The sequence below is a fragment of the Parasteatoda tepidariorum genome, chromosome 9 (assembly GCF_043381705.1).
Source record: "Parasteatoda tepidariorum isolate YZ-2023 chromosome 9, CAS_Ptep_4.0, whole genome shotgun sequence".
Classification (NCBI taxonomy): Eukaryota; Metazoa; Arthropoda; class Arachnida; order Araneae; family Theridiidae; genus Parasteatoda; species Parasteatoda tepidariorum.
Window position 1 is genome coordinate 61,309,798 of NC_092212.1, and position 58,838 is coordinate 61,368,635.

The window sequence follows — 58,838 nt, forward strand, 5'->3', positions numbered from 1 at the left end:
CATATTTTTTTTAATTCAATAAAGTTGATCTACAATGATTTTAATCACCATGGCTTATAAACTATTAAAACAATCATATAAAACCTGATAACAGTGCTGTGGAGAATCAGAAAAGTCACAACCGGTTTTTTTTCCTATTTTTTTTAAATATTGACAAATTTTTTATGAAATTAGTGGAAACTTTTAGATGTTTTAATTTTACTTTATAGTTCGTAAAATTTAGCATCTGGAAATACTTTCTCTAACTTACAAATATATCTTGTTGGGTAGGAATAGTAAAATCAATTCTTTCTTTAATATTCCCTATCCAATTCTCATTTGTTTCCTCAATATTCCTTTATCGTATTCATATTTGTATCTTCTATCTTCTCCAATTCTATTCCAATTGTTTCTTTGATCTTCTTCTATCCTATTCGTTTCAAATTTCTCCTATCCAGTTCATTTTTATTTCTTCAATATTTCCTTATCCTATTCCTATTTGTTTTTTTTTCAATCTTCCCCTATCCCATTCCTATTTGTATCTTCTACCTTCTTCGATTCTATTCCTATTGTTTCTTTAATCTTCCTCTATCTTACTCGTTTCAATTTTCTCCTATTCAATTCATTTTTGTTTCTTCAATATTTCCTTATCCTATTCCTATTTGTTTCTTCAATCTTCCCCTATCCCATTCCTATTTGTATGTTCTACCTTCTTCGATTCTATTCCTATTGTTTCTTTAATCTTCTTCTATCCTACTCGTTTCAATTTTCTCCTATTCAATTCATTTTTGTTTCTTCAGTATTTCCTTATCCTATTCCTATTTGTTTTTTCAATCTTCCCCTATCCCATTCCTATTTGTACCTTCTACCTTCTTCGATTCTATTCCTATTGTTTCTTTAATCTTCTTCTATCCTACTCGTTTCAATTTTCTCATATTCAATTCATTTTTGTTTCTTCAATATTTCCTTATCCTATTCATATTTGTTCCTTCACTCTTCCCCTATCCCATTTCTATTTGTTTCCTCAATCTTTTTAAATTTTTGCTGGTTGTGACCACCCAAAGACTGGTTAAACTAATTTTACTTATTTGAATTGATATTATAATCATCATATTCAACATTGTAGCAATCTATAACTTTTCCAGTTTATAAATGTTAACTTATATTTAAAAACTGATGCACTTTCCGATTATGTAAACAAATGTTTCATTGACAAGGAACTACACTAGAAGTGTGCTTTTCATATTTATTTAGAAGAAAAAGTACTTTTTTAAACAAAATTGGAAAATAATTTACACTTCCCTGAAATAAATGACCGGGCAGCAAATTGGGATGGTTTAAGGGTAAAACATGCGAAATAAAAACATGCTTTAATAGAGGTTGTTTTACAATGCTAGATAACATTTATATTTGCTGTTTTACAATACCCTGATTATAATATAAAATGAAATTTATGGATATCACTTTTTTTTTAACATTTTTTAAAAAAATATGAAAACATCATAGAAAATTGCTTTAAAATTTTTAAATTATCGTATTATAATTAATCGTATTTGGTAACTTACGAAATTTTCTACATTTTGTAAGTTGCCAAATACGATTCCCAACATAATTATGAAAGAAATTAAAATGTTTTTCGCCTATGCGCAGTATGAAAGGACTAATTTAAATGCTCAGATTTTGCGCAATTTTAATTTTTTTTCTTCAAATTTTAAAATTGCATTTTCGTTATTAATTAAAAATTGCTCAAAAAATTTTGTTTAATTTTATCTAATATTTTTACAATTATAGTAAAGAAACATGAGCAAAAATTTTATTTATTTTCTATAAAAATGCTTATATTTCCATAGATATTAAGCTAGTTTTACGAAATTTTTATGCAGTCAATAAATATATAAGTAATTGATATAAGTTACAAGCTTATTGATTGATTTTCTAGCACAGGGCATTCAAAAACACACCTTTTCATTCATAACTTCTTGCGCATGCAAATACAATGCGCTTGCGCTTTACAATTCATTGATAAGCATGCGAAATTATAAGACCTAGATCCTTCTAAAGTTATAAAATAATATTTTATGTTCTTCTTATAAGAAATTTGAAAAATGTCAAAAACTGAAAGTGTCTGTTTCATTAATTTAGGGAAGTGTATTACAAGCTAATTATTACGTTAAAAAAATTAAAATGATTAAACGTTAGTTTTGAAATAGTAATTATTTTACTGATAAATGCATTTTATTTGAAAAATAAAAACGATATTTTCTGGATTAGGATCTGTAAACAAATTGAATAAAGCTCATTAATGTAACGTGTGTGTATGCTTTTGTACGCATATTTTTATTGTATACACTGCAACTATAATAATATTGGCTGGCACGTTTCTTCTAAATTGGGCGTAAAAATAATTCTGAAGTAGTAGCCCCTTGCACCAACTGAGCTTAGCTTTACACGGCTAACCATCTATATTGTGCACTTTTTACGTTTCCACGAATTACTACGGAATTTGGGTATTTTTAGAAAATAATTTTTCTAGAGGTAGTATAAGGTAATGTATTCATATTTTAAGGTAAATTAGAATTATGCGATTACCACTACATATGACTAATTTGAACAGATATAATTATTGTTAGATAATGGATTAATCATGCACTTAAGTCTTGATAAAGGTTTCGTGAGAATTCCGTTAATTTTAAAAATTTTCACCCCTAGTTCATTTCCTATATTAATTATATCTAAAAACAAAGTTACAAAGAAGAGTATAATTTTATATTACTTCAAATTTGAAATGCAAGCAAACAACTAATGTAAGTTTTCAACTAATTTGTATCAGAACAAAAACAAGCTGACATAACTTAGAAAAGAATAAGTACAGTTTGTCTACGGTAAGAACTCCACCTGCCACAAAGTCTGACGCCGCCTGCTCATATGGAAACAAGAATAGCACACTTCTCTTCACTTTAACACAATAGACCGTAGAAAAAGATTCCCTTTCTCTGGCCAAAACCTTTCCTAAACAATGACCCCACACCCTACTTGAAATAATTATACCTTGTAACCATAGTCACCGCCACGGATCCAGACGAATGACAAGGGGAATTATCACTTTAGACAAACAATACATTTACTTTCATTTTCTCATTTAAATTTTTTTTCCTGGTCGATATCGTAAAAAACTCACCATGAAGTTATGTGATCTAGATACACCCATCATTATAACTTCATTACCGCTTCTTTTTTAATCGGTATATTTTCCTACACTTTTTTGCAAAATTATCGTAAACCATATTGTCTTCACATTTCTCGCTGCGAAGATAAAACAACCCAACGAAGAAGTCATCGCGCTTCGAAAAATACAAAACATAATTCTCATCTTCGCCTTCACACATCATGTTTTCTAAATTCTGATGATTGCAAATGGCGCAATGTGGATTTCGGTAATACTCCGTGTAGTTGTAGGAGTCATCATTTTTGGGGATTCTGGTCAGAGCCATATAAGCCAGACACTTCTCTCGGATATTGTCATCAGTCCAATCAGACGCACAATCTGAAATTATTCTAAAATTAAAACAATAAGGCACAACTGTTTTCAATTCTTCCGGCAGAGACGTGAGCAAATTAACAGAAATGTTCTCCTTCCCGTCCTCCATAAACCATGACCACCTAGTTTTATTATAGTACAAGTTCGGTAATGAAGATCTAACAACTTTTTCAGATTCACTTTCTAAGACCAAATTCCATGGTACCGGCTCTTCTCGACTATACTTTTCGTTGCAAGCAAAGCAATAGTAGTTCTTATACGTAATACCTGTTATGAGATCAGTAACGGGTATTAACAAAAAGGGATCGTCATTGCCATAACTTTGGCAGAGTTCTTCAGTGGTTTTGTCATTTTCCAGATCGGGATTACATTGGCTAATCAATGGATAAAAATAGTTTTTCTGCTTTTCATCTTTATATTGGGAACAATAAACGTCTTCTATCGGTTTTGTATATCTGCGTCGATATTTTGAGTCGACGCAGCATGTATTGAGAAGACTGCATGAAATTCCACAGTTACAGTTATATTTCTCAAGAGTATCTTTTGTTCTGGGTATATTACAAGAATCTTTTCCTTTGCATGTTCCATTTAAAATTTCTATATCATCGTATATCACATCAGATAAAAGGATACACCAGCATTCCAAGCTGACAAAAATTCCAGATATCATCAACAGAGAAATAATTTGAAATAATTTCCTCATGGTCGGTATAACCTAGAAATAATATTAGATATCAGTAAATATGAATATCTGTTACAAATAGTCTTTAAAAACGAAATTCTTATCAACTTAACTATCTTGCAAAAAGGGCATACATGAACTGTTTTGTAATGTGTATACGTACTGCGTGGATGATTAACAGTACGAAACTAAATCTAGATGGCGCTAGCGGTTAAAATTCATTGCAGTACTCTTATTTTCTTAATTTATGAATTTTTACGTCTAAGTTTAAAAATTTCGTCAGTCAATATATTGCTTTCGTACTGTCTATAACACGACTTGTATCATTTTCATTCAATTTGTAAATTCATTTAACTATAGCTGAGGGCATTAAAAAAACTAAAGATAACACACAAAATATGGCAACCCTTTCACTCTACCTACGTCGTGATGATAATTTCTTTAGATTGATTTATGGCTCACTATTTTTTAGAATCTATACGTCTTATGAATAATATTATGAGGTACGTCTTATGAATGATATTAGGAGATAAGGTATTATGAGATACGTTTTATGAATGTCAATACGTGAAACGTCAAATACAATCTCAACAATGAAACTTCTTAGAATATCAAACCTGTTTACACACCATCTCGTGAACAGAACTAAGCGGTGGAATACACCGGAAGTTTTCAAAATTCCGTTCCGCTTTTAAAATTTTTTAATTATTTACACTCAATTCACCGACCGTATTTCTGAGATCATTACTAGCTCATTTACTTTCCACGTCGTCTGATTGGGTCGGAATAACGTTTTGTTTCTACCATGACCATCAATTTAAAGAAGAAAAACAGAGAGAGGAAACGGTGGCTGTATTATGAAATTATGAAGTTAAAGTATTTCATGAAGTTAGATGTGAAGAAGTTGGATTGAAGTTAAATTAATGGCATAATTTGTATTTTAAAATATAAGTAAGGCACTTTTCTCTCACAAAAAAAAAAACGCTCTTTTGTTTTTGGGTAATCTTATAAAATAATGTACTGTGTTTGATATTTTTTGTGAAAGAATACACAATTTGGGAGAAGTTGTATCAAATTTTCAGTTTCTAAAGGAAAAGAGTTTTCGATTTAATATTTCTTAAAGATTCTGTGTTTTCTCCTTTTCACAACTAAGACTATTTTTCTAACGAACATAGAGTAATTTCTTCTAAAAAATTTGGTCTGATTTAGATGATCAAATACTTTTTCTTTGTAATGAGAAAACAGAACATAAATGCATGTATTTTCATTTTCTTCAACCAACTCAACTGCAAAATATGCTCATTTAATTACCAAAATTGTGCTTGCATCGAAAATAAGAAAAAATAGTACTTTAATACATTAGAATTGTTTGTTTAGCTTTTTTTTTCAGACAAGTAGGTTTTTAAAATTAATTTTTGACAATTTTTTTCATTATATATTTATCCTAATATAATGAGTATATCCCAACGAATATATATATATATAGTANTATTTATATATATATATATATATATATCCTAATATTATTTAGGCACTATTGTTTGGTCTGTTTAGTCTCACAAATTATCTTTAAATCTAACTCGGAAGACAACAGACTAAATTAACTAAAATATTGGGACAAATTTACTTCACTAAAATATTTTTTGAATTACAGTAGCCCTCGTTCACATTTTATGGGAATGGAAAACAGTAAACAACGAAAACGTGTTATGATTGTCTTGATTAAATGAGAACTTTAACCTTTGACTAATTTACCACTGATATATTTTGTCAGCACTATAGTTAGTGTGAGTAAGAGATGATAAAATACTTGTTGTCACACATTCTCAAATCTAAAATTGTGCAGGACTATTCGAGATAAAGCCTCTGCCATAGAACAGCAGTCAACGCTTAACTTTTTTTTAATTACTATTACTAAGCAAATCATTGATGTTTGTACATTTGTGGGAGAGTAATGATTTGAATAAATGGAATTAAAAATTTAGGATTTTTGATCAATATAGGATTTTTAATCAGAATTTCCTACCTGTGGAACTAACATTAAAATTGATCACTATCAGTCAATTTACATGTTACCCTTTTATGACACCTTAATCAGTTACCAAAGATCGATCGCGCTTTTAAAAAAGTTCATAAAATATTAAAAATGAGAGAAAAACCAGACCAATTAATATATTTATGGCTCTTAATATATGTTGTTTTTCAAAAATATAGCGATATTTCAAAAATATAATTAAGTAAGTAATTAAACTGAAAAATATGCGAAACGGAAATTACTCCTCGATTAAATTTTTCTAACATCCGTGGGAACACTTGCTAACACATTTTGTCCTCAAACGCATTCAAAATTTTCCTAAAAATATAAAACGAAAATCGTGAAAGGATATAGATATAGCATATAATTTTAAAGACTCTCCAACTGTTCCAAAATTATCCTATTTACTAAAAAATAAATTCGAAAAACCTAAATAACTTATGTTTCAAAGATACCCTGAATATTTCGGCTGAAATTTTGACTTGATTTGAATTTTTTAATGAAGTAATACCTAGTACGGAAACTATATAAACAAGAAATAAATTAATATAGTTTTAAGTATATCCTATATATGCCGGTCAGGTGGCAGAGCGATTCACAAGCCTCACTACGGAGCCAATGGTTGCGAGTTCGATTCCCGCTCAGAGCATGGATGTTCTGTCTGTGTATTGTCCTCTGCTGTGTGATACGTGAATGTAGTTCACCCTATAAACGAATATCTGTAGTAGTGTAGCGTGGGTAATGTTGCTCGTCTGCATGACTAATGTTCACAGGTGCCCTCCGGGTAATGTTAAATGAGCAACACTTCCGGTATCTTCTGAAGCAAAAGATCGAGAGTTCAGTGCCTGCCATTAAAAAAAAGTATATCCTATGGTCACTCTAAAAGCATATCTGATGGCCAATATGCTACCATTTATGAAATAAAATTTGTCAATGAAGCAATATATGTTTCAGAAACTACACCAATAATATATAAATTGATGAAATTTTAAGCATATTCTGCAATTTCTATAATCAAATCTGACAGTCAAAGTGCTACCGTTTCGATAAAATAAGTTTGATAATGAAGTTACACGTGCAACTTTCAATGAGATGTAAACAAATGATCACTGGTGGAGCAGTTTCGCCCTTTAGCGTGGAGGCAGCAGGTTCGAATCTCGTCGTAATCCTAATAGCAATTGTCAACGCAACTGTTGTTTTACTATCAGAATGACTCGATATAAATGCAAACATTAGCAGCTATGCTATTATTATTGTTATTGAAAAAAAATCCCCTTAATAACAGTGTTTAGATATTATTACAAAATAAAACTAAAATGGATCTTACCTCCATAAGGGAACAAAGCATAAGTTTTTTCACTGTAACTGCAACCAAAGAGTGAAGAATTTTCTTTTTCAGAATTAAGATATATCCAACAACCGTGCCGATTTAAACGAAGTTCTGCAGTTTAAACGCTTTTACGATATACTATGTTTCACATTAATGTGGAAATCTCAGAAATCCATAGTAGTAATTCAAAATAACTAAAAAACTAATAAAGCAATATGCCATCTTTCTTCACAACAGCATTTAAATTATAATTTACATGAGTCATGCACTTACATTCTAGAACTGAAAACCTCCCATCAAGTTACTTGAAAAGTAAACCGGTTTCGCTCAGTAGCCTCTTTTATCATAAAACACAAAAAAGGAGCTTATCTCACACTTGAATTCATTAGGTGGTTAAAAAAGATGTGAGAATAATCAACAAGAGAGATTTTAACAGCGCAACCTTCTTTTTCTTCCTTTGATTCATGTGTTTGGCATTTAAGTTTTTGACTTCCCGAAACAAGCTCAATTTTAAATAATCAGATATGTCTACAATACTCAGAATCTTTCCGTTGTAGAAGAGGGTGACTCAAGAATAAAATTTGCATACCTGTCAACATTTAATCCCTTCCATTTTGGTTTTTCCTAGTGGTAATAAAATGGAATTAAAATTTCAATTTTAATCAAATAAAATACATGGTATTTTAGAAAGCTTAAGCTGAAGACTATAATAGTGACACATATTAATATACATGCTTAATTTTTTTAAGAATAGTGGTGATCAAAATCATTTAAAAATTAAGTTTATAAAAGAAAAAATAGTATATATTAACTACCACTTTAAATATGAAAATAAAATTTTACGCCAAATGCGTAAAAGTTGGCACGTTTGAATTTGTGATGCGACCTACGAAACATGTTTGTCAATGTTGATTAAAGAATGTATTGTTGAGATTAAAATTGAAGCACTATAAGGTTTGTTTTGTCGCTTCCTATTGACATTCAATTAATAAGAATGTATCTAAAGAAGAAGAAAAATTTATTTCGTTAAATTATGGAAATGATTAGATTACCTTTTTAACTACGCTAATTTTACATAGCTTTCTCGTCAGGCCACACGGTTGATAACTACAAGCTAAATTTGTAAATATTATTCAGATTTTTCTAGTTTTTAAACGGTTTAGCATGATGTCTTGCTTGCTTGTTTTATTTAAATAAACTGGGCACCTGGGACGCGAAGTGGCCCCTCCATTCATCTTTAAATTACATACCGTAAGGTAATATAAATTGATTTGGCAAACAACAAAATTAAAAAGTAAACAAAATTAGTCAAATAGTTACAAATTTAAGTATGTTCACCGTTTTTTTTAAATTATCATGGCGCGTGTGAAGCAGTTGGCATTTAGCAGTAAATCAATTATCATCTTACTGCCACATGGGAAAATAATTATTTGGCAAGATAATAAGTAGGCAGACCACTAGAATACATTTCCTTCTACAGAGCAAACGATGGCAGCAATGCTCGTATTATTATTGGAAGAAAATTCTGAATAATAATTATGGTTGGGTATTATTAGAAAACAAAACTGAAATACCTCTCATCTTCTAAAGCATTAAACTTTCACTGATTACTAAAGTATAAAAACTTTTTTCTTATAATGTATCCATCGCAACTTGTGCCTCATGACGAAGTTTAGTGACGTACGTTCAATGTGAATAAAATGAAGCCTGTATTCATTGTATTTCACGTTAAGGTGCAAAGTTCAAAAATCCACAGAAATAAGCACAATAATTAAAAAAATGAAACAGCCTCCTCTTCTCGCCGAAGTATTTAAATTATAATTTATATAAATCAAGCATTTACCGTCTAAGAATTGAAAATATGTCAGTTACTTAACCCTTTGACGGTTATGAACGAGTTCAGCTCGCAATCGAATCGTGCCTCATAATGCGCGCAAACGAGTTCCGCTCGGGAGCAAGATTTCGACCGTAATGGTTAGTAACGAGCACTACTCGGGTAGTGAAATTTTTCCCCAATGCGTGCTGACGAGCTGAGCAGCTGAGCTCGTTCGCCATAATTATTCTGCATTGACTATGTTAAAAATGAAAAGTACGTAAAAACTGTTACTTATGTACTACGAATACTTTAAGAAATTTTTAAACGCGTGAGGCGAGCTATCTACCGCAACCAGAGAAGCCAACTTACTCCGCTTTGTAAAATAGTATTTCCTAGTGATAGCGAAAGTCAAGTTACTTTTAGTTTAGTATTTTTCCTTTTAAGTAATTTATTCACCACTAAATATCAAAAACTATTAGTATCATATAAAATGCAACGTGAAAGCAACAGTCTACTGGTTACTCTATTAAAAAGTAAGCGTAACTGTCCTTTTCCAACGAAATTTACTACATAATTTGCTACCACTTTATTATAACAATTCCAGAAAGCGGAGTCGTTGGCATCGCCAGAGAAGGGTGACATTTTCGGTAGAACGGCGGTGGAAAATAGCTGCCACTTTCGACTACTGTTTGCTCGTAATACTGCGCGAATTAATGAAACGAAAACTGCTCATTTCCCTGACCGTCAAAGGGTTAAAAGGCAAAACTGGTTTTGCCCACTAGTCACTTTTATCATAAACACCGAAAAGGAGATGCTTATCTTACAGCAATATTTATTTACTTGATTTTTTAATTCAGGGGGTTAACAAAAATAATCAACTAAAGAGATTCCAATCGCGCAACCACGTAAGTTTTTTTTTCTCTTTCGACGCGTGTGCTTAGCATGAAAGTTAGTGATTGCGAAAACAGGTTCAATTTTAAATAATCAGATATGTCACAAATCTTTAGAATCTTTCAGTTGTGATCAAAGTTGATATTGAGTAATGAATATGTCGTCGACTTAGAAGTTAAGCACAATAAGCCGATTATATATACGTTTAGTTATTTACTATTGTCACTCAATTACAATAGAGATATTTAAATGTTAATAACAAAATTTTTTTCGTTGAGTTATGGAAATGTTGTTGTTGTGTCCAATCCTTCAGGATCTAGCGACAGCTAGATCAAATCCAAGAGACCGTGGACCCTAGCAAAATCAAGCACCAGAAGTGGGCTATCACGGATGTCCGCAAGAGCGAGCCCCAAGCAGTCGAGGATATGATCGGGGGAGGCCGGCATCAGATGGCACTTGGTGCACGTTGGAAAGACTTTGGGGCCGCATTCAAAGGTCATGCTTTTGAGGTGCCCACTGATAAATCTTATAGAATGGTACTGATAAATCTTATGGAAATGTTGGCTTCTTTAATACAAATTCTTTAACATTATTAAAACATTACATATTTATATATTAACTTTACTTACATATTTATAACTTTACTATATTTATAACTAGTTTGTAATGTAAGCTCAAGGCTACATTATAAACTTTACTTATTTATACAAAGCATGCTTTTTCAACTAGTGCTTTATTTTTTTTTTATTTAAAAATGAGGTATATAATATGAAGCGCCTTTTAATTATTTTGGTATTACTAGATTACATCTTCAGAGAAGCATAATTAAAAAAAAATACAATTTTTAAAGTTCGTTCTGTTAAACTTATGTTAATAAATTTCAAATAAAGATATTTTTTGAAATTCAAATAAATATTTAGTTGCACTAAATTTTGACTCAGTAACTCGAATCGATTGCTAAATCCATATGGTTTTTACGAGGACAAGTTTTATTTCGATTTAGAGTGACTCTTTTTCCTTAGATTTTTCCTACGTTTCTTTTTCCCGTCAGTCTTCATCTAAATGTAGTTTTTTTTTTTGTGAAATGTCTTACAGAATATTTCTAACAGAGAAATAATTGAAAGATTTGTATTATAACATGATATGCAGAAAATTACTAACAGAGAAATAATTGAAAGATTGTATTATATTAAGTTATGCAGAATATTACTAACACAGAAATAATTGAGAGATTAGAAATGATCATATTCTTGATCGCTTCTCGAAACATAATTTTTATGAGCATCCACATAGTTTATTGATTTCTCGAAAGTATACGACATCATGGACTTTAGCAACAACTAAAATAGTAAGACTAGATAAAATTGTAAGAAACATTTGTGAAAATAGGTCTTACGAAACGATTTCTGTTCCATAATTGAAATATTTGATGTGGTTCAGTTTAAAAAAAAACAAAATCTGTACATCACAAGACAACTTTTAAAAGTTAAATATTTTTCTTCAAAGATACAAATAACTTCTAAATTTCCCTCTCACCTAAATACAATGGGTGTTAAAAAAATGATTTTCGTAGTAAAGAACGTAAATTGTTTTCTACAATCAATGACTTCTTGGTCTGTATATGTTTCGGCATTTCTTCGCGAAAGAATCATAAACCATTTTGTCTGGGCATTTATCTGTTTCAAAACTGAAAAGCCTAACAAAGAAGTCCCCTAAGGGCAATAACAGGATACTCATCGTCCAACGCGCAAACCATGTCATCCATATTCTCATAGTTGCAAATGGCGCAATGTGGATTTCGGTAATACGCGTAACTGTTATCTATTCGAATTCTAGTCAGAGCCATATACGCCCCGCACTTCTTTTTTACATTTGCATTTGGATAACTCGACGCACATTCTGAAACTATTCCAAAACCGTAACAATATGGCAAAATGTCTTCTAATCCTTCCGGTATTGAAGTCCACAGACTGACATGGGAGTTGTCATCCAAGACCCATGCCCGGGAATCATACACGTAATCACGCAGGATCGGTATTGAATCTGATTTGTTTACTTTTTCTAAATCACCTCCAAAGGCAACATCCCATGGTATTAGTCGCTCTTTACCTGAGTTTTCATTGCAAGCGAAGCAGTAGTAGTTCTGATAAGTGATACCTGTCAGAGGATCAGTGACAGGTGTAGCCAAGAAAGGATCAGAATTAATTTCTGCTAAAGCTGAGTAGCTGCAGAGTTCTTTCATGGTTTCGGAATGCCGCAAATCAGGATTGCAACTCCTAATAAAGGGGTACAGAAATTTGCGATTATGGCTTATCACTCTGCATTCAAGGTTCTTCTGATTTTTTCGCTTAAATTTTCGTTTGTATTTCGAATCTGCGCAGCACGTGCCATGAAGACCGCAAGTCTTTTCACAGTTGCAGTTGTATTTCCAGGCTTCGTTTGATCTGGGAACTCTACAAGAATCCAAACCATTGCATGTTGCATCCACATCTCTGATATCCTGATATACTACATCAGTCCTCTGCATCCAGCAGAGTTTTGTACTTGTCCAAAGCAGTAGCACAAATGTTGGTAATGATTTCCTTTGAATCTGCATGGTTGGTTTTACCTAAAAAATAAGAATTATTAATAGTTTAAAATTATTGCATTAAAGTAAGACCGGGGCACAAGATTACAATACAACAAGTGTGCAGTAGTTGCCCTCCAACTCAAAGCTACCTCTTAAAAGAATTGAATTTTTCATGTCTTTTAAAGGGGGATAAAATAAAACGTTTTCCCTGAACTTCATATGAGGTAATAGTTCATTTGAGGTTAATTCATCGAGGTAAAATGCCTCTTTCCTATTTACACTAGCGTGGTATTCTCTATACACTGTTTTATGTGGTAAAGTACAATTCTTCGTTATGTTTGTTATGCAGAAATGTTTCTTATTTTAATTGTGTGTGTATGAGATTCATTTCCACATCCGGGCAAAAAATAATAAAATACAAAAAACTTATTCAAATAACAACATAAAATTTAAAAAAAAAACAATGCTAACCATGACAAGCTCAAAACGTTGAAATATTTTAAAATACATTTTGTTATTAGAAAATTATTTAAATTTTCGATGTAATGTAAAATAAAACAATAAATAAACAATGCAAATAGGAAAATAAAATTTAAAAAAAAAACAATGCAAACCGTGACAAACTCAAAACGTTGAAAGATTTTTAAATGCATTTGTTATTAGAAAATTATTTAAATTTTCGAATTTTAAATTCTGTAATTCTATTCAACCTTTCTTTTCCTGCAAATGATGTGGAAAAATTGTGAGATAATTAAGGAAAAAAACTGAATGGAGAAAGCTGCTTGCTTGTTGTTATGTATTCTTACGGCCAAGGGACAAAATTCTTGAACATTTTGTGATTTTTCATTTATGTAGAAAAAAAAATTCAAACTTTAAAACTGCAAGATGAATTCGTAATGCTTGTTGAATTGTCTTATAAAATTAAGGAAACAATAGATTCAAACAAGACATCATAACAGAGATTTAAAATAATCGGCATTAGCTTCACTACACTTTTGCCATTGACTGTAAACAGCAAATATTGAGACTGTACATAAACTCTTCTGTCGGTATTGCTTAAAATACTGTAATCACGTGTATACGCTAACTTAGGGTATATCTTTCTGTTTAATTCTAAAGCACTTAAACTTCCAAAGAACACACTTTCACTAACACTTCACTCATTTTCATAGTCACTTTTAAAAATTTGAATTGTCCTTCATGCTTTGTTCTTTTTTGATTCTCATACTTGAGGTGTTCAATTATGAAAAGATTTTTTTTCATTATTACGGCACACTGTAGTGAAAATAATTTTGAAGATATAAAAAATTCGTGATGAAGGTTTTATAATTGAAGAAGTTGGATTTGATTGGTGGAAGGCAGTATTAGTAGAATATTTATCCTCAAGATTATGATAAACCCTAGTTGAAGAATCAAGTTATGATAAATAATAGAAAGATTTTATTTTTGGAATAGGAATCTTCATTTTTATGTACAATGTGGAAAATAAAAAAAAAACAGACCTCCCTGAATAACTTTTCACCTAATGGTCAAATCTTCTCTTTCTGGGACGCAATCTTTTTGATTTAAGGGGGTGACCTCTGCCTATTAATTAGAGAAGCCAATAAAATTACGAAAGCAGACACAAAACGTACTTTCTCAAAATAAACATACCTTTATTTAGATGGATTCGGATTTCTGACCCCTAAAATATAGGGGGTATCGCGGAAATATGGTCCTTGTAGTATGGCCTGGAGGGTGGTCCTAAGTTTAGATCCCTTAATGCTAACTTTACCTTTTGCGTATTTTATCTTACCTTGAAAATATTTTAAGCGCAAATTTTATAAAATCAATTATAAAATTTATTTATCCAAAGATAATTCTATGAAAAATAACTTTTATTAAATATTTATTATTTTTTATTATTTTATTTAATAATAGTCGAAACGTTTTTAAATTGTAAAAAGAAATTTTTTACATCATTTTAAATTGATGGAATTTTCCACTGCAAAATACGAAAGTCGGGAGAAGCCCGTTGAATTTTTCTTAAAAAATCAAATTTTAAGTGTCTGCCTTTTTTAAAATTTGATCAAGCTTTAAGTATCTGCCTTTTTTAAAACTTGATTTTTCAGAAACTAATCAACCGATTTCGCTCAAATTTTATATTCTGCCGTGTAAATTTACATTCTTTAAAGTGATGTAAAAAATTTTATTCTTTACAATTCAAAATTATTAAATAAAGTCATAAAAAGTAGCAAATATTTAATAAAAGTTATTTTTTTGCATGAAATTATGTTTGAATAAACAAATTTTATAAGTGTGTGGAAAGATTTTTCAATTCGCTTAAAATGTTTTCGAATAATGGCAAAATACTCAAAAAGTTAAAAAAAAGTACGTATTTGTCTTCTGATTTAGTAACTAAAAATATCGTCCGTACTAATTAGTATATTTGAGGTAACCTTTCCGAATCATTAGGAATGCGTCCTAGAACGTGAAGATCCGTTCATTAGATCAAAAGTTATTATGGGTGGTCCTTTTTTTATTTTACTTTCTATACACTTAAATTATTAAATATAATAAATTTTGAAAATGGTGAGGAGGATTTGGTTGCTGGGCTTAGCTTCCTCACGATATTTTATAAGTAGTTTGCGCAGACTATTTAAAAAATGAACCAGTTGTGCACACTGAACTCAAATTCTATTTTAAAAGTTATTGTGAGAAATTTACCATACATATTTGACAATTGGGGGGGTAATCTGTAGTGGCTGACAAGTAATTTAAAACAAACCAATAATATTCATTAATTTAACAAATTTTTACACATTGCTACCACTTTCTTATTTATACTAGATTTTTATTCAATGGCTCTTTCGTAACAAGTTGGCCATCATAGTGGTCTTATGAGACTAACCATACGAAAACGTGTGGAGGCTTTCAGTTATAGGAGGCGTTGCTACTACCCTGTATTCCCTAAACTATAATTTTCTTAAGTGTAAAGGGTAGTTTTTCCATTGACAGTGATAAATATTTTCGAGTAGCAGTCTTATAATATGTATATCATTTTTTATTTACTAAATTCCATTTATAGGGTATTTACATACCACTACATCGAAACAATTCAAACTCTTTTGTGCTACGCCACGTTATTACAGTTTAGAGGTATTAAGCCTCTTAAAAAGTCTGCAAAAGTTACCGAAAATCAGCAAATTTTAGTTCGTAATTTTTTAGCTTTTTGTTTCAAAAATATTTTATCGATTCTGAAATTGTTGACAATTTTGCATAATTTTTTTCAATTTTGAAGGCTATTTTAAGGTATTGTATTTTTAATTGTGTATAATTAATGGCAATTGAATTAGCCAGTTTAAATAATGTTTTATTTTCATGAAAAATAATTCATTGAATTAAAAAAACATATTCTTCTTTGGTCATCAACTTAGTAGTATTAAAAAGAAAGAGGTGAAAGATACCGTAGAAATAGTATTGCGGTGTTTCCTCCACTGTGAATTACAGCCACCAAATCGTGCTATGATATTTGTCTAAAGTACAATTTGTCATTGTAAAGAATGACTAAGGAATATAATAATTCTTATATTTCATACATTGCCTAAAAACACCAGGCATATTGTTTATTGCTTTCAATATATATTTTAGTATGACCCAGCGTGCAAAGTTTTGAGCATTTCGTACAATTTTATCATTTAAAAAATATATTTTTTAGGAAAAGTGTGATATGTTTGCATACCTTTGCAAAGCTATTGTATGTGTAAGAATAGAATTAAATTTACCCAAGTAGATTAAAGTTTTTAAATTAAATTAAGAAATTATCTGAAATTTAAGAAATTCTGTTCAAGAAATCTTGTGAAAAGTGTTTTGGCTTATAAGTATTTTATTATTTGAGACTACTAGATTTTACCAAAGTGTGAAGTAATAGACTATAAAAATGTTCTACAATATGCTAAAAATAATTTAAAAATTAAAGTTAAGCATAGTTACGTAATAATTAAAAATAAAGCAAAAAATTTATGAAATTTAATTTTTGAAATCTTTTATGTCATTAATGTGTTTGTTTTCTTCAAGGCCACATATTTCTACATAAAAATCACCTTTTTGCCATTACTTACAGTTCGGATCTTAGAAGAATATGTATTCAAAATTAAATATATAAAAAAAATAAACGCATTTTTAAAATATATTTTAACAAACCATTTTTTAAAAAATCATCGTTCTATTTCAATTTAATATAAATGAAGGAGTTATTTAAATTGTGAATTAATTCCACTAGTTCGAAAATTTAGCTAGCTTACCTGCAGAGTTGCAATACGTAAAAAAAATAATACAAAAAGACAGTTTATTATCTCAGAAAAAACCAGGCCTTTTTAAAAAACAAAATTTTACTTCATATTTTCATTTTCAAGAGATAATAAATTGGCACATTAAAATAACGCTGATAATCATACACATAGCTGCCAACTCTTCCGGTTTTCCCGGAAGATTTTAATTTTGTATTTTATGTGGTACCGAAATTCCTGTTATTTCACTAAACTTTTTGAATTATAATAATAATTTTAAATAAGTTTGACCACCACTACATATAAATAATTACAACAAATGTATAAAAGCATACTAAATATTTACGACAACGAATTTTAACCTAGTCAAAATATAAATATAGATCTGAGTAAGATTGTTTTTCGGTAATTGTTTTACTACCACTTGGAAAATTCATTCTCAGGAAGAGTGAAAGTTGACAGGTATGCATACATAAACTGACATCTAACTCAGTGAATTTACATTTTTTAAATAAGTAACTTAAGTCTTTTGCGAAAAGTTTTCTGACGAATGAGATGCTTTACTTCCTTTTTAATTTTCTGCTTAGTTTTTTATACTTATATTTTGAAAAAAAATAGAATTCCGCTTCATGCGTCTTCTTTCATATCTTACGTTAGAGATAAAAAAAAATAGGATTTTTTTTTCAAGGATCGTAATATATTTTCTGATATTTTGGGGAAAATGTTAAATCGTGTAATAAAAGTGCACAATATTTTTAATTAAATTATGCATCTAAAAATATTATATTTAAAATCTAACTTTTGATAAAGACTAAGTGAAATATTAATTTAAAAAATAATTAAATTTATTTCAATTATTTTGAAGCTGCTCAAATGCAAGTGCTACCTAAAATGCAAATGCCACTCAAATGCAAAGGCTACCTTTTTCTTACATTGCAGTTGCTATGTTGCATACCTTGAGCAAAATAATAAAATCAGTTCTATAATAACTCTATGTAAACAATCTTTTTTTAGCTACAAATGTTATGGAAGATTTTACATAGCAAAACTGTTGGTACAGTTTGAAAGATAATGCTTGAAACTATTGCAATGTTATTTTCATACCCACGCAAAATTTACATCTACCAAATTGAGCGATAAAACTTAAAACCTTTTTCCTTTTTTTATACCACTAGAAGAACAAAAGTATTCTTATATAAATATGTATTAAAATAATTTATTTCGAATAATCTAGCTAATTCCTGTAACTAAAGTGTAGAGAGCAAAATGGCAGGAGTGGTAATTACCAGGAGGGCCGGGTCTCTACTTTAACAGAGCCACACTTACTTACACACATTCTTTTAACTCGTCCCACCTTTGTATGTATTCCCAAACTTTAAATATTCATTGGTGTTTGCTTTCTCGTTGTACTTTAATCCCTTGGGGACGGATGATTCAGAAAAGTATTCGTACAACATCAGAATCAAGTTATAATCAAATATAAACGGTAAATGTGGTAGTTGCTAATTTGACGGACTTACTTTGCTTTTACTTTAATTATTGCTAGTTTAATCATATATATAATCAATGTTAACACAAAATATAATTAAATACTTTTATTTTGAACATAGTAATAGTGAATTAAATAAATCAAACAATTGTAACTCTGCCCACAATTAAACTGCTAAAGAATTACTTTGATCACCAGTTTTATCTTTTTACCCTGATTGATACGGTTTTATGCTGGCACGAATTTGTGGCAGTCGGCGTGAAAGGGTTAATTTTACCTTTTTTCATGCACTTTTTTATTACTTGTATTTTTGTTATTACCTTATAATGGCAGAGTGCCATTTTTTTTTCTCTCGCGAACTCCATTTGTCTCTCCAAACTTTATTTTTGTCATGTATGTTTCTTCGTCTAATTTCAGGATGCATGGGAAAAGGGCCGTAAGGCCTCAATCGCCCAGTTCCACTACAACGAACGAATGATTTCGAAATTGCGGTTAAAACAAGCAAAATACTAAAAACTTCCCCTCCTTATTTTTTATCGATACGAAAATGGCATGATTAAAATTAGAACACCATTTCTAAAAGTTTCAAGCATGGTCTTTCAAACTATGCAAACCGTTTTGCCATGTAAAATCTTTCAATATATTTGCTTTTAAATGAAACATTGTTTACGTAGAGTTCTTAAAGGAGTGTTCTCATAATTTTGTCAAACTCCGTATCTCTCGATTCATAGTTTAAAGATCAGATTTACTTATCTTCAAAATTCCACGCTTATTTCTCCGAAACTACAGTTCTTTTTCCCTGTCTTTCAAAAACAGTGGGTTGTTTTTGCAGCATTTCTTCCCTGTCTCATTCAAACACCTCATTTCTAACTTTTTATGAATTTTTTATTTTAAATCTTCAGACGTTTATTAAAGTTATCACTTATCTAATCACCGTCACCTTTTTTCTGCAGCCAAGAAAAAGACACTCCATATCGGACATTAATATCCAAAACAACATTTACATTTTCCGGAAAGAGTTTCCTTTAGCAGTCGTTAAATAAGAATTGAATTGGCTAATGTAAGTAGAGTTATTTCACTTAATAATACTATTATATTTAACATTATATGATACTTAACATAACCTCCCTTTTTCGGTGTTCTGTAAATTTCTCCTCGTTTTCTCTACATTTTGAACTTATATATAAGGAAATCTTAGTAATTGCAATTGGTTTATTAAATAAATAGCGCGATTCTCAAAAGAGCAAAGGAAATATGTCTTACTTTTAATTAATGCATGCTTGAACCAAAAATAGATTAAAGGACATGATGTGAATTTAAAAGTGTGAGAAAGTGCTTCCATTAGAATAATAAATTAAGAAAAGGATTTACAGAAAGAGAATATATATATATATATATATATATATAGCAAAGAAAATTTTAATAAACCTGTTNAAAAATTATATATATATATATATATATATATATATATAAATTATTCTCGCTTTATGGTAGTGAAAAACATTATAGATTAAATTTATTAATTATCAATCTTTTGGCAAACGAAGAAAAAAAAATACTCACATTACCCATTGACAGAGTAGACACTTTCCATACAAATTTGAAAATTGGTAGAAAAAGATCGAGGAAGCAAAATGGTTAAACTAATTACCATTGGCTAAAAGTAATTTCTAATGCAGCAGAGATGCCAACTGCTCCGGGCACGCCAAAATAATTAATAAAACGGTAAATAGTTATTAAGTATATTTTGCAAACAGTTAACTATTTTTGCTTGCTTTTTAAGAGGTATGGCATGGTGTAAGTCTACGAAAGTGGTGAATTATATATGCCTACGAATTATTTAGAAATAGTGGAGGATAAAAATCTACTAAATTGAATTTATTAAACCAAGAATCACAATTGATAAACTACCACTTTAAAATGTATATTTGCTGTCCGGAGCAAGTTGGCATCTCTGATACAGTCTGAAACTAATGCCTAAAGAATTTACCATAACCTTAACAAGCTAATGCTACCAGTTTTTAAAATTTTCCAGACTGTATATCCACCATGTTTAGGAAACTATATCTCACAATGAGTAACAGAGATGGAGATAATTTAAATAAGACTTTTATTTATTATTCTAAAATGAAATAACAATAATACTGTATATACCTCACCTTCCAATAAAGCTAAAATGCCAGAACTTCCGTTGTAATAATTGATATTTACGTAATTGAGCAATACGTACGACGTAAAAAATTATCAAGCATCCTCTTCACAGAATATTCCAACGCATGCGTGAAGATTCAAAACTATGCAGGGATTGTCAGTATGAATAAGAAACTAAAACCTGACTGGGCGGGTCTTCATTAGGTCTTCATAGATCATTAGCAAGGTGATTGTGACTAGAATTAAGAAGTGTATTTTCACTGCTTTGAAATGACTTATTGAAATATAAATATGGAAATTGCTTCAAAATTTGACTTTTGTGTTATGTTTCCTTGTTAAACTTCTACAGTTATTTTTAAGAAATGAATTATTACAAATGACTTAACGCTGAAAGCACTGTATCTGCAACTATTTATGCAGTCAACGAACGATTAAAAAGGGCCTTGGGGAAAGAAATTACGTGGGCCCTTCTCAACCAACCGAAATATATTTCTTTAATTAATCGATAGGAAACAGAAATGAAAAATTGAACACTGTCGTCTAACATTAAAAATGCACCTAATATCTGAATTAAAATGCATCTTCTTTCTACTAATAAATGCAGCAAAATGATATTGCTGCAATGAAACAGTGGTTAAGATACTGAACTGACATTGTGAAGAACTGGTAATGAAGTGGCTTGAAGCCCACCCAGCTTGTCTGGGAAGTAAAGGCAGCCTGTGCACGGTGCTGACCACATTGCCGCAATCATGCCGTTTGCTTCGAAATCATGGAGGCTTAACCTCAATGACTCCCCTGGCCCACAGCGAGCTGTTGCGGGAATGTTTTATTTTTACCTGATATTTTAAGCTGACTTAGAGTAAAAAAAAGGCATCGACAGTCTCTTACTGAATTCAGGTAAAAGTACACCTACTACGCAATATTTTAAACTGATTTTGAGTTAAAATTGCATCCACTACCTGACATTTTAATTTGATTTTGAGTAAAAATTACCTGCCTAAGCTCGCATATGCTACCATTTTTTAAATCCTGTGATAGATTTCATCTATTACCTGGTATTTGAAACAAATTTTGAGATAAAATTGAATATATTGCCAGGTAAAAATCACATGTACTACCTATTTTTAAATGCAGAGAAAAAAACACCTATTAACTGATCTTATAAACTGATATTAAATAACAAAAAACACATCCACTGCCAGCTACTAAATACAGTGAAAAAATTTATCTGCTACCTTATATTTTTAAACTGATTTTGAATTACATTTGGTTCGCTAATTTTAAATATTGAAATTTATCATCAATGTAAATTTAAATTTTTATTGCAATTTTGTTGAATCTACATAAAAAATAGTTGAATTTTGCAGAGATGTGCATTGAATCCTTTAAAATATGCCTTTAGGGGAGAAATTGTTTTCTTATTTAAGCAAGAACTCGAAATTTGATGTGTTGATTTTAAGTAAGAAAACAGTTTTAAACATGGAAGCAATTTGAAAGGAAAAAGTTTCTAAACAAAAGAAATTCTAATAAAAAAATTCCAATGCGAATTTTGTAGCAGACATCAATTTTAAAATTTAAGGCTCCATGTGAAACCGTGTAACAAATTCCTTATAACTGTGAATCATATGACATTACCGAACCTAGTAAAAATTTCAAAAAGTAAAGTGCTAAAATAGAAAATTTTAATTAAAAATAAGTACTTTAAATCATTTTTTATAACTAAAATAATTAATTATAGTAATACTCATTAATTCATTAAAGAGTGATTAAATATTTAATTAAATACAGATTTATCTCATTTCCAAACTGATTTCTTGTGATTGGGCTAATATGGTAAAAAATGCATTTTGACCCTTAAATGTGCCATTTATTTCAAGTAGAGGTAAAATAAAGTATTTTTGGAATTGAAATTGTTTTAAGAATAGTAATTGATGTAAGAAGAAAAAAACTCATTTAGTGTAGAAAAATGCCATTTTTAATAAAAATTAATGCCATAATAAATAAGAACAATATGTTCCGAATAACGCTTGCTATCTTGGAAGTTGCAGGTTCGAATCTCACCGTAAACATGGTAAGATCGTTCTCTAACTTTTACTTTCTGTTCTCTAATTGAACAAAGGCTGATAAAAATTTACACGCAAATAAGGTGTAACTGTCAATGAATAATTAAAAATTGATTTGAAGTTTAAGTGTTGGTTAATGGATAACGCCAAATTTTCCAAGCCAAATTCTATGTGGGATTTCATTTTTACATTTAAAGTGGTAGTAAATTTATCCATTATTTTAATTATTTGAAATAATAAATTTAAATTAAAATTATTTGAACTACCAATATACATAAATAAATTAACAATTCATGAAAAGAAAAAAAAAAAAAAANAAAAAAAAAAAAAAAAAAAATCATGATTGTCTTATAAATTGAATGAAGAGCCATTACTGACGGTGGTCACCACAAGGATCAAAATGTTAGCAATTGTGGCACTCTTCTTTCAATATTGAAAACAATCATGATCTTATATGTTCCAATTTCAGGCAGAAACATAAATTGTATTATGGTAGAGCTTTAGTAGACTGCCACTACACTATTGCGTATTAATTATTAATCTGCGCGTAAATTTTTTAAAAATAGTGGTGGTCAAAAACATAATATTTAAGATTATAAATGTGAAGAATATATAGAAAGCATACATTTTACTACCACTTCAAACGTAGAAATAAAATTTTACGCCAAATGCGTAAACGTTGGCAGGTATGAGATTCAGACAAAATTAAAAACAAAAACTCTATCTACAGTTGTAAATCAAATATCGTCTTACTGCTACTTGGGAAAAGAATTATTTGGCAAGATAATAAGTAGGCAGGCCATTAGGATACATTTCCTTCCACAAGCAAACGATGACAGCACTGCTCGTATTATTATTTGAAAAAAGTTCTTAATGATAATTACGCTTGGGTATTATTAGAAAATAAAACTAAAATACCTCTCATCTTCTAAAGCATTAAATTTTTACTGATTACTTAAGTATAAAACTTTTTTTCTTATGATTAAAATGTATCCAACTTGTTTAGTGACGTCCAATGTTAATAAAACTAAGCCTGTATTCATTGTATTTCACGTTAAGGTGCAAATTTCAAAATCCATAGAAGTAAGCACAATAATTTAAAAAAATGAAACAGCCTCCTCTTCTCGCCGAAGTATTTAAATTAAAATTTATATAAATCAAGCATTTACCGTCTAAGAACTGAAAATCTGTCAGTTACTTAAAAGGCAAAACTGGTTTTGCCCACTAGTCACTTTTATCATAAACACCGAAAAAGAGATGCTTATCTTACCACAATATTTATTTACTTGATTTTTTAATACAGGTGGTTAACAAAGATATCAGAATAATCAACTAAAGAGATTCCAAGTGCCCAACCACTTAAGTTTTTTTTTCTTTTGACACTTGTGTTTAGTATGAAAGTTGATGATTGCGAAAACAGATTCAATTTTAAATAATCAGATTTGTTTTCAATCTTTAGAATCTTTCAGTTGTGATCAAAGTTGATACTGAGTAATGAATAAGCCTTTGATTTAGAAGTAAAGCACAATAAGTCGATTATAAATACGTTTTGTCATTTGCTATTGTGACTCAATTACAATAGAGATATTTAAATGTGAAAAACAAAATTTGTTTCGTTGAGTTATGGAGATGTTGGCTTCTTTAATACAAATTTTTTAACATTATGAAAACTTAACATATTAACTTTACTTACATATTTATAACTAGTTTATATTGTAGGCTCAAGGCTACATTATAAACTTCACTTATTTGTATAACAAGCTATACAAATAACAAGTTGTACATATAATGCTCTTTCAACTAGTTCTTTTTTCTTTCTTTTTTTAAATTAAGTTATTAAAATGAAATGCTTTTTTTTAGTATTTTTAATATATCACAAGATTATATCATTAGATATACATAATTAAAAAAACAATTTTCAAAGTTTATTCTGTTAAACATTTATGTTAATAAATTCTTAATAAAGTTATTTATTGAAACTCAAATAAATATTTAGTTACATTAAATTTGGACTCAGTAACTCCAATCGATTGTTAAATCCATATGATTTTTACGAGAACGGCTCATTCCATTGTTAAGTTTTGCTTTGATTTAGAGTGATTCCTTTTTCCTGTGATTTTTCCTACGTTTTTTATCCGTCAGTTTTCATCCAAATGTAATTTTTTTGTGAAATGTCTTACAGAATATTTCTAACAGAGAAATAACTGAAAGATTGTATTACATCATGATATGCGGAATATTACTAACAGAGAAATGCCGACCGGCCTGTGTAGGGGTTAGGGAACTGCCCCTGCATCAGGAAGATTCTGACTTCGAATCACGGGCCTGGCATGGATGTTCTTTACTTCTCTGTACTATCTGACCTTACTGTGGGAGCAGCGTTGGCCCACCTTATATAATGCCCCTGAAAGAGTGGCCAACAAATCTGTCCTTCAGGTGCCTGCATGACCTAGGTCATTATCCAAGTGGGCATTGGAAGAAGAAAAAAACTAACAGAGAAATAATTGAGAGATTAGAAATGAACGTATTCTTGATCACTTCTTGAAACATAATTTTCATGAGCATTTGCAGATGTTTATTAATTTCTCGAAAGTGTACAACATCATATAATTAGTCTAGCTCGGCTAGACATGGACTTTAGCAACAACTAAAATTGTAAGACAAGATAAAATTGCAAGAAGCATTTGTAAAAATAGATCTTACCAAACGATTTCTGTTCCATAATTGAAATATTTGATGTGGTTCTGCTTAAAAAAAATCTATACATCACAAGACTACTTTTAAAAATTATAATGATAAATATTTTTATTTTAAGATACAAATAACTACTAAACTTCTAAATTTCCCTCTCACCTAAATACAATGGGTCTCAAAAGAATTATTTTCTTATCATAGAAAGTGAATTGTTTTCTACAATCACTGTCTTCTGGCAAGAATTATTTTCTTATCATAGAACGTGAATTGTTTTCTACAATCACTGTCTTCTTGCAAGAATTATTTTCTTATCATAGAACGTGAATTGTTTTCTTCAATCACTGTCTTCTTGCTCTGTATATGTTTCGGCATTTCTTCGCGAATGAATCATAAACCATTTTGTCTGTGCATTTATCTGTTTCAAAACTGAAAAGCCTAACAAAGAAGTCCCCAGAGGGTATTAATCCGCCTGGTGCACTAACAGGATCTTCACCGTCCAACACGCAAACCATGTCATCCATATTCTCATAGTTGCAAATGGCGCAATGTGGATTTCGGTAATACGAGTAACTGTTATCTATTCGAATTCTAGTCAGAGCCATGTACGCCCCGCACTTCTTTCTTACATTTGCATTTGTATAACTCGACGCACATTCTGAAACTATTTCAAAACCGTAACAATACGGCAAAGTGTCTTCTAATCCTTCCGGTATTGAAGGCCACAAACTGAGATGGGTGTTATTGTCATTATCCAAGACCCATGACCAGAAATCTTTCTCGTAATTACGCAGGATCGGTATTGAATCTGATTTGTTAACTTTTTCTAAATCACCTCCTACGGCAACGTCCCATGGTATAAGTCGCTCTTCGCCTGAGTTTTCATTGCAAGCGAAGCAGTAGTAGTTCTGATAAGTGATACCTGTCAGAGGATCAGTGACAGGTATAGCCAAGAAAGGATCGGCATTAGTTTCTATTAAAAATTTGTTGGTGCAAAGTTCTTCCATGGTTTTGGAATGCCGCAAATCAGGATTGCAACTCCTAATCCAGGGGTACAGAAATTTGCGATTATGGTTTATCACTCTGCATTCAAGGTTTTTCTGATTTTTTCGTTTGAATTTTCGTCTGTATTTTGAATCTACGCAGCACGTGCCATAAAGACTGCAAGTCTTTTCACAGTTGCAGTTGTATTTCCAGGCTTCATTCGATCTGGGAACTCTACAAGAATCCAAACCATTGCATGTTGCATCCACACTTCTGATATCCTGGTATGTTACATCAGTCCTTTGCATCCAGCAGAATTTTGTGCTTGTCCAAAGCAGTAGCACAAATGTCGGTAATGATTTCCATTGAAACTGCATGGTTGATTTTATCTAAAACATAAGTATTATTAATAGTTTAAAATAATTGCATTGAAGGAAGACCGGGTCACAAGTTTACAATACAACAAGTGTGCAGTATTTGCCCTCCAACTCAAAGTTACCTCTTAAAAGAAGTTAATTTTTCATTTCTTTTAAAAGGGGATAAAAATAGAAAATAAAATAAAACGTTTTCCCTAAACTTCATTTGAGGTAATAATAGTTCATTTGCGGTTAATTCATTGAGGTAAAATGCCTTTTTCCTATTTACACTTGCGTGGTATTCTCTACGCAGTTTTATGTGGCAAAGTGCAATTCGTCGTTGTATTTCTTATGCAGAAATGTTTGCTATTTTAATTGAATGAGATTCATTTCCACATCCGATAAAAAATAATAAAATACAAAAAAAATTATTCAAAAATTAAAAAAAAATGCAAACTCTAACAAATTCAAAACGTTGAAATATTTTTAATTGCATTTTGTTATTAGAGCGGTGTTTAAATTTTCGATGTAATGTAAAATAGAACAATAAAAAAATGCAAATAGGGAAACAAAATTTAAAAAAAACAATGCAAACCGTGACAAACTCAAAACGTTGAAAGATTTTTAAATGCATTTGTTATTAGAAAATTATTTAAATTTTCAAATTTTAAATTCTGTAATTCTATTCAACCTATCTCTTCCTGCAAATGATGTGGAACAATTGTGAGATAATTAAAGAAAAAAACTGAATGGAAAAAGCTGTTCGCTTGTTGTTATGTGATCTAACCGTAATCTGAGGCATAAAATTCCTGAACATTTTGTAATTTTTCGTGGAAAAAAGATATAATATTAATTTTTTTCAAACCTTAAAAATTACAAGATTAATTCGAAATGCTTGTTGAATTGACTTATAAAATTAAGGAAATAGTAGATTAAAACAAAACACCTTAACAGAGATTTAAAATAATCGGCATTAGCTTCACTACACTTTTGCCATTGGCTGTAAACAGCAAATATTGAGACTGTACATAAAATCTTCTGTCGGTATTGCTCAAAATACTGTAATCACTTGCATGAGCTAACTTAGGGGATATCTTTCTCTTTAATTCTATAGCATTTAAACTTCCAAAGAGCACACTTTCAGTAACACTTCACTCATTTTCATAGTTACTTAATAAGTTTGAAGCAAACTTGTCTTTAGGCTTTGATCTTTTATGCTTCTCACAATGATAGATTTTGTTTCATTGTGCTGTTATGTAAACGGCACACTGTAATAAAAATAATTTTGAAGATATAAAAAATTTATGATGAAGGTTTTATGATTGAAGAAGTTGGATATTTATCCTCAGTATTAGTAGAATATTTATCCTCAAGATTATGATAAACCCTAGCTGAAGTATCAAGTTATGATAAATAATAAAAAGGTTTTATTTTTGAAATAGGAATCTTCTTTTTAATGTACAATGCGAAAAATAAAAAACAGATCTCCCTGAATAACTTTTCATCTATTGGCCAAATCTTCTCCTTCTGGGACTCTATTAAGGGGGTGACCTCTGCCTATTAATAAGGGAAGCCAATAAAATTACGAGAGCAGACACAAAACGTACTTTCTCTAAATAAATATACCTTTTTTTAGATAGATTCGGATTTTTGACCCCCAAAAAATAGGGGGTAGCTGCAATCTCCGAAATATGGTCCTTGTAGTACGGCCCGGAGGGTGGTTCTAAGTTTAGATCCCTTAATGTTAGCTTTACCCTTTGCGTATTTTATCTTATCTAGAAAAAATTTAAGCGCAAAAAATTTTTTTGCTCACAATTATAAAATTTGTTCATCCAAAGATAATTCTATGAAAAATAACTTTTATTAAATATTTATTATTTTTTATTATTTTATTTAATAGTAGTCGAAACGTTTTTAAATTGTAAAATGTAATTTTTTACATCCTTTTAAATTAATGGAATTTTCCATTACAAAATACGAAGCCGGTTGAATTTTTCTTGAAAAATCGAATTTTAAGTGTCTGCTTTTTTTTAAAAATTTGATTTTTCAGAAACTATTGGACCGATTTTGCTCAAATTTCATATTTTTACATGTAAAATTACATTCTTTAAAATGATGTAAAAATTAGATTCTTTACAATTCAAAATTATTAAATAAAATAATAAAAGTAATGAGTACTTAATATAAGTTATTTTTGGTATGGAATTATGTTTTAAAAAAAAACAAATATTAAAAATGAGTGGAAAGATTTTTCAATTCACTTAAAATATCTTCGAATAATGGTAAAATACTCAAAAAGTAAAATTAACATTAAGAGGTCCAAACTTCAGATTTCCCAGGCGACCAAACTATTGGGGGTACATATTTCCCAGACTGCGCCTACGCCCTACATTTCAAAGGCCAGAAATCTTAATCAGTCAAAAAAAGGTTTGTTTATTAAGAGAAAGTACGTATTTGTTTTCCGATTTATTAAATAAAATATCGTCCGTACTAATTAGCATATTTGAGGTTACCCAAACGAATCATTAAGTATGAGTCTAAGAAAGTGAAGATCCGTTCATTAGATTAAAAGTTATTATGGATGGTCCTTTTTTTAATTTTGCTCTGTCTGTACATATAATTATTAAATATAATAAATTTTGAAAATGATAAAGAGGATGTGGTTACAGAGCTAAGCCTCCACGCGGTGTTTAATAAATAGTCTGCGCAGACTATTTTAAAAGTGAACCAGTTGTGCACACGGAACTCAAATTCTACTTTAAAAGTTCATCATCATCAATATTTATCTGTGCGCCGGGGGCCGTTAGCGGCCTTTTTCCCATTGGTCTTGAATTGTGATTTTTAGGGTGGTTCTTTCTGGTAATTGGAATGCAATTGAAGTAAAAGGAATTCAAATATTTTGAATTTTAGATAAAATTACGTCACTACAAAAGTGAGCTGCCATCGGCCTGGGGTTTATGTCTTCTCTTAAGTTTTCAAAAGTAAAAATTTCGCTGAATCCCGCGGTGTCACAATTTATGTTTTTTTAAAAAAATCTGAAAATTAGCGTTGCAATATGATGATCTAAAAAATCTATGTTGAGATCGCGATGTATGTTTTTATTTCGGATAAACCATCTTGCTTTTGTTATTTTCCTGAGGATTTTGTTCTGGCATGTTTTGAGTTTTTTGAGGAGTGATGTGGAGATGTTGCACCAAGCTGGAGATGCATAAGTCAGGATGGGACGGATCATTGAGTTGTAAAGTAAACGTTTAAGTCTAAGTTCCATTTTGGGGTTCTGAAGAAGGATTTGTAATCTGTGGCAGGTTGCTTGTGCTTTGTTGATAACTGTTTTGACGTGATCTTTCCAATTAAATTTACTGTTAATGACCAGACCAAGGTATTTTGCGCTTTTGACTATGGGAATAATTTCATTAAAGAGAACAATTTGATTTTTGGGGAGGATGGTTTTTCTTTTATGCTGAATGATTAGTAGTTTTGATTTTTGTCCGTTTACTTTGAATTTCCAGTCTAGACACCATGTTTCGATTTCCTTCAGTTTTCCTTGGAGTTTTTGTAGGGCAATGTTGGGGTTTTTTGACTTAACTACGATTCCAGTGTCATCTGCCAAAAGTGCTGTGATGCTGTTAAAGTCTTGTTTGTCGACAGGAAAGTTTCGACAGGTAAATAATATGGGCCCAAGAATGCTCCATTTTAAAAGTAATTGTGAGAAATTTATCATATATACTTGAGAATTGAATCTGTAGTGGTTGACAAATAAATAGGAAAAACCTATAATATTCATTAATTAAAAAATATGTAGACATATATTTGCTACCACTTTCTTATTTATACTAGATTTTGATAAAAATGACACTTTCATCGCGGTCTGATCGGACTACCTATAAAAAACCGTGTAGAGGCTATTCCCTCTTAAATATCATTTTATTAAGTGTAAAGGGTAGTTCTTTCATTCACAGAAATACCAATTTGTTTTTGACAACGGATAAATATTTCTCGAGTAGCAGTCTTTTAACACGTTGAATGCCACGCTAATTTTACATGACTTGTCCGTCTGGCCACTCGGAAAATAACTACTAACTAAATTTGTAAATATTAGATAGAATTTGCTAGTTTTTTTAAAAGGTTTACTATGACATACATACAAAAAGTTGCTAATTCCATAACTCTACGAATTGTTTAGAAGTAGTGGAGGATAAAAATCTACTAAATGGAATTTATTAAACCAAGAATCACAATTAATAAATTCGAATTGAAAATATTTATTCGCTGTCCCGAGCAAGTTGGCATCTCTGTGTATATAAACAAAACTATTTTTGTGACTTCTATATAACATTAATTTCTTCAATACCAATTTAGTAACGATAATAATACAAAAAAATTAACAATTTACTCGAATTATGTGTTTCTAATAATCTTGGCTTAACCTGTCACCGGTGACCCCCGTAGGGTTACGAGCAAACTTAGTGCCGGTCACCGGTGACCCCTTGTCATTCAACGTGTTAATATGTATATCATTTCTGATTTACTAAATTCCATTCATAGGGTATTTACCAGAGTTGGCCAAAANGTTAATATGTATATCATTTTTGATTTGATTCCATTCATAGGGTATTTACATACCACTACATCTAAATAATTTTAACTCTTTTGCGTTACGCCACGTTATTACTGTTATGTCTTTTTGAAAATTTTGCAAAATTAACCGAAAATCTGCAAATTTTAGTTTATAGTTTTTTAGCTTTTTGTTTCAAAAATATTTTTTCGATTCTGAAACAGTTGGCAATTATGCATTTTTTTTTTAATTTTAAAGACTATTTTCCGGTATTGTCTTTTTAATCGTGTATTATTAATGGCAATTAAATTTGCCAGTTTAAATAATATTTTATTTTCATGAAAAATAATTAATTGAATAAATAAAAACATATTCTTCATTGGTCATCAACTTAGTAGTATTAACACATTGCTGACCGGTCACGAGGTAACTCGTGTTTTCGTGCACAAACGTTGGTGACTGGTCACGAGTTAACTCGTGTTTTTGTTAGCAGTGATCTCGTAGAGACTATTTTAAAAAGTGGGCGTAATATTCCTTACTTATCAAGTTTTACTATTTAAAATTCTGTACCAATTTATTATAACTTTATGAAACCGGATATATTTGCAAAATTTATGATGTACCATTACACATAGGTGTGATTGTTAACTGTTCATCATACGGCATTAAACATTAAAACTTTTTAAAGTTTATTTATATTGTTTTATTTCCATATCCGCTTTCAAAACAATAGCCGGGTACATGGGGTAATTTTCAGAAAAGTTGCCAGTCAGCAATGTGTTAAATATTCGACAACCAGACAACTAAATTCCTAATACAGTCTGAAACTAATGCCTGAAAAATTTACGATAACCTTATGAGGCTAATGTTACCAGTTTTTACATTTTTCCAGACAGTATAGCCACCCTGTTTAAGAGACTATATCTCACAATGATGAACAGAAATGGAGTTAATTTAAATAAGCCTTTTATTAATTATTCTAAAATAAAATAATAATAATACTTATATATACCTCGCCTTCCAATAAAGCTAAAACGTAAGAGCTTTCGTTGTTCGTAATTGAGATATGCGTACGACGTAAAAAAGATATCAAGCTTCCTCTTCACAGAATATTCCAACGCATGACTGAAGATTCAAAATTATGCAAGGATTGTCAGTGTGAATAAGACACTAAAACCTGACTGGGCGGGTCTTAAGATAATAAACAAGGTGATTGTGACTAGAATTAAGAAGTGTATTATTGAACTATAAATATGGAAATTGCCTCAAAATTTGACCTTTGTGTTATGTTTCCTTGTTAAACTTCTACAGTTATTTTTAAGAAATAAAATATTACAAATGACTTAGAGTTGAAAGCTCTATATCTGCAAGTATTTATCCAGTCAACGAACGATTAAAAATGGCCTTGAGGACAGAGAGTCTTTACGTAGGCCGTTTTCAACCAAACGAAATATATCTTTTTGATTAATCGATGGAAAAAAGAAATGAAAAATTACACACTGTCGTCTAGCATTAAAAATGCACCTAATATCTGAATTAAAATGCATCTTCTTTCTAGTAATAAATGCAAAAAATGATATTGATGCAATGATTCTGTGGTTAAGATTCTGAACTGCCATTGTGAGGAACTGGGATTTGATCCTGAGAAGTTGCTTGAAGCCCACCCAGCTTGCCTGGGAAGTCAAGGCAGCCTGTGCACTGTGCTGACCACATTGCCGCAATCATGCCGTTTGTTTCGAAATCATGGAGGCTTATCCTCCATGCCTGGCCCACAGCGAGCTACCTGCGGGAATGTTTTATTTTTACCTGATATTTTAAACTGACTTTGAGTAAAAAAAAGGCATCGTGAGCCTCTTACTGAATTCAGGTAAAAGTACACCTACTACGCAATATTTTAAACTGATTTTAAGTTAAAATTGCATCCACTACCTGACATTTCAATTTGATTTTGTGTAAAAATTACCTGTCTAAGGTCGCATATGCTACCATTTCTTAAATGCTGTGATAGATTTTACCTGGTATTTTAAACAAATTTTGAGTTAAAATTGAATATATTATCAGGTGAAAATCGCATGTACTAAATATATTTAAATGCAGAGAAAAAAGCACCTATTAACTGATGTCATAAACTGATATTAAACAAGAAACAGATCCACTACCAACTAATAATAAAATTTAAGGGTCCATGCGAAACTGTGTAACAAATTCCTTATAACTGTGAATCATATGGCATTACCTAACGTAGTAAAAATTTCAAAAAGTAACGTGCTAAAATAGAAAATTTTAATTAAAAATAAGTATTTTAAATCATTTTTTAAGAGTAAAATAATTAATTATAGAAATATTTGTTAATTAATTAATGAGTGATTAAATATTTAATTTATACAGATTTATCTCATTTCCAAACTGAACTCTTGTGATTGAGCTAATAAGATAAAAAATACATTTTAACCCTTTAATGGACCATTTATTTCTAGTAAAGGTAAATTAAGGAATTTTTGGAATTGAAATTGTTTTCAGAATAGTAATTGATGTAAAAAGAAAAAAACTCATTTAGTTTATAAAAATGCCATTTTTTGGTGGTAAATATATTTAACGTGACCTATTAGGAACTTAATGACTTTTATCTTTCTTTATTTATCAAATAAATTTTATAAATTTTCAAAAGAAATTATGTATTTAATAACTTTTATACGTTTTTTTAAACTAACACATGGTAACCAATTTTCTTCAAACGCCCTTCAAGAAAGTTGAAGTTATTAACAAATGGAAACCTGAATTAAAAGTAGTAAAAAAGTGGTGGTAAGTATACTTCCCACGGCCTTCGAAAGGATTAAATAAATGAGAATTACAAAATATACACTTAGACTAGCTTATGTATAATTTAACCCTTTAATGGACCATTTATTTCTACTAAAGGTAAACTAAAGTATTTTTTAAATTGTATAAGAATAGTAATTGATATAAGAAAAACAAACTTATTTAGTTTATAAAAATGCCATTTTTTTGGTGGTAAGTATATTTAACACGATCTATTAAGAACTCATTGACCTTTACTTCTCTTTATTTATAAAATAAATTCAGTAAATGCTACAATCTTCAAAAGGAATTATGTATTTTATAACATTTATACGTTTTCTTAACCTAAGAAATGGTTGCCAATTTTATTCAAACGCTCTTCAAGAAAGCTGAAGTTATTAACAAATGGAAACCTAAATTAAAAGTGGTAAAAAAGTCACCATAGACTTTATAAATTGGTAAATATACTTACCACGGTTTTAGAAAGGGTTAAAATGAAAATAAGCTCTTCAAATTTTAAGAAAGAAAAAACTAAATGTAATTAAAATAGGGAGCAGAGCTTTTTTATGAAAATCACGGTGATAGTCTCAGTTAATAAGGAAGCTTATTATTCTAGAATAAAAGTCTGAAATATATCTCACCTTCAGTGGAAATATTTGTATATATATTTCGTTAGAATAATAGCCTAATGATTAGAATTTTGATAACAGTCATTAAAATACATCCAAATCGTCTCCTTTTATGCGACGTAGAATAATTAATATGTTTTTTTTTTCTCGAAAAATATTTCAATGTCTGTTGCAAATATATGGTATGCGCTTGGGCAATCACCAACAAGACAAAACCAGATTCTCAGATATGTCTTTTGTATTTAAAATATAATTGACATGGCTTAAGGCTATGAAGTGTGCCAAGAATTAATTAGATTTTGTTTACTCTATGGAATTGAAAAATGTGAAGTAGTGACTATTTTCTTTTAGAGTTTACCTATAGTTAGACATTTGAGAAATATTTCCAATATGAGTTTTCTGCTGTTTTTCTCGTACACATAATTCTGATAATGATAGTTTACTGTAGATTTTCTCAAATACATGATTTTAGTAATGATANTCTAAATTAAACGTGGTAAAAAAGTCACCATAGACTTTATAAATTGGTAAATATACTTACCTTGGTTTTAGAAAGGGTTAAAATGAAAATAAGCTCTTCAAATTTTAAGAAAGAAAAAACTAAATGTAATTAAAATAGGAAGCAGAGCTTTTTTATGAAAATCACGGTGATAGTCTCAGTTAATAGGGAAGCTTATTATTCTAGAATAAAAGTCTGAAATATATCTCACCTTCAGTGGAAATATTTGTATATAAATTTCGTTAGAATAATAGCCTAATGATTAGAATTTTGATAATAGTCATTAAAATACATCCAAATCGTCTCCTTTTATACGACGTAGAATAATTAATATGTTTTTTTTCTCGAAAAATATTTCAATGTCTGTTGCAAATATATGGTATGCGCTTGGACAATCACCAACAAGACAAAACCAGATTCTCAGATATGTCTTTTGTATTTAAAATATAATTGACATGGCTTAAGGCTATGAAGTGTGCCAAGAATTAATTAGATTTTGTTTACTCTATGAAATTGAAAAATGTGAAGTAGTGACTATTTTCTTTTAGAGTTTACCTATAGTTAGACATTTGAGAAATATTTCCAATATGAGTTTTCTGCTGTTTTTCTCGTACACATAATTCTGATAATGATAGTTTACTGTAGATTTTCTCAAATACATGATTTTAGTAATGATATTTTACTGTAGAATTTCTCAAACACATAATTCTAGTAATGATAGTTTCCTGTAGATTTTCTCAAATACGTAATTTTATTGATCATATTTTACTGTAGATTTTGTCAAACACATAATTTTATTGATGATATTTTACTGTAGATTTTGTCAAACACATAATTCTAGTAATGATATTTTACTGTAGATTTTCTCAAATATATAATTTTAATAATGATAGTTTACTGTAGATTTTCTCCAACACATAATTCTAGTAATGATAGTTTACTGTAGATTTTCTCAAATACGTAATTTTATTGATCATATTTTACTGTAGATTTTGTCAAACACATAATTCTAGTAATGATATTTTACTGTAGATTTTCTCAAATACATAATTTTAATAATGATAGTTTACTGTAGATTTTCTCAAACACATAATTCTAGTAATGATAGTTTACTGTAGATAATAATATGGAAATACCATAGTATATTTACATTATCGAAGAAATAATAATAACAAAAGCGAAAAAACTAGTATTTACATATTTATAGTCGAAGGGAGAAAATTAAGGATATTGATCGTTAACACTAAGGTTAATAACGTAGCAAATATTTTATGTTACTTTGAATGTTACTTCAGAAGATTTTCTGGTAGATAATTAACAGTTAAAGGATTAATTTGTTATATATATTATTGGCTATGTAACTCACAGCGTTGCTGGGCTAAAAATCTTCTACGCTTTTGTTTTTTGGAAAGTTTCTTCAAGTCACAGCTATGTTTACATTTTAACCCATTTATGCCAAGCGTGCTTTTATAAGAAAAGTTTTTTCCTCAAAAATTAAAGAAGTAGTAATTCACATAATTTAATATTCTGATTTATTTTAAAGACACCTGATATTTATATCCACTATTACATATGAAGTATAGTATTTATTTTGCATTTGAAATTAGAAGTGCTGCATTTCTTTCATTGTAATAGCGCAGCATAAAATGAAATTTTTATTTTTGAAAACTTTAGAGAAGACGTAAACCTCAAACCAATTGCAGCCTATTTTTGAAGCGTCGTAACTTTAGCTAAAATGCAAAATATTTATTTTTATTTTCACTCCAGTTACCTGAAAGAGCCACCTAAAAGTTAAAATTTCAAGATGAATGGGAAAAGGGCCGCAAACGGTCTCAGGCACCCAGATAAATTTTAATGGTGATAATGACACAAAGCAATTTTGAAGGAAAAGTTGTAGTTATCTAAGAGATATGTCCGGAAGGATAAAAAAAAACATGAGCTACCACTTTTATTACATGAGTGTTTTTGTTTATTTGAAAATTACAGTTAATTGCTACACATGGTTCAGTTAATGTATTATTATTTGCTTCATAAATAACTGATTCCACTACATATAAATGATTTAAAACCGGATTGAAAGACATTTCATTCTAGTAATTTTTTCCAGAAAAATAAAGTATTTGTAACCGCTAAGATTTTATTTTGTTATTATAACATTTATATCAAACTGCTTTTTTTTTCACGAAAAAGCACATATGAATAAACTGTTAGGAAAAAAAAAAGAATAAATATACTCCTCTCGGAAACTAGCTGTAACTGAAATGGTTTTACTACCCAGCTTCTCCCCTGTTTCGTTTCGCTGTCACCCCTGATTTAAAAGTTCACATGAAGCATCACATTGTCACAACTCTCTCATAATGAGACTTTTAAAATGTAAACAAAAATAGTAGAAAGATATGTCGTTTGAAAAAAGATAAGAAAACATAATTATTTTTCAGCAATTATTTTGAAAAATTAAAACGTTTATTCATACCGTAATATATTATTTTTATAGATATCCACAGTGTTCCTATGGTGTGGAAAATATTTTAAAGTGGTAACAAAACCGAGACAAATCTAGATGTTTTAAGCTACCAATGGAATTTTAATTTAAACTAAATATATATAGGATCAAAAATAAAATGCTTTGCAGATAATTTCGCTTATTATCAAATGAAAGATATAATTAAGCAAATTTCAATCTTACAAAATCTTAGCTACCACTATTCAGTGGTAGCTAAGAATTATATTTGCCACTTCGTTGGAACTCTGATTTATATCGATGGCGGATCTTTTAAAAGTAATTAAACAGGGTTGTCATCTTTCAACGCTTTTTCGATAAATTTCTTCTAGAGGTAGCTGATTTTATGCTTTAATGTATAATACCTTGTTTTGTAAATTTGATTTAAAGTTATTTTCCGCACCGTTAGAGTGAAGTTCTTAAAATGTTGGCAAAATTTCCAAAAATTATCGTTAAATTATCGTAAAAATCAACTATTAAAAGATCTATAAAAATTCAACTATTGCATCCCTGCAATAGTTGAATTTCTTTGACTGCAGACATTTTTCAAATAACATGTTACAAACTGCTAGATTCAAAATACCTGTTTTAGATATCTATTACACAATAATAGGCATTTTGAAATATTTCGTTTCCCAAGAAAAGAATAACCCTCAGATGGATCCGCTACAAACACTGACGTGTAGTGGCAACAATCACGATTAAGCTGTTATTGTAATAATTTGGGCTGCTACAGCTGTAGCACGGAATAATTTCACAATCATATAATAAATTAACAAGATACGAAAAGAAGTTTGCTCTTCTTTTATTTAGAACTGCTCAAACATTCTTAAAGTACAGTGTGTACAAAACTTCAAGAAAAAAATAAGTTTTTGAAACTACAACTAATTCGCAACTTTCGCTTAATAATTTCGTAACAGGCACTTAGAAACATGTTATATTTTTATAACAGATATGATTCTGCAACAAATACTAAATATTTATCATGGTACAGGTTCTGGATATCTTTATTTACTACTGGAATCCTGTTGTTGTTAGAATACTTAATACAATGTAAATAAAAAAATTCCTTTTCTCAAGTATCGAATGTATAGAATGACTGAGGGGTGCTCTTAAATGCAATAGGGGAAAACCTTGTGTTTCTCGCTCATCCAGAAAGACCCCCATCCTGTCGCCTCCTTTTATCTGTGTATAATCTTCTGCATTTCTTTGCAAAATGATCATAGACCATTCTGCCACTGCATTGATAACTCGCTTTGTCGTGAAGAGAGAATAACCTGACAAAATAGTCACCAGTAGGAATTAACCCTCCGGGAGCACTCGTTTTATACTCACCCTCTATCATACAAACCATGTCATCCATATTCTCATAATTACATATGGCACAATGTGGGTTTCGGTAATACCTGTGCTTGTGCAAATCCTCACTTCGAAATCTTGTAAGAGCCATATACTCATGGCACATCGTTCTTACATTTTCATCAGTCCAATTCAACGCGCATTCTGATACGATATTGAAGGCATAACAATACGGCAGACAGTCTTCTAACACTTCAGGTAAAGCATGAAACAAACTGACTTCGGTGACGTTATCGTCATCCAGAACCCATCTCCAGGAGTCTCGCTCAAAATTTTGCAAGTTCGGTAGTTCTTCGGATTTATTAACTTTTTCTAAATCACCTCCTAGGACTACATCCCATGGTATAAGTCGTTCTTCGCCAGAGTTTTCATTGCAAACAAAGCAGTAATAGTTCTTGTATGTAATACCCGTTGCAGGATCAGTAACAAGTATGTCCAGAAAAGGATCGTTTAAATATTCACCTCTGCCTTCGCAAAGCTCTTTGGTGGTATTGTCGTATTGCAAATAGGGATTGCAGTTATTTATCAACGGGTAGTAAAATTGGCGGTTATTGTTCAACTGTCTGCATTCAACGTTTTTCAGATATTTTTGTTTATATTTTTGTCTGTACTTCGAATCGACACAGCAAGTTCCAAGAAAACTGCAGGTTTCGTCACAGTTGCAGTTATAATTCCAAGCTTCGTTAGTTCTAGGAACTTCACAGGAATCCATACCATTGCATGTTACATTCAAACTTTTCATATCCTCGTATATCACATCAGAAAATGGGATCCACCAATATTGGTAGTTCCAAATATAATAGTTTCCAACAATTGTCCCAATGAATGGACCGGATAAGAGTAACAGAGCAAAAGTTGGAAATGTTTTCCATTCACACTTCATGGTTGATTCAATCTAAAACAAATACAAAAATAATTATTTATAAGTTTTATCATTGTTGTGGAACACCGATTTTACGTTTTCCATCGGATTAGCGTTAAAAAAAAAAGCATGAAACGAGGAGAAGAAAAATCGAGATTTAATATAATATTATACGGGGGAGTGTCGGGCACCCCCGCCCGCTGTCAATTTCACATGTATAGAATATTTTTTCAAGTCAATGAGCCATCGAACATTCATTGTTTTTTTTTAAAAAAAAAGATTATTTTCAAAATATTTATGCAGCTAGTAACATGGTAAACAATAGTTTTGAAAATATGTTGAATACAGTAGTCATGAAATTAAGAAAAATTGGTACAATGTTTCGTAATGCTTTTTTTGGTTTATTCTTTTTGCATTATTTAATTTGACGATAAAACTATAGAAACATACAAAAATATTGATTATCACTCAATATTATACAGAAATATAAGCAATACTCCTTAAGTGGNTTGGAACTGCGATGCTGTAATTTTATTGTTTAGTTAATAAATCTTCCTTTTATATTAAACGTGATAGTAGTTTCCTTAATTATTTGATTCGAAGTCCTTGGAGTTTTATTTGAGGTCAGTTTATTTTGTATTTTTTGACAAGAGATAGCATTCTCACCAAATGAGATTTCTCCCGAAATTCAATATTTTGTTTATGTAGGTTTTTCCATTGCAATTCACTTATTTCAATTTTTAATAGACTTAATTATAGCCAAAATTTTAACCTTTTTAAAGAGATATCAGTTTCCGAAATTTTGTCTTAAGATTTTATACTATAGCACATTTCTAATAGGTTTAACGAATTACATGTCATTTATTTGAATTCAAATTAATTTTAATGACATAGTATTTACTAAAAAGATGTAATTATTTTTTAAAAAATAGTTGTTATATGGATTTGAATGATTGTTTTGAATTCTTAGAATTTTGTGCATTTGCAATGTATCTAAGTTAGTAGCGAGCGAAGCGAGCTTGGTTTGCGAAGCAAACCATGTAAGATTGCGTAGTAATTTTTGGGGGTTGGCGAGCGTTAGCGAGCAGGGGGCACAGCCCACTAGTATTGATTATTACTCAATATGATACAGAAATATAAGCAATACTCCTTAAGTGGGCGGGGCTGCCCGACTCTCCACTAAAGCTTTTTTTTTTTAAAAAAAATGGCACTTTCGAGATGAACTATTAGAAAAAATATGTAATATTTTTTTTGTTTTGTTTTTATATTCAATTTCTATATTATTCCTCTCAAGATTTTCTACTGTTTGCAAACTGCAATTTGATTTACATTCGCAAATAACTATTGTTTGAGAGTTTTTATGCTCTGAAACTCTTGAACAGTTGTGGGTATATCCTCCGATATTTTTTACTCATCTTCATCGTTTTTATTGGAAGCTAACATTAAATCAGGCATTGAAGGAATTGAAAAGTTATGATATGTTTGTGTCAGTCGATATTAGCGTCATCGACTTCAAAATATCTTCGATCGCGCGATTTTATTCCAAAGGGTCACCGTTCCTATTCCAAGAAACTTCTTTTATTAAATCCACTTGTTATGCATCTTATTCGACATCGTCCAACGCTGTAGAAATCGAATTCAGAGCTTTCAGAACTCTTATTTTCGCTTTAGAAACATCTTGCAGATCGCCATAATCAAGTAAAAGGAATGATTAACCAGTTCTTAATTGATGATTGGAAGTAATGATTGGATTATTAAAAAGATCATAGATTGAAAATTGATGGAAAAAATTCCACTAGCAAATTTTACAATTCAAGTTCCCTTATTTTCTTTAATCATCATACCTTTGCTTTGCCTATCCCACCCCCATTCTGATTTTCACTGAGGGGGTAAACTCCCCTCACAGACTAAGGACAATAAAATAGAAGGAATGTCAGAACTGTTTCATAACAGCTTATATAAACAAGTCTCTGTTTGTGCGAGCTTTAAAGAGAAAAATGATTTAGACTTGTTAGAAAAATTTATAAAAGGGGATTTTATTTAAGACGGCAACGTAAAATCCAGAATAATTTAACCCTTTGCATTAAGAATACTTTTAAATGCTGTTTGATCTGATATCAGCACTGTAGCATTTAAAATACATAATATAGTTTTATTATACAATTTTAAAATTCTTAATATAATGTGATTACTAATTAATAAGGTATGAAATTTCTTAATTTTAAAGTGGTGACTGTTGATAGTGCCTCCGTGGGGGCATCGGAATGCAAAGGCTTCACATTATCGGTATGGATAATTTTCGAGGACCAGAAGATAATAATAGATAGATAAATAATAATTAACTATGGATTTGAAATTTTCACTTACTTCTCTTGGATACAACTTATCCTTGCCCACTAATTATATATTTTAAATAATGGATATGTACGGGGGGTGGAAACACTTCTATACTAGTACATTTTTTCATATTTCTCAAGAAATACTTAAAAAATTATTTCGTAACTTCATGATTGTTTAGATCATGTGATTACTCACACATATCAATGAAGTTTCTAGCTTTTAGAGGTTTGAGGGACCAACAATAAATTAAAAACGGAAAATAATGTTTTTGAACAACATATGCCAAAAAATATTACAGTAAATTTGTAACTTGTAACAATTATTTTCATTATTATATGTAATAATTGCACTTAATTTCGTAAGCCGAGCTTAAATATTTATGGAAATATAAGCATTTTAATAAAAAAAATTTGTTTTTTTTTTGTCTCATGTTTTTTCGCTATTACTTTAAAAATATTCAATACCATTAAACAGAATTTTAGAGCAATTTAAAATTAATTATGAATGTTTGCATTAAAAATTTTTTTTTTAAAACTGTGCAGTATTTAAGTAATTAAAAAAGCTCTTTTATACAGTGCTTGCGCGGAAAAAATATAACATTTTTTCTCATAATTTTTGTAATGAATCGTATTTGGCAACTAAGGAAAGAAGTCCACTTTGAACATCTTAAACATTTTAAGAGTTTGAAATAATTTTCTACTTAGTTTTTGCACTTTTTATAAGAAAGCTTAAAATGATAAAGGGTTTTTTACAAATATTTGTATCATAAGAAAAAATTAAATAACAAATGATAATTTCATTCAATAAACGTTCATACACCAAAATGTGATTGCATAAGGAGAGAAAACATGCCAAAGAAAAGATACTTTTGTGGGTAATGATCTCTAACAATACCGATGCATTTTTAGTAAATCGTATTTAATAATGCAAAATGAAATTTGTGGGAAACTTCTTATGATTTTGAGCTTTCTTTTAAAAAATACGAAAACTACTTAGGAAATTGCTTAAAACTTTTTAAATTTTTAAGACGTGTAAATCGGACTGTTTTTTTATTAACTGCCAAATAAGATTCACTACAAAATTAGGAAAAAAATATTTAAATTTTTCCCCCGCGCATACGCAGTATAAAATAACTACCTTAATTACTCAATTCTTACGCAGTTTTAAACAAATTTTTCTCAAGTTTTAAATAAACTCTTAATTAATTTTAAGTTGTTCCAAAAAATTTTTATCAATTTTTAAATTACTATCAAAAATATGTAAGACAAAAAAAATTTGTTTTTTATTAAAATGTCCATATCTCTATAAATGTTTAAAATAGGTTTACGAAATTTTTTGTAAATATTGTAACCAAAATAATTGTTACAAATTACAAGTTTATTGCTGCATTTTTTGGCATACGTTTTTCAAAAACACTATTTTTTTGTTTTTTAATATATTTCCAGTCCCTCAAACCTCTGAAAACTTTAAACTACATTGATAAGTATGAGAAATCGTATAATCTGAGCTCTTCAAAATTGATATAATAATTCTCTAAGCAATTTTTGAAAAATATAAAAAAAATATATGTTATAGAAATATTTCCATTATTTTGTCCATCGCTTGTTATTTTGTATATGATTTCGGAGGTGCATACGTTAACTTCGATTCTTGTAGTTCTTCATAAATAAAACTTCGATTTAAATATTTCTGGCGTTCAAAAGCGTAAAAAAAATAAAGATATCGACAAAAATGTTAATTGTCTTACGTTTGAAATAATAACACTTAAGATAATTACCATTGTGTAAATTTTTTGTTGCATTTATACAAGTACTTGATCTTACCTAATTCGAGTGTGGTTTCAAATCTGAAATTAGTTTTGTTTAAAAAACAACAGAGTGTTTTCAAAATGATATTTTTCGATTTGTATTTTTATTTTCTGGTCTGACTGCATAAGTTTATAGAAAACGTATAGGTTTATATAAAAACATGTACACTTGTTTGCTGCTTTGAAAATAATACTTAAGACAAAAAAATATATGAACTTAACGTATCGCATTATAAACTGAAANAGTACTAAATTTAAAAAGTAACGAAGTACAAGTAAAAGTACGTACTTTTTACTTGTACCGGCGGTACAAGTAACGAAAGTAAAAGTACTGCCATTTATGCTCCCTACGTAGCAAAGAGGTAAAGATACTAAATATTCAATCGAGTGAATTTCAAATAATCCTAGTTAGGAATATATTATTGAATTGCATAAAAATTGTAGTTTGTAGAGAGAAACCGATTTCCGATTTGAAATAATCGATGCGAAAATATCTAAGATGAGTTCAAAATTCTAATGCAACAAAAAACAAAGAAAATTTTGTTACCCACTGTAAAGTAGTGAATGTTAGTTTAAATTAGTTAGAAAATTGATAATATATGAAAAGCTTAATGGATGATGCTTAAAAAAAATTTGAGATTTCTCGGAGAAAGTTCGCATTTTAGTCTTATTTAAATAAACAACATTCATTTATATTGCTATTAATTGCGGAGAATCTTCAGCGGAAGATAGAGCTAAGTGTCATTATTTGAGTATTCTTTGGATGCAAAAACAACATGGACATGGCAACAGCACAAATTGACATGGAGACAAATAGTCAATAAACAACCGTAGAAAATCACTTACATGTCTTCGGACACTAAGGCGAGAGAAGAAAAAAATTTATGAAAATGAAAGAATTGCTTCCATGCATTAAGGAGGAATTTGTATTTTTTTACAAATCGATAGTAAAAAAGACAACAGAAAAAAAACCTTAAATAGCTACGACATAATTTTTTTTTGCTTTTTTGTTTCCGGTTCGTTTTAATTTGTAATTTCAAACACACTACCCTGGTTAAAACTTTTATTTTCTAAGCTAAGTCGAGTTAAAAATAAATAATATTTTCTGCTTATGCAACTTTTTCAGTTTATTTTTGATGCATTTGTATAAATGCAACAAAAAATTTATTCCCCTATATTACAGGTGATAAAAGCCGTTTAAATAAACATTCGTGACTTTTTTTATGCCTTGAAATTGATATTTATTCTAAAAAAAGAATTAAGTAAAAGAATTTTTAACTTACTTTGATTAGCGAAACTGGCACTAAGATGTATCCATATAGTTGTCCCTTATCTTTCCTACTTTTTTTTTTTAAAAAACAGTTCGCTCTATATTACATTGTTCACAATGCGACTCAAATCGTAAATGTAATGTACCTCAAGAGAAACATCAATGATACAATAGTCGAAACCGGACAGGGTACTTTTTTTAATCTTAATTACAAATTCATTAAACTGACAGATAGTTTACTTTCAAGGCTGCAAGAAGATACGTTTTTAAAGAACTATTACGATTATTATGCTAATAATTTGAGTAAATGGAATCTATGTTAGTCATCTCAGTAATCGCTTCCGGCTTTCAAGCGAAAAGAACATTAATTATTTGACGGAAAAGTCACATTAGATGAGATTTAAAAATACGTAATCACACGTTTCATTTAATACAAATCGTTTGCATCATATTATTTCAAGGTATTTTGTAGTCTGCTACTTTTTTGTTTGAGGGAAAAAAAATTTTAATAAAATTTATAATCGGTATAATTATTTTAAACGAAAAAAACTTTTTTAGAACAAATTTAAAAAATATATTGGAAAGATATTTTGATGTATGAATCTTGAAAACTATATTTATTGCTTGATTTGTAGCTGGTGAAACATCAGGCATCAAATGAAACTAATAGATTTCGCTAAAGTAAGGTAATTAGAAGGAACACAGCTCTGTTTCTCAAACATTAAAATCTAGTAGACAATCAGACTGTAAAATCTAGTAGATATTTATTTTAAAACAAATAAGACGGTTGTTTATATTTTAACAAATTCACTTCGTTTCGTTAATCTTTCAAAATCGCTTCGTTCATTATTTCTACTTAAGTATTAAAATAATAGTGCTGCAAATATTTTGTTTTCACATTATTTCTAAAAGTAATATCGCATTCATAATTGATGAACTTAGAATAAATTAGTTAAAGTTGCAAGTAGTATTTTTAATTTTAAAAAAATCTGATGTGGGGGGGGGTTAGATCTTATTTTACTTTGTTTTCATTTACTTGCTTTTGGTCTCTTAACATAGAATCTTGCAATCGAAATTTCAACCACTTTTTTCTAGCCATGTTTATGTTAGTAGGTGATAATATAAGTAAAGACTCAAATAAAAGAACGGGTCAAAACAATTATGAGTTTACCATTTATTACATTATGACATTATATCATTATGAGTTAAACATTTATGAGTTAAGTGATGTGATCACAATGTTACAAGTAATTTTTATACTGATTTTACATTTTCATTTCCGTAAGTAAAGATATAAAGTATGTTTAAAATCACAATGCGTCGAGATATTGATATTTAATATATGTGATTAGAATAGTTTAAGCAACAATTCAAACTGTTTCAACCAGGCTATCCCGGCCCGCAAATTTTAGTTTGTAGTGCTCTACCATTTTTTTAAAATTGTACCACTTTTTTTTTACTTTTGGTTTACTATGATGTTTTTCTTTTTTAATTTTAAAGGCTAATACCCGTTATTATCTATGCACTGATGTTATTTTAATCGTCTGTTATTAATGGCAATCAAATCAGCCGGTTTAAACAGTATTTGATTTTCATTAAAAAAAATTAATAATTCATTGAATGAAGAAAACATATTTTTTTGGTCATCTTATCAGTAGTGCAAAAAAGAGACAGAAAAAAATACAGCAGAATTAGTAATGCGCTCTGTTTCTTCCCAAGTGAATTACAGTCACCAAATCATGCTATGATACATGTCTAAAGTACAATTTGTCATTATAAAGAACGATTAAAGTATATAATAATTCTTATATCTCATACATTGCCTAAAAACACCATGAATTCTGTGTCTTATATATTACTGAGGATATATATTACAGTCATTTTGTATTTTGAAGAACCAGCGTAAGAACCAGCGTGCAAAATATTGAACAACATTTTGTACTATTTTATTACTTAGAAAATATATTTTTTAGGATAATTTTTTTTTAATGTTTGCATGCCTTTGCAAGCAACTGAGAATGTAAGAATAGAATTATATTTACACTCTTTGGTTAGAGTTTTTAATTAAATTGAAGGAATTATCTGCAATTTAAGAAATCTGATTCAAGCGAACTTTTTAAGAGTTTTCTGACACATAAATATCTTATTATTTGGCTAGTAAATTTTGTCTCTTACCAAAATGTGAAGTAATAGACTATAAAAATATTCTACAATATGCCAAAATACTGTAAAAATTAAAAATTATTGATCAATTGATAATTGATAAATCAAATTTTCTTATTAAATTAGACTTATTGATTCTTTAAAATTTTGTATGTCCTTAATGCGTTTATTTTCTTTAATTCCGCATATTTTTACATAAAAATTGTCTATTGTTCTATTACTTAAAGCTCTGATCTTAGGAGAATATATTCAAAATTAGATATTAAGAAACATTAAAGAAATTTTTAATATATATTTAAACAAGTCATTATTTGAGAAAATAACAGTTCTATTTCAATTTAATAAAAATGGAGGTATTATTTAAATTGTGAATTAATTCCACTTATTAAAAAAGGTAGCTAGCTTACCTGTAGCGTTGCACTACGTAAAATAAACAGTATATTTTCTGGGAATAAACCAGGTTTTTTCAAGAATAAAATTTGGAAAATTATTGTATAATTTTAGTTCGAAAAGTATTTTTTACTATCCTGATTCTGATTCCGTACGAATACATTTATGACTCGCCAGTTCCGTAAAGGTTCAGAAGTGTTCCCATAATTTTGTCGAACCCCGTATCTCTCCTATCATATTGGAAAGATCACATTTATTTATCTTCAAAATTCTCAACTTTTTAACAAAATTTAACTTTTATTTCTCCGAAATTACAGGTTTTTCCCCCGTGTTTTTCAAAAACAGTTGGTTGCCTTTGCAGTATTTCCACTCTTTCATATTCAAACACCTTATTTCTGTTTTTTAATTATTTTCATTTTAAATCTACACACTTTTATTAAAGTTATCAATAATCTGATCACCGTCGCCTTTTTTTCTGCAGCCAAAGAAAAGACATTCCATATCGAATAAGAGAGGAAAATATAGCTGGCAAAATTTACATTTCCCGGCAAAAGTTTCCTTTAGTGGTCATTAAATAACAATTGAGTTGGCAAATGTAAGTAAAGTTACTTCACTTGTTGTGATAATACTAATANAACTCATAAAATAAGTTCAAAATGAAGATAAAACAAAGGAAAATTACAGACATATGAAAAAAGGGGGAAAAAGAAAAATAATAATAAGAAAATAACAAACAACTGGGGGAAGATGAAAAAAAGGATTAAAAAATTTTTGAAAATCCGGAGAATAAAAGATATAATCTTCTCATCAGCCCACACGATTATATCCGCAAAAAAGATCTTTTATAAATTAAATTTATTAAAATCTTTAAATATAAAAAAGGAAAATCCCCGGAAAAAGAAATTTTGGAAAAGTTGACAGATCAAGCAAAGAATAAGTACTCTCTTTACACTTTAACAGGGTAACCACTTTCGGTAAAAATTTTAAAACTGCTAGAAAAATATAAAGGAAGCAAAATGTTTAAACTAATTACCATAGGCTAAAACTAACTATAATTTAAATACCTGTGTTACAACTGGTCAACTAAATTCCTAGAACAGTCTGAAACTAAAGCCTATAAAATTTGCAATAACCTTATGAAGCTAATGTTGCCAGTTCTTAAATTTCTTTAGACTGTATAGCCTCCCTGTTTAAGAAACTATATCTCACAGTGAGGAACAGAGATTTAAATAAATTTTTTATTTATTATCCTAAAATAAAATAATAATAAAACTTATATATTCCTCACCTTCCAATAAAGCTAAAACGTAAGAACTTCCGTTGTAATAATTGAGATATAAGTTGTAATAATTGAGATATACGTACGACGTGAAAAATTAAACAAGCTTCCTCTTCACACAATATTCCAAGGTATGAGTGAATTATGCAAGGATAATTAGTATTAATACGAAACTAAAACCTGATTGGGTGGGACTTCTTTTTCAACTAAAAGATATATAACAAGGTGATTTGTGATTAGAATTAAGAAGTGTATTTTCTATGCGTGGCATTGGATTATTGAAATATGAATATAGAATTTGCTCTCAATTTGACGTTTGTGTTATGTTTCCTTGATAAATTTCTATATTTTTAAGGAATAAAATTTTGCAAAGACTTAGAGTCGAATGCTCTATATCTGCAACTATTTATCCAGTCAATGAACGCTTAAAAAGGGCCTCAAGAACAGAGACTTTTAACTAAACGAAATATTTCTTTATGATTAATAGATAGGGGGAAAAATTGCACACTGCTATCTGACTAAAAAAATGCACCTAATATCTGAATTTAAATGCATCTACTTCCTACTACTAAATGCGAAAAAAAAGCATAAAAACATGGCATTGCTGCGATGGTTCAATTGGTTAAGATACTGAACTGCCATTGTGAAGAACTGGGGTTCGAACCCCGGAAGTGGCTTGCTACTACTGCGAAAAAAAGCATCAACAACATGATATTGCTGTGATGGTTCAATGGTTAAGATACTGAACTGCCATTGTGAAGAACTGGGGTTCGAACCCCAGAAGTGGCTTGAAGCCCGTTCAACTAATCTGGGAAGTAAAGGCGATCAGTGTACTGAGCTGATCACATTGCCACAATTATGCGTTGGGCACGAAATTGTGGAGGCTTAACCTTCATGGACTCCACTGACTCACAGCGGGCTGTTGCATGACTGCTTTATTTTTAACCGATATTTAAAAATAACTTTGTGAAAAAAAGGAATCAACAAACTATTGATAAATTCAGTGGAAAATACATCTACTACCTATTATTTTAAACTGATTTTGAGTTAAATTGCGTCTACTACCTGATATTTAAATTTGATTTTGAATAAAATCTACCTGAATAGAAAAGCATTTACTATGATTTTTTTTAAAATGTAGTTACAATTTTCATCTACTACCTCACATTTGAAGCAGATTTTGAGTAAGAATTGGATTGCCAGGGGAAAATCAAATATACTACCTATTTTTAAATGCAGTGAAAAAAGCACTTGTTGCCAGATATTATAAACTGATATCAAAAAAAAAAAACGCATCCACTATTTACAACTAAACGCAGTGAAAGAAAAACATTTACTGCTTGATATTTTTTAACTGATTCTGAGTACATTTGGTTTGCTAATTTCAAATATTGAAATTTTTTATCATTGCAAATTTGAAGTTTTATTATAGCTTCGTTGAATCTACATAAAAACTAGATGAATTTTAAAAAGATATACAGTAATTCCTTTAAAATATAGCTTTAAGGAAAAAATTGTTTTCTTATTTAAACAAGAACTAAAAATTTGATGTGCTGATTTTAAGTAAGAGAACCGTTTTAAAAATGGAGGCTATTTGAAATACGAGAGATTCTGAACAAAAAAAGTTTCGTAATAAAAATATTTTAAATACGAAAACAGTAGCCGATATCAATTTTAAAATTTATGGGAAATAAATTAAGCCTTCATGCGAAACCGTGAAACAAATTCCTTATAACTGTGATATGTATATGTATATACATATATATGTATATATTATTTCTTAATCGAAAAATAGAAATTGCTTAAAATAGAAATTTGCATTGTATTCTTTGTATTCTTATTATTCTAGAATAAAAATCTGAAATACCTTCAATTGAATAAAAATTTTGTTAGAATAGTAGCCTAATGATTAGAATTTTGATAATAGCGATTAAAATATATCCAAATCATCTCTTTTTATACGACGTCGAATAATGAATATGTTCTTCTCTCGAAAAATATTTCTAAGTCTGTTTCTAATATGTGGTAATAGCTGGGCAATCACAATAACTTGACAAAACCAGATTTGCAGAGACGTATTTTGTATTTAAAAGATAATTGGCATGGCTTGAGGCTCTATGAAGTGTGCCAAGAATTAATTAGATTTTTTTTCCTCTATGGCATTGAAAAATGTGAAGTAGTAAATATTTTCTACTAGAGTTTACCTACAGTTTGACATTTGAAAAATATTTCCAATATAAGTTTTCTGCAGCCTTTCTCCAACACATAATTCTAATAATAATTGTTTATTGCAGATTTCCTCAAGCACATAATTTTAATATTGATAGTTTACTGTAGATTTTCTATTACACGTCATTTTTCTGATTATAGTTTTCCGCACATTTTTGCAAGCACATAAGGGGCCGTTCAAAAAGTACGTACATCCCGAAGGGGGGGGAGTGGATTCGCTATTTTATACGGTTTTGTATGATGGGGAGGTATTATACAAAGTACGTACATAAAGTTGGGTGTTATTGTTTAAATAATTTAAATTAATAAATTATATTAAATAAATATTTAATTTTATTTAAAACATAATTATTTTAATTTTTATGAAAAAGGGGGGGGTAGACTAATAAAATGTACGTACTCTAAGGGGGGGAGTAAGACCTTGTGTACGGTTATGTACGAAGGGGGGCAGGGGGTTAAAATTTCACCATTTTTGTGTACGTACTTTTTGAACGTTCCCTAATTCTAATTATGATTGTTTATTGCAGATTTCCTCAAACACATAATTCTAATGTTGATAGTTCACTGTAGATTTTCTCAAATACATAATTTTTCTAACGATAGTTTTCTGCACATTTTTTCTAGCGCATAATTTGACCAATGAATCAAATATTGAAAGTGCGATTCCTGTTGCTAAAATAAACCCAAGTCTTGTCTTGTTTTTAACTTTACGGTAGTACTTTCTGGTACCTGGAATGCTAAAGAAAATTAAATATTTTGTATTCTAGATAAAGATCCGTCGCCATTGACCTAAGGTTCATGTTTTCTTTCAGGTTTTCAAAATTATAAATTTCATTAAAACTTGCGGAATCACGATTCATGGCTTTCTCAAAAAATTTGCAATTAAGCCTTGCAATATGATTGCCTAATACAGTGTTTCCCAAAGTGTGGTACGCGTACCCCAAGGGGTACGGGAACAGTTTAGCGGGGGTACGCGTTCTTATGCAAAATATCTAGCAACAAACGAAAATTTCAAAAAATTTTATTTAAAAACAAAGCTAGCCATGAAAATTTACGATTACCTATTTTTCTATGGGCTAATTTTTGCAGAGTTAACCGTTAATAATTAGTAGTGTCAACAGCCAGTTGTGATTTTTAGCTTTTGTGCAGTTTCTTTATAGTAAAAAATACATTCATTTTTTTATTAGGGGTACACAGCGCTACGAAAAATTTAGAAAGGGTACACAAAAGACGTAAGTTTGGGAAACACTGGCCTAATATATCAATAGTGAGATGGTGCTCTTATTTCGGAAAAATAATCTTGTTTGTGTTATTTTTGGGAGTATTTTATTCTGACATCTTTTGAGTTCCTTTAGTAATGATTGATGAAGAGAAGTTGCACAGGTCTGGAGATACGTAAGTTCCGATCATTGAGGTGTAGATTAAGCATTTTAAGTCAGAGTTCCATTTTAGAGCTTTGAAGGAAAATTCGTAGTTTGCGAAAAGCTGCTTTTGTTTTACCGATTTGACACGATCTTTCCCATTGAATTTACTGTTTATAACCACAACAAGATATTATGCGCTATTGACAATTGGGATAGTTTCGATAAAAGGAACAACTTTTTTGGAAGATGATTTTTGTTTTATGTTGGATAATTAGTTGTTGCGATTTTTGTCCGTTACCTTTAAGACAGAAGATTTCTATTTTATTATCTTCTTTTCTTGAATTTTTGTAAGGGTTTTTGGACTTAATGACAAATCCAGCGTCACTTGAATAAAATGCAGTGATACTGTTAGAGACATGTCTGTCCACAGGAGAGCCTTAAGTAAATAAAATAAATAGTATGCACTTTTGTTGATATTTTTTTTATTGTGATTTGATAGAATTAACGACGTAACAAATATTTAATATATTTACTTTTGAAAATTTTCTGTTAATTAAGTAAGGATCAATTTGTTATATTTATTATTGGAGATGGGACTCACAGCAAATCAGGGCTGAGAATTTTCGACGCTTTTATTTTTGGGAAAATTTCTACTAGTAATATCTATGTTTTTGTTTTAACCTACTTATGCCGATTATGCTTTTATAAGGACAGTTTTTTTTTCCTAGAAAATTAAAGAAGTAGTAATTCGCTTAATTTAATATTCTGATTTATTTTAAAGACACCTTATGGAATAATTAGTTGATTATCCATATTAGTTCGTCTAAAGATTTATTCAAATGAGCAATTTGCTCTTAAAAGGAAAACATTACATTCTTAGAAGAAAACAAAACTTTATTCACATTTCAATACGAGCACACCGCCACACTGCTGAAGACGTTCTGCTCTAGGGTTGCGTTATTATTTGCGTCGTTTAGGCGATGATTTTATTCGTCTGTGGCGAATANAGTGAGTGCTAATTATCGCTAAAAAAATATGAGAACTGATAGTGGAAGTAAACAAAAGGGTTGCTGTTTGATCGCCAACGTTTGCCACTTCAACGGTTTCTTCGCTGAATGGGCGATTTCGTTTGAATCGACAGAGCCTTCGCTTTTAGATAAAAAGACGAAAACGATATTCGGTTTTTTGACACCTTAGAATTAGATAACAAAGCGTAAAATTGAAATATTTACATGAAAATACGTTTCTAATTGTTTCAGTAAACACATAATTTAATTTTGAGAATAGTTTTAATGTATTTTTTTTAAGTTTAAATTAAATTAGTTTTAATATATATTGCGTAAATATCTATGCAAACCATAACTTTTATAATTCCATCGTAAAAGTCGTATAGAATTGAAAGTATATGTTAAAAAAATACTCTTTATTTTCATAATTACAACTTTTTTAAATTTATTAAAAGTTAAATAATATTTAAAAAAGTTTTATGTTTCACCGATTGATTTAAAAATATATTTGAAGGAACTGCATTTATTTGTATTTTTAAACTGTTATCTTTATTTTTCTAAGGGAAGTATGTTTGAAGTCTAGTTTTTTTAACAGGGAATAAAATGTTCTTGTAAAGCTTGCTAAATTAGAATAATCGTTCACAGCTTTGAGAACTTTGTTTATTGTCGGAATTTCGTTATGGCGGAAAAAATCATGAACTTTTCTTCTTACAGCATTTTTGTCGAAATCGTTAATGTCATCCAAAAAAGTTTTACGAGATTTAGTCCTCTTCGATGAATGTAATGTACTATCCCTTTTATATTCTTTAATAATTCTGAAAACAGAAGTTGTGCTAACTCCCAATGCAAAAACCGCATGCTCAGCCACATCAACAGCTGGTTTTGAATGGACTTCTGTTTTATAATTGTTCAATATTATTTCCTTCTCAGCTTTACTTATGTAAGATTTCTTCTGCCGTTTTTTAGGAGGATTTAAATCCATCACTTTATTTTCCATATTGCTCATGAAACACCTGCAAAAAGACACCACGGTGAAACAAACAACCCTCTAAGAAATAAAAGTTTTTGCTTGACTGCTGGGCGCTATTTGTCAATCATCCGGTGCCAAGCAGACAACGGTATTGCGCTAAATAGCACGCCGCTTTGTTTACTTTCACTATCAGTTCTCGTTGAACAGACTATAGGGCTTCATTATTATTTATTTCTGCTTGGCGATGATTTTATTCGTCGCAACTTGATAGTTCTATCGACTGTTGCATATTAAGTATAATAATATTTATTTTTGTATCAGAAATTAGACACATAGCATTTCATAAATTGTGACGTCGCAGCATTTAATGAAATTCTTTCTTTTAAAATCTTTAGAGAAGACATAAATCTCAGGCAAATCGCTGCTTATTTTTGTAGCGTCGTAACTTTATCTAAAATACAAAACGTATAACATACCTGCCAACTTTTAATTCCTTCCATTATCATTTTTCCTAGTGGTATTAAAATGGAATTAAAACTTCAATTTTAAGCAAACAAATGCGTTGTATTTGAGCAAACTTAAGTTGACAACCATGATTGTAACGCATATTAATATATGTGCTTCATTTTTGTAAGAATAGTGGTGATCAAAATCATTTAAAAATTAAGTTTATAAAAGAAAAAATAGTATATATTTACTACCACTTTAAATATGAAAACAAAATCTTCCGGAAGAGTTGGCAGGGATGGTATAATTATCTTTTCACTCCAATTTGCATTCCAGGTACCAGAAACAGCCAACTAAAAGTTAAAATTTCAAGATGGATGGGGGAAGGGCCGTAAACGGCCTCAGGAGCCCTGATAAATTTCTATGATGATGATGACCCAGAGCATTTTTAAAGGTAAGTTGTGAGGTTAGCTGAGAGATCTGTCTTAAAGGATTAAAAAAAAAATAATAAGCTACCACTTTTTTTACATTAGTGTTTTTTATTATACAAAATCTACCTTTCGGTTCCATTTAAGAATAAGTTAATATTTGCTTGGTTTATAAATTCGATGAATAGTAATAATGTTGACTCCACTACATGCACAGAGATGCCAACTTGCTCCGGGGAGCAAATATATATTTTAAAGTGGTAGTTTATTAATTGTGATTCTTGGTTTAATAAATTCAATTCAGAAGATTTTTATACACCACTATTTCTAAATAATTCGTAGGCTTATATAATTCACCACTTTATAGTAATTAAATCATGCTATACCTTTCAAAAAGCAAGCAAAAATACTCATATATTTGCAAAATTTACTTTGTAGTTATTTACCGTTTTTTTTTTATTATTTTGGCGTGTCCGGAGCAGCTGGCATCTCTGCATGCAAATGATTTGAAGCAGGGCTGAAAGCCTGTTTATCAAGGCGGAAAAGGGCAAAAACTGGAATGAAGGACATTTCATTCTAGTATTCTTTTCGAGAAAAATAAAATATATGTAACTACCAAGTTTTTTTTAATAATTACAGTATTTATTTCAAATTTTTAATTTAAACTAAATATATATAGTAGCAAAAAAAATTGCTATGGGGAAGCTTTATATCCGAGCTCTGAGCCAATATGTCTTACCAACGTCTTGGACACGGCAGCCAAAGATGTTATGCCCCACGACCCATTAACATGACCCAGCTATGGAATGAGAAGAAGTATGATGATATCAAAATGGATTGCTAAACAGGATGGAACGCGAGACTACTAGAGTGCCTAGAGTAAAAGAGTGTGGACAACAGAGAAACGATTCCTGCTTGGTAGAAAGAAAAACTTTACCGCCGGAGGCGAGAGTGGAAAATTCGCCATTGGAATAAAACGGAGTGAAAATTATCTGCCTCAAAAAATTTATGTTCTGCATTAATAAAGGCATGTAATAAGTTGATTACTTACTTTTTTTCAATAAAAAACTTCACAGTTACGGTAAATGTAAAAATTATGGCTGGAAATTTGGATAGTTTTTAGTTATTTGAATTTATCCTTATTATTACTTACTTGCATGCATATAAAGTTTTGTTTATCTCATTGTAAAGAGAACAAGGTAATGAAATAACTAATGATTTCATAAGAACAAATGTATTTACTTTTAATAAACATAATTTCTATCTAAATTTCCTATAAATTTTAAGATTTGAGTATCTTTTTATCAAAACTTCAGAAGTGCAGAGTTTGGCGATATTACTTTGAAATCTTGGCGCGTTACAATGATCGCCAAGTAGCATTTGTTTACTTTTAGTGACCAACTTGATAAAATGCTAGTTTGTTTTAAATTTCAACTAATTATCGAAATTTTTGTTTAGAATTTGTTGAAATAAGCAATACCTTTTTAGGTGAATATGTGGTTATTTTTTCCTGAAAAAGTAATAAATTATGTAATTTGTTTTGTTAATTATTATTTCTGAAATGAGTAACATAATCATTATTAATTTTTATATTTCATTTATGGCATTTATTTAAAGCTGAAGTCTTTTCATAAGTCTTTTTTTTTTTTTTTTTCATTGACGTTAATTTTTTAACAATGTGAGATGCTAATTTTTCTTACAATGTTTCTTAAAAAATCTGTAATATCATGTGATTTTCAATCTTAAAGTTTATGTTGCAGATACTTTAGTATTTACTCTTAGGCAAATGGATCGAGTGAAATAATCAATTATATTCATTTAGGATTGAAATAACTTCAATAGATTATTTTATATTCTTTTTATATTAAATAATATATTAAAGATTTATATCTTTGAGTATAAAAATGTATTTTATTAGTATAAACTTTAAATGTATCGATTTATTTAATTATTTATTTATTCTTTTATTAGCAAAATGGCTTATTAATTACTATAATTAATTTTATTAATTANTTACTATTCTGTACATTGTCTTCCTATCCACCAATTTTCGTTTCAATCGGACAACTCCTTCTTGGTGCGTCGATATTTTTGTTATAGAGTGAGTGTGTGTACATATATATGTATATACATATATATATACATATATATGTATATATTATTTCTTAATAGAAAAATAGAAATTTTCCCCTGTATTCTCTGTATTCTGGAATAAAAATCTGAAATACCTTCAATTGAATAGAAATTTTGTTAGAATAGTAGCCTAATGATTAGAATTTTGATAATAGTGATTAAAATATATCCAAATCGTCTCCTTTTATACGACGTCGAATAATGAATATGTTCTTTTCTCGAAAAATATTTCAAAGTCTGTTTCTAGTATGTGGTAATAGCTGAACAATCACAATAGCTAGACAAAACCAGATTTGCAGAGACGTATTTTGTATTTAAAAGATAATTGGCATGGTTTGAGGCTCTATGAAGTGTGTCAAGAATTAATTAGATTTTTTTTCCTCTATGGCATTGAAAAATGTGAAGTTGTAAATATTTTCTACTAGAGTTCACCTACAGTTCGACATTTGAAAAATAGTATTTCCAATATAAGTTTTCTGCAGCCTTTCTAGAATGCATAATTTTTCCTCAGATTTAATTATTTAAACTTAATTAACAAGAATTATTTAGATTTTGTTTCCTCTATGGCATTGAAAAATGTGAAGTTGTAAATATTTTCTACTAGAGTTTACCATTTGAAAAATATTTCCAATATAAGTTTTCTGCAGCTTTTCTCGAGCACATAATTCTAATAATGATAGTTTACTATAGATTTTTTCAAACACATAATTCTAATAATGATAGTTTACAGTAGATTTTCCCAAATACATAATTCTAATTATGATTGTTTACTGCAGATTTCCTCAAGCACATAATTCTAATGTTGATAGTTTACTGTAGATTTTCTCAAATACATAATTTATCTGACGATTAGTTTTCGGCACATTTTTTCTTATACATAATTTTACCAATGAATCAAATATTGGCAGGGCGAGTCCTGTTGCTAAAACAAACTCAAGTCTTGTCTTGTTTTCAACTTTACGGTGG

At 29.7% G+C, this 58,838-nt stretch overlaps 4 protein-coding genes across 9 annotated transcripts in view; all 4 read right to left on the bottom strand.

The window, feature by feature from the left end:
• LOC107438328 (uncharacterized) overlaps positions 1-7,996 on the bottom strand; it is an 8,002-nt gene extending 6 nt beyond the window's left edge. Inside the window, exons 1-2 of the mRNA XM_016050594.3 lie at positions 7,562-7,996; positions 1-4,232 (exon numbers count right to left, since the gene is read on the bottom strand). The exon at positions 1-4,232 is cut by the window's left edge and continues 6 nt beyond it. Of these exons, the coding sequence (XP_015906080.1) occupies positions 3,201-4,232; positions 7,562-7,582 (1,053 nt within the window). The 5' untranslated portion in view covers positions 7,583-7,996 and the 3' untranslated portion in view covers positions 1-3,200. The remainder of the gene's footprint in view (positions 4,233-7,561) is intronic.
• A 3,736-nt stretch (positions 7,997-11,732) lies between these two features.
• Positions 11,733-20,885, bottom strand: LOC110282960 (uncharacterized). Its single transcript, XM_043044236.2, has 2 exons — positions 20,757-20,885; positions 11,733-12,879 (listed from the first exon to the last, which is right to left on the bottom strand). The coding sequence occupies exon 2, from the start codon at positions 12,865-12,867 to the stop codon at positions 11,968-11,970; it is 900 nt and encodes a 299-aa protein (XP_042900170.1). The 5' UTR covers positions 12,868-12,879; positions 20,757-20,885; the 3' UTR covers positions 11,733-11,967.
• A 4,704-nt stretch (positions 20,886-25,589) lies between these two features.
• LOC107442160 (uncharacterized) lies at positions 25,590-49,416 on the bottom strand. Of its 6 annotated transcripts, none has more exons than XM_071185988.1 (2): positions 49,304-49,416; positions 25,590-26,875 (listed from the first exon to the last, which is right to left on the bottom strand). In XM_071185988.1, the coding sequence occupies exon 2, from the start codon at positions 26,861-26,863 to the stop codon at positions 25,844-25,846; it is 1,020 nt and encodes a 339-aa protein (XP_071042089.1). In that variant the 5' UTR covers positions 26,864-26,875; positions 49,304-49,416; the 3' UTR covers positions 25,590-25,843. The 6 variants fall into 6 exon arrangements, with proteins under 6 accessions (XP_071042089.1, XP_042900164.1, XP_042900165.1 ...); XM_043044230.2 differs by lacking the exon at positions 49,304-49,416 and adding an exon at positions 35,536-35,624; XM_043044231.2 differs by lacking the exon at positions 49,304-49,416 and adding an exon at positions 34,838-34,950.
• Positions 38,614-49,423, bottom strand: LOC107446899 (uncharacterized). The gene is made up of 2 exons (XM_071185987.1): positions 49,381-49,423; positions 38,614-40,078 (listed from the first exon to the last, which is right to left on the bottom strand). Exon 2 carries the CDS (start codon positions 40,064-40,066, stop codon positions 38,972-38,974), a length of 1,095 nt encoding a protein of 364 aa, XP_071042088.1. The 5' UTR covers positions 40,067-40,078; positions 49,381-49,423; the 3' UTR covers positions 38,614-38,971.
• Between the last annotated feature and the right edge of the window lie 9,415 nt (positions 49,424-58,838).

Coding starts and splice junctions, on each gene's coding strand:
- LOC107446899 (XM_071185987.1), bottom strand. CDS start 40,066: ATGAAGTGTGAATGGAAAACATTTCCAACTTTTGCTCTGTTACTCTTA.
- LOC107442160 (XM_071185988.1), bottom strand. CDS start 26,863: ATGCAGTTTCAATGGAAATCATTACCGACATTTGTGCTACTGCTTTGG.
- LOC110282960 (XM_043044236.2), bottom strand. CDS start 12,867: ATGCAGATTCAAAGGAAATCATTACCAACATTTGTGCTACTGCTTTGG.